A 64046-nucleotide genomic window follows, 5' to 3' on the forward strand; every position below is an offset into this window, starting at 1 on the left:
ATAATTTCCTTGTATCTTGTATCTTAAGATTTTCGCTTCCGTATCTATGTTCTGAGTTACTCGCCAAAACGCCCAAAAGAAAATGAGAATACCATTTTTTCCAACACGGTCTTGAGACCACTACCGTTCCAAACAAGCTGGTAGCAACAAGGATTTACATCTTCATTCTGTGTTTTGGTAGGTTCAGTAGAGAGTGTAAATCACGACCATGTATACAAGAGCAAAAGACGGAAGAACAAGGAAACAGAGAATCAAGAATCGGATTCCAGTTCCAAGTCCTAGCATGTAAGTCTCTTATCTCTATTTAGACTGACTATCTTCTGTTTTACGTTCATTCAGAGATATTCCATCCATGTTTGGTTCTCCATCCCTAACTAAAATTGTAAAAATCATAACAAAATTACATCTAAACTTTCCTATTATCAGTATTAGTGTATTACCATAAGCGTTCAGTAAAACGTTCATTTGAACCGTAAAATTAAAATCCCGATTATTTCTGCTTGTTTATTTTATGGTTTTGTTGTGCTGCGAGTTTTTTCCTTACTTTGCTGCTCTTTCTTGTAGGAGGCCAGTACCAGGTTTACATTACAGTATTTCCAGTCGTTAGCGACAACAGTATTTCATGTGGTGTTCTACTTTTGGTTGTGATGAAGTCACGTGACTCTATTGTTGAACGGCGTTTAACGTCAAACGTAACGTGTGTTCAGGACGTTTTTATCTACAATGTGCTACAAAGGACGTTCAAACTTAAAGGAATACATGGTATTTTATTGTCTAAGAAACTGCTCACTTACGGGTATTTTTTTTTCTTGAACTTCATGTTGACTGGGATGAGTGTTACGCGAGTTTTGGACTTCTTTAGTTTGCAGTGTGAGAGAGGAATGACTGTATTTATTAGTGTTCAAACGTGAAGTGTGTGCACCTGTAGAGTGATGTGTGTTCAACATCCGGCCAAAAGACCGAGGATTTCCGGTCACGTGTCGAACATTGTTAACTGTTACATATCAGGCTGAATGGTGAACATATCATTGTTGAAGGTGTTTTATATGCATTAGTGTATACAGTTTGTGATATAGCTTGTTAAACCAAAGAAACTTGTATGTAAGTATTACCTCGCCGTCATCTTTGATGGCACGGCACATCACAGACCGTTCAAACAACGTGTCTGTTACTGCATTAGATTGTTGAAATATCTCAGGTTTATTTATATAACAGATATGTGCGAGGACTTTTTCTTAAGCCAGTCATAGTTTAATTCATTTCTGGTTTGCCAAGATTTTATATATATTTTGTACATTGTCAAAAGATTGTTTTGCTGTTGTTACCATGACGATATGTAGCTATGGATTTGGTGAAATCCTAAATTATCCAGCATTAATTCTTTGTAAGGGGCGCCCCACACTGGTGGAGTTGGCGCTTCATCCGCCCGCCCCGTCCCCTGTTGTTGGCATTTAGATTGAATATGAGACATACCTCAGTAGAAGGGGATGGGTCGGGTCTTCACCTGTGATAGGCCGAGTTATTCGGCATTAGTCTGACTTAGGTCGACTTATTCACATTAAGTCAATAAAATTCATGTCTTTCTTAATCTGGATTTCTTTTCTTTTTTAATACATGGATAACCAAACACAAACAAAATGTGAATAATTCACTTTATTGAAATTATTAAAGAAGGATAACAAATGTACGAAAGCAATGATTATAGACAGATGACATAATTTAACTGTGTTTACAGGCAGATTACATTATTAAACAACGTTTACAGGCAGATAACATAATCAAACAAGGATTACAAAATTCACTTTATTGAAATTATTGAAGAAGGATAACAAATGTACGAAAGCAATGATTATAGACAGATGACATAATTTAAACCGTGTTTACAGGCAGATTACATTAATAAAACTGTGTTTAAAGGCAGATGACATAATTAAACTGTGTTCACAGGCAGATGACATAATTAAACTGTGTTTACAGGCAAATGACATAATTTAAGCTGTTTACAGGCAGATGACATAATTAAAGTGTTTACAGGCAGATGACATAATTAAAGTGTGTTTACAGGCAGATGACATAATTAAAGTGTGTTTACAGGCAGGTGACATAATAAAACTGTGTTTTCAGGCAGATGACATATTTAAACTGTGTTCACAGGCAGACGACTTTATCAAACAATGTTTACAGCAGACGACTTTATCAAACAGCGATTACAGGCAGATGACATAATCAAACAGTGATTATAGACAGATGACATAATCAGACATTGATTACGGGCAAATAACTTTATCAAGCAGTGATTACAGGTAAACGACTTTATCAAACAATGATTACAGGTAGATGACTTCATCAAACAAAGATTACAGGCATATGACTTCATCAAACATTGCTTAACAGTTTCAAATGCACACTAAAATATGTGCTTAAGTATTCCGATGTGAGTTATCAGCATGATGTATATATGGTTAATTTATTGCATACAAAGTAGACAGAAGAAAAATCAGCAAATATAGTTAAGCACCTGTGAAATTGAACAGGAAATTATTGAATGAAAGAAGACCGAGTGTAATAATTTACCTCTGCATCAAAGGTTTTTGATGCATTTTTTTTTTTTACCAAATCGAAGATAATTCATGGTTTTGCAAAGTAAACTTCCTTTTGTGGACAAAAATGAAAAGTAATTGAAATACAGTTTCTGACGAAAAAGGTCTTTAGAAACGACGTTGGAGGGTCACCAGGAGGAGAATCTCTAAGATTTAAACGCCAGTGTTTTTTTCTGGTTTGTTCTTTAGGGTGCTAAAGTATCTCACTTATTTTTTATAGACTGCATAAAAACTTATCTTAATGTTTGTTCTCGGACAGTTTATATCTTTGACAGTACATTTCAAATCACTGACATGAATGTAAATTTGAATGTAAATAACTAGAGATACTGTGGGCGAGCTATCAAAATTATGTCATTTTTTTTATTGCAGCATGCAATGTTTCTATGTAAAATGTAAAGATAACAGTGATCAATCTCGTGAATCTAGTAAATAAAACGAATCGTGAACAGGTCAAAAACACGCTGGAAGCGCCAGAGGCGGGATCAGGTGCCTAGGAGGAGTAAACATCCCCCGTCAAACGGTCACACCTGCCATGAGCTCTATAATAAGGTCATGTATTCTTATAATGTCATGAACTAGAACAAAGATTTTACACTTTTATACCAGTGACCCTAAACTTGCCCAGTGACTTTGGTCAAGGTCATGGCACACTCCCAGGTCACAAGCAATCTTTGAGCAAAATATGACCTTTTGATGGTTTTCCATTGCGAGATTTGACCAGGACAGGCTCAATATACTATTTTCTAAAAATGATCTTTTACAAATGACCTTTGTCAAGGTCATAACACATCCTCAGGTTATATGTAATCTTTGTGTGAAATATGAAATACCTTTATTTATTAGTTAGAGAGTTTCGCCCACGTGGAACTTTGGTTAGGGCAAAGTTCTTGTTCTTAAAGTTGATGTGTACATGTATGGAATTGATCTATCCCACTGCGGGATGTGAAGACTAGTCCTTTGGGTGAGAAATCGAGGTGTTGTGTGGCAGTATAGACTGACAAGAAAAATATCTCTGCTAAATGGCCATCATTGCCGGATAGAAAAACAAATACCCATAGAAAGTAAGGATGTCTGATTTGTCCTTTTCATGGTTATATTCATGGGTATGAAAATAGCAGATTGTACAATTCCTTGAAAAGAGAGATAACTCAAAATGTAATCTCGTAAAATGAATGAAAATTTTGTATACAAGTATATATCTTCTCAAGCAGTGGTTAATTAGCCCTCTCGAGTCGTTCTGTAATATTTTAAAGACATAACAGGGATTGCTCATTTTCTCAGAAGATATATAATGCATCTCAAATTCAAAAGTAAATAATCAAGATCAATAATCAAGATGATAAAGTCTGCTGGTACTATCCAGAAGTTTCCACGGGTCCGTGTTTGCTCTCTGCTTGTATTGATTTATTGGATTTTAAAAATGATCGATTTTTTGTTGTTATCTTCAAATTTCATTCTTCCTTAATCAAAGATTAACCTGCAAATTTCATTTCCTGTTACAATTTCAATGTAATAATTAATGAACTAATAAGCTGCGGTTAAAACAAAGAGGTAAATTTCATTACAGAACTATCTTTATAACAGCATTGAAAAGATTTCTGTTTACGGAATCCATTTTTAGATCCATCACCAATTTGATCAATATAAAGAATCAATTATAAATATTCTACCATCCAAGAAGTATTGGATTACATATGACAGAATAGAAATACATTTGATATCCTCTATAAACATATTCAAACATTGCATTTATCTAACGACAAATTTAATAAATTTTTAGAATTACACCATGGATCATAAACATTTCATTTTTATAAGGCTTGAATTTTTTTATGCAGCATAAGTATATTCAAAACCCAGTTACTACGTTTTTCCAGACGATGTTAAATTTTAAAACTTTATTTAATTCTTTCCATATTATGGAGGAATCAATGCTAAATTTTCAGTTCCCGCATTTACATGTATTATACTTACATCCTAATCGAGCTTTTTTAATTAAAAAGTGAAATACCTTAAATTGAAATATTTATTGAATGAACCCTGATTTCATTATACATGTATGTTTTCAGAAACATATTTCTTTTATCGAAATGTTTATGAAAAAAGATATGAAACATTGAAACATCTTGCAGCCCAATTTTCCTTATTTAATGGACATTTTATGGACAACCACCAAGGTTGCACTCGAATGATAGCTGCTAACCTAGCAGCTAAGTTCTAAATAACAAGCTCTCTTAAACGGACATTTCAGCTAGCTGCTAAATATCTGTTCGGCTAGCCGCTAGGTGCTAGATATGCCAGTCGCCAGGTGCTAGATACCTTGAATGGACAGCTCAACTAGCTGCTTAATTACTTCAACAGAAAACGCAACTCGCTGCACCTAGCCGCTAGCCTTCTGGTTCAGACCGCTCGGATTGCTGTGGCTGCTTTACTGATTTACCGTTATGTGCTACCCTGTAGGTATAACTCTAGCTCTCTTTAGCAGGCCTCAACTAGCCACAAGGTGCTAGATACCTGGCTCTCAGTTTGAAAAGACAATTCAATGCTAGATAAGCTCTCTTAATCGGACCACTAACTGAACTTGCAGGATATACTATCCTTGAGCTCTGCTCAATTGCTCATCCAATATTGTCATTACGTGAAAAGAGGCATCTGGACTAGGATTTTCACTGTAAACATATTTTTTTTTTCTAACTGATAAAGTATGCGTGATGGATTAAAACAAATTATATCTAGCATGCGATGATTGGTAAGAGAATTCATGACGATTTAGGATAGTTAAGAATTTAGACTGATACTTACCCATGTTGACGCTGAGTGCTTGTCACGTGCTTCAAACCGCACGAGCTGCATGCTTCAACTTTGATGACGTTACAGAGTTGACCAATATCCCATAAATACCATGTAGTACCTGAGAATAATAAATGTGGCTCTGTATATTCACTTCGTAGTTGTTTACAAAGAGGACATATGATACAAATAAAAAATGATGTTCATCTTCAACAACAGTATGACAGTTAATACAATATCTTTCATCTCTTGGTACAATTGGATTACAATATCTGCCAACCTCTATCTGTAATTTGTGGGCACTTATTCTTAACCGAGTCAAAAAAGAACGAAGCTTCTTGGAAATGGAAAAATTTCAGTATATATGGTTGAATTTCAAGCTTGTTTAGATTTTGTGGACTTATTAACTGGCTGTAGAATGACAATTTTCCATTACTTTTTTCTTTCATACCCTGGTATTTCTAATGTCCCTGAAAACTACATGTATATTCTCAAAACACTTTTTCAAATTATTTTCAAAATCATTTATAGATAATGTGTTAGCTTTTAACCAACAATTAACTTCATCAAGTATTTTTTTATATACAGTTTTGTCAACATGTTTTTTTCCATTTCCTGCAAGTTTTTCATCCTCTAAATATGCATATATATCGCTAAAGCAAGTTTGAGTTCTCCTGATCTGAAACAATTTTTTGTAATCTGTTATAATATCTAAGTAATAATTTATATATATTCTTAAAATAATGGGAAGTGCACCAAACTCTACTCTAACAACTATATTAAAAGTTTATTATAAAGTCCTAAAATGTCTTTCAAGATGAAATTTTGATTTTTTGGTTAGGGAGTTTTGTCAAAGTCTTTTGTCATTTTTTTTTAAATCACTTAACTAAATTTCCGAAGCATAAGTCAAAATTGGCATAATCCATGATTCATATATCTTAAATTGAACCTTTCCCGAGAGACTAAGATTGTTTCTTGGTAGTTTTCATTTAATAGTAAAATATGCTTTCCTTGCTCTACCTGCTAAATTCTCGCATGCATATTCCAATTTACCATTATATTTTAGGACAACACCCAAATATTTATATTCTTCAACAAAAGCAATAATATCTTCTTTAAACCTTATTGTTTTACAACTCAATTTTTCAAGGTTTTTACTAGAAAATACCATAGCATTAGTTTTTTGTGTATTTACTTCTAACTTCCAGTCACAACAATATCTGAATCAAGACACTGTTGTAGCCCATCAACTGATTCTGATATAAGTAATAAATCGTCTGCAAAAAATTAGCTGTTAAAGTGAATGTTGTTTAGTTGAACAAGGCATGTTTTTGAGAAATTATCGCTATATTTCATTTATGTCCTTTTAAGAAAAATTATTGCAACTTACAGGAGTATTTGAAGCTCTTTTTTATTGATTAAATATCATAAAATGAAAAAAAAAAACTGTTCGTAGTTTCTTCACATAATTTCAAATTGTTTTTATCTGTCATATCACAAAAAATTGAAATTTTAGGAAGAAATCAGGCGCGGATCCATGAATTTTTTCCCCAGGGGGGGGGGGCATTTCAGAGTCAGACTTCAGATTCCAGATGTAAGAAATTTCATAACAAACAAAATAGTGATCAACCTCCCCAAACCCTGAAAACCTCATTATTTCATGGAAAGTGGAGACTCAGAAGACACTTTCCAGTCATTTTCTTCAGAATCATGGCTCTTCTTACACCATTTTAAGAGAGGTCCATGTTTCCTAGGGGTGGGGTGGGGCGTCTGGGGCGGGTAGGTCCAAGGTCAGTTTCCCAACATACTTTTACACATAAATTATTCGGGGGGGGGGGGGTTGTTCCGGACCCTAATGTTTTAACTTTGTGCCCTAAAACATTAATTTCTTATCTAGACGTATAGTAAATACATCCCTGGTTGATGTTTAAGTGATTTCATGTTTTTCTATTTTATTTTCTTATATTGTTTGGTATTTATTTATTTATTGGAGTACTCTAATTTACGTACAAGTTAACTTTACAATTTTGAATCTTGGGATTATGGGTGCTTAACATTGAGGGAGATTTGAGCGTGCGTTTTAAGATTGTTGTTGACTAAATATTAATTTGCATGCATGGGAAAGCCGGTTTTATTTTTGCGAAGTAGATTTGTAAAATCATCATTTTTCACTCTCAGAGTATTTTATCGTCAGTACACAAACCCTTTCGCAAACATCATGTCGTCACCGAAAGACAACAAACTGATTTGGAAACTGACACCCGACATTATAAAGAAATCAGCTGACGAGTTGATGGCCAAAACGAAAGCTGTTTACGACGGTGTCGGAGCGCTTTCTCCAGACGCTGTCACCTACGATAATGTTGTAAAGGTATTTACATTCAGAGAATATACAGTAAAAGCTTATGCAACATGTATTTGTTTGGGCGGATCTTATGGGTGTGTAACTTAGGAAATTCGGATGACATGATTAAGCATGTTGTGTACTTTTTTTAAAATATGGATAACATGAGATTATTTTTCTAGGCACTTGCTGACAGTGATTGTGAATACGCTGTAGTGAGGAACAATCTGGACTTTATGCAGCATGTTTCTGCTGATAAAGAGCTGAGAGATGCCAGTGTCGAAATTGACAAGAAAGTCTCTGAATTTGATGTGGAAATGAGGTTTGCAATTTGTCAATTTGAATTTACCTGGTCATCTCAAAAATCTACTACAAGGTATTAAGTTAGGAAATTAATTAGTAAGGTGTTACATCTCAATGAAAATTAAATGTTTTTGGCAGCATGAGACAAGATGTGTTTGATGCACTGGTTGCTTATGAGAAGAAATCTTCAAAAGAAGGCTCAGCAGAATCAAAAAGATATGTAGAGAGAATGATCAAGCTCGGCAGACGAAATGGTATCTAAAGAACTAGGTTCACTTTAAACATTAATGGCCCTGTAGATATTAGGGCTGTGTCAATATATCTCAAACTCGGCAGATGAAATGGTAACTAAAGAGTTAGGGTCACTTTATGTATAAGTGGTAACTAAAGAGCTAGGGTCACTTTATGTATAAATGGTAACTAAAGAGCTAGGGTCACTTTATGTATAAATGGTAACTAAAGAGCTTGGGTCACTTTATGCATAAATGGCCCTGTAGATATTAGGGCTGTGTCAATATATTGATATAATTTTAAAAACACCTGGGTTCGACATTAACATTAGTCTGTTAGTCTCAGACTAATACATTTTCATTCAGACTAATAAAATCTCTGGCTAATTAGTCCGAATAGACCAATAATTATTTCTGGAAAACAAAATGAATAAATTACCAATGTTCGATTCTCGACAACTTTACTGGAAAACCCCGAATGTATTTTTAGCTTTTTAGCTTCTTGGCGGGTAGTTAGTCAATTCCGAATCAATTCAGCGCTTAATTTTAGGACTGATTGATATGAAATCAAACATTTAAGTAAACATGATTTAGTATGACATAAAGAAAGATGTCGGATGTTTTGGATGTAATGTATAGGTCTAGAGAAAAAAGAACGAGATAGGGAATACGATTGTTCTTCCTGATCGCGAGCTTTCAACGAATCTGTGGATAAAACACTTTCCCTAAACGCTTTGTTCATTTCAAAAAAGTATAAAAAGTACATTGTCATAATTATTTAAAAAATTATTGTTTCAAAACATTGATGTTTCTTGTTTTTTTTTTTTTTTGTTTTTGGATGGACTCATTAAATTGCGTGCGGACTAGTAAAAGCAAAGAAGCACTAGTCCAGCCGGACTAAAGCCTAAAAATGTTAGTGTCGAACCCTGTAAAATAATATGTACCAATATTCAAGAATATATTGTATTGAATATATAAATGAAAAACAAAGCAGTCTTTGATATCGATGTTTAAAAACTAACAGGCTCTGTGTTTGTCCAGGTCTCCATCTGCCAAAAGAGAAACAACAAAAGATCAAAGAGATCAAGAAGAGAATGAGTGATTTGTCCATTGACTTCAGTAAAAATCTGAATGAGGAGAACACCATCCTCACTTTCACAGAAGAAGAACTTGGTAAGAGAGTTATTCCCATCATATTTCTCTCCCCCCCCCCCCTCTCTTTCTCCCTCTCACACCATTCTCCATAACCTTATCCTGATGGTTTTGGAGTATAGAATCCACAGTTTCCAGCTTTGACTGAGATCAAGAGAGATGTTTACAATGATGGGATACAGACAGTTCCCTGATGTGGGTGTGCCAACATTAATTATTTGATTACTGGAATAGGATATATACCTTTTGAATTCTTCAGACAATTTATAGGTCTGTCACTTCAGCAAATTTGGATTTGACAAAAAGATGCTCTACCAATAGGTAAAATGACATTTTCCCCAGTTTCTATCAGAAATTCCCGAATAGTGTAAATACATGTAATAACAACAGAATAAGGTTAAACAAAACCCTAAATACTAAGGTTATCTTCTTTAAGAGTAGTGCTGAAATGAAATAAAATAATTCCCTATAGCATTGTACTTTTTTCTCCTTTTCTTTCTTTTCTTTTTTTTAACAAAAGTTTTATGAATTTGTTGAAAAATTTCAATTATTTTCCAATTCTTGTGGACTGGACCTTGTACTAGAAAGTGATATGACAGCCTTGGTTTAGAATTAGCAAATGATTTTATTTGTTGAATATAAAGAAGTACATATAGTGAATGTTTTGATAAATCTGTTCTAAAACACAAATTCTATTGTATTGAGTACAGGAAATACCGGTAAGGCCAAATAAAAAAATGTGTGGTTCCAATTACCCAACCGTCCCTATTTTATGCCCCCGACCCTAAACTTTTTTTTGGCAATTTTCATATTTTTTCCAGAATTTTCCCCATTTCCATCAATGGCTCTGGTTTAAGTTTTAGTTTCAGCAATGACGGCCCCCTTGCACAACATAGTGCAAGTGTTTATTAGTGTTAAATCCAAAGCAAGCTAGCATGTAGGTGTCCCCTACCAATATTGACTAGTATATTATCACACCACATCTAAATGTCATTTGCAAAGTAGTGATAAGTATTATTTAGAAAAATTAAGAAAATCATTTTGTTAAAAAAAAAAAAAAAAAAAAAAAAAAAAAAATCCTTACCTACACCTACCCTAATTTTTTTGGAGGTGTAACCGGAACCACACATATTTTTTTGTTTGGCCTAAACAGAAAAGTCTCAAGGCCAACAAAAAACAAAGGACTAATTGTGTGTGTGTGTGTATGTTTTGTAGTATACAGTCGCACAAGTCATCTTATCTTCATCTTTACTGAACATATACATGTACTACAGCAAATGTTTTTGTCAAGCTATGCTGCATCTGGTTCATCTGGGTGTACAGTTAAATAATGAAATCTGTGATAGTCTGAACTGTAATCTTAAAATCTGTACAGTATCTATTGACTCCAACAAGATTTCTTCTATATAATCAATTTATACAGCTCAAAGTTAAGGCTATGCATATTTGGGAGGACAAACTTAAGTTTTAGTTTACAAGTTTTAGAAATTCAAGATGCACATTTTGTTGTTGATACATGAAGTTAAAAAAAAAAAAGGCTTTTTGTTGTAAGAAGTAGACAACTGACTCCCACATTTACTGTTTACTAAATAACAGTCCTTGATGTGAGAAAAAGGCAGTACAAGTTTTTAGTTAAGATCATTAAATGCATTACCTTTATATCATGTCTTTTATTGACAGCTGGTGTCCCTGAAGATTTCCTTAAATCTCTAGAAAAGGTATGAACAAATGTACACATACATGTATATGTATGGTTAAAACAGACATATCAGAGATGAAACAAATTGTCTAATCTCTTAAATCGTTTACAGATTTTAATGACCACACATGCATTTTTATAAAATGTCAGTTTCTCATTATTCCTGTAGAATGATGAGGGTAAACTGAAAGTGAGCCTGAAGTATCCCCATTATTTTCCGTGTATGAAGAAAGCCAGGAATCCCGACACTAGAAGAAAACTAGAAACAGCATTTAACTCGAGGTACTTAACAGCACAAATATCAAAAGTTCTGGTATACAATCATGACATACATGTGAACATAGTATATATGAGATAATTTAAATTTAGGAATAAGTGAAAATTTGAAGTGCGTCCCATGAGAAAGACTATTATTAAGAGCACAGAAGTATGACTAATAATTTGCTGGTCTTTTGCCAGTCAAAACTCTTCTATTACATTCATAAAGCAATGCTTGTGGAATTTTCTGCAAATATGAAACCTTTCTTGTATTCTTTTAAGGTATGTTTCATTTATTTACAGGTGTCTTAAGGAAAACACTGCCATTTTAGAAGAACTGATAGAGCTCAGAGCCAAGGTATAATTAGAGTTACAATCTTCATGTTTTCAGCTCTTTGTTACTAGAATTATAAAATTCTCTGTTTGAAGGAACATGCCTGTCCTTGTAGAAAGTTAAATAGATACCTAAGGAAAACTGATCTATTGATTGGCTTGTCATCTTTCAGTATCCAGTTTTTGTTACCAGTATTTAATATTCTCTGCTCTACAGCTCCCCAGTAGCCCTTTTCACAAAAAAGCACAACTGAGATAAAAGATGATATCTCTGTAACTCCTTTATTTCACAAAAGATAATAATTTTTGCATTGACAATATATTCTTATGTAATAGAAAATCAGATTTTTTGTACTTTCTGTTGCTAAGATACTTGTTAAAAAATTAAGAAAAAAATTGTCTATAATTTTTAGGATTCTAAGATATTTTGTGAAAAGTTCTACAGAAGTGAAAATTTGATGACTCTCAGGGCAATTTGATGATATTTTATTTTTAAATCATATTAATTCAAATAATAAATCAAGATCTATATTCAAGTGTCTTCAAAAGATAATTTTTCATTTCCCCATATAGGTTTGTACATGTATATGGAAAAAGAAGCAAGCTCATGGTGTTGCTAATCTGACACCGTATTGAGTAGAGAATAGTAAGACTTATTGATGCGATTGGAAATATTCCATTAGGATATAAGTGTGTAATTGCTCTCTCTCTCTCCCCAAATGTCTAGAAAGCTGGTGTATTCACTATAACAAGGATGAAAAAGGAACATTGATGCATACCAGCATTATTCCTCAGTATAAGAGTTTTTTTTAAAGTCACCAACAATTATTGTGGTTTTCCAGTTTGTTACCCTTGGTTTGCCTTGAGAGTGTTCATTTGCTTTAAATGGTCAACTAAAACTATTCTACAATCCTTCATCCATCAAAGATTGATGAGACTTGTAGTAAACTTTTCTCTATTACTATTACATGTACTATGATCCAGGTCAGTAGGGCTTACATAGGTCTGAGGTTCATTGTTGATCAAATTGTTATTTATGTCACTTCCAGCTTTAAAACTTATCATGATTTTTGTTCCCTTTCATTGTGCTTTCTGATCCCCTTTTTGAAGCAACCTCTATCATCTCTTGCTCTCCGGTCATGATTTCCCTCCAGATTACATGTATATCTGTACTGTTGAATGTTACCATTCACATATTCTCCTTCTTTGGCTTCAAAAGATCCCCCCCCCCCCCCCCAAGAAAAAAGATTGGACTTGATGGTCTGGATAAACTATATTTATGAAGTTTCTTTTTTTTTCTATGTGATTTGCTTTCCAGTGTCTGAGGAAAATTCTTCAGTTAAAATGTTTGCCATGACATCTTTACTAAGCGGGCATATTTATAATTTCAGAAAGCTGACATTCTAGGTTTCCCTACCCATGCTGCTTTTGTGTTAGACATGAGAATGGCCAAAGATCCTGATACGGTGAAAAATTTCCTGGTTGATCTGGCCCAGAAACTCCGCCCTCTACAAAATCAGGAAGTTAAAGTTTTCCTTGACTACAAGAAAGAGGAAGTAAGCTAATATACTAATACCTTAGATGTATTCTGTTGAAACATTGAATACACATGTACTGAAGTAAAGTTGTGAACAACTGTACATTTTTAAAATTACTGAATTATTATTTTTGGATGTTGGCTGTCGTATAACAGCATCTGGCAGTGCTGGCAAATTGAATACAGTGCACTGTGTGTTAGCCAGGTGCTGTCATACGATACAAGACATCTAAATACAATAATACAAAGCCTGTTTACATTCTCTAATTTTCTATCTTTATAAAAAAAGTTAATTATTATTTCTCTTTTTTTTTTTTAAATAAATTTAGCACCTTTCAGAACTTTTTCTGGATAAAATACAGAAGAATCTAAAGTTAATTAACACAATGATTATTGCCGGGGAAAAAAATGACAAATGTATTTCAAATGTAATTACATTTTGATAGGGTAAATATTTTCAATTTAATTGAGCAACAAGAGGCCCATGGGTCACAACGCTCACCTGAGTCAATATGGCCCTGCTGTTCTTCGTCAGCAGATTTCTTCTCCTATATATTCATATGTTAAGCTTTGATCACCTGTTCTTGGCATACCCTACCCCCAGGTGCCATGTTCTGAATGAAATTGAATCTAAATTTTCTGAGGATGCTTCTACATTCATATAACTAATCATGCATGACTTTGCTATTCTTGAAAACGGAATTATAAAGATGTTTGCCACCCTACCCGGCCAGGGGTAAGGGGGGGGGGGGGGGGTCATGATTTGAACAAACTTGAATCTACATTACCTGAGGATGCTTCCATATCAATATGACTAATCATGGCTTTGTTGTTCTTGAGAATAAGATTTGAAAGATATTTCCTATACATGTATATGTTCTTTTGTAAAACTTTGATCCCCCATTATGGCCCCACCCTACTACTGGAGGATGCCTTGAACAAAGTTGAATCTACACTACCCGAGGATGATTCCATATCAATATGACTAATTGTGGCTTTGTTGTTCTTGAGAAGAAGATTTTTCAAGATTTTTTTTCTATATATTCCTATGTAAACTTTGATCCCAATTTTGGCCCCTCCCTACCTCAAGGAGTCATGAATTGAACAAACTTGAATCTACACTATACCTGAGGATGCTTCCATATTAATTTGACTAATCATGGCTTTGTTGTTCTTGAGAAGAAGATTTTTAAAGAGTTTTTTCTATATATTCCTATATTAAACTTTGATCCCCCATTGTGGCCCCACCCTACCCCCGGGGGTCATGATTTGTACAAACTTGAATCTACACTACCTGAGGATGATTCCTTATCAATATGACTAATTGTGGCTTTGTTGTTCTTGAGAAGAAGATTTTTAAAGATTTTATACTATATATTCCCATTTAAAACTTTGATCCCCCATTGTGACCGCACCCTACCCCCGGGGGTCATGATTTGAACAAATTGAATCTACACTACCTGAGGATGATTCCACATCAATATGACTAATTGTGGCTTTGTTGTTCTTGAAAAGATTTATAAAGATTTTTCCTATATATTCCTATGTAAAACTTTGATCCCCCATTGTGGCCCCAACCTACCCCCGGGGGTCATGATTTGAACAAAATTGAATCTACACTATGTAATGAAGGTTTCACATAAGTTTCAACTTTTTCAGCCAAATGGTTCTTGAGAAGAAGATTTTTAAAATATACCACCAAATTTTCATTAATTCTTAATTATCTCCCCTTGAAAGAGGGCGTGGCCCTTCATTTGAACAAACTTGAATCTCCTTCACACAAGGATGCTTTGTGGCAAGTTTGGTTGAAATTGGCCCAGTGGTTCTGGAGAAGAAGTCGAAAATGTGAAAAGTTTACAGACGGATGGACAGACAGACGGACAGCTAGACAGACGGACGACGGACAAAATGTGATCAGAAAAGCTCACTTGAGCTTTCAGCTCAGGTGAGCCAAAAACAACACACATTGATCCTTGCGTATTAAATTCTACTGTGTATTTTTGTGCCTTGACAAGGATTAGAGTGTGTTCATAGACAGTTTAATGTTTTAGATTTCCATTGGATTTCAACAAAGAAAAGTACACTGAATGTAAATATTACATATTGTTTAAAAATGAAAAAAGAAAGGGTTATTTTTATAAGAAAAAAAGGTGTAGATTAAAGATTTTGAGGTCTTGAAAAGTTGATAAGATATATGACTGTATAAGCTGAAATTTTAGCGATAATTCAATTATGTCATTTTTAGCGTATCACTAACAATTTATTTAGCATTAGAGGTTATTGCTATCTTTCTATGCACCATAAAATCACTAAAATTAGTTCTCGCTAAAATTAAATACTGATTTACTGATTCTTGCTAAAAATACCACTTTTACGGTGTTTGTAATTAATTCTCTGAGCGTTAAAGTTCTTCATCTGGTAATTAAGGAGAAAGGTATGACTGGAAAACAGACAACAAATTTCATCTGTGACATACATATTCTTTAAATTTTAAGTTTAATGCATTACCCATAATGCTCTGGGATCATAGCTATTTCCTTGTTGTAGTGTGACAAGTATGGATACCAATATGATGGGAAGATAAATTACTGGGACCTGCGATACTACATGACGATGACTGAGGAACGCCAGTACGCCGTGGACTCAAACCTTCTAAAGGAGTACTTCCCCATGGAAACTGTGACCGCTGGACTGCTGGATATCTATCAAGTAAATCTAGATCAATATACTGAAATAAATAGCTGGAAAATTTATAACAGTGCACCAATAAGAATTGCTGGAAATCTAAACAATAAAGATTAATGTAAATTTAAATAAATTGCATGCATGTAAAGTTAAAATAATGTTAAAAAATAAGGAAGTCTTTTAGAATAAAGTCAATAATCAGACAGCAAGGTACATCTAATGGAACATTTACTAACAAAAATATTACATAAAAAGTAATGTAAAAGGTAAAATTGTGAACCTGATTTTTTAGGAACTGTTGAATCTCAAATTTACACAAGTGAAAGATGCTGAAGTTTGGCACCCAGAGGTCACTTTGGTAGGTTATACTTAAAATAGAGGTCACCTTGGTAAGTTATTCTTTACTGTTAGTAGAGGTCACCTTGGTAAGTACCGGTAATACTTAATGTAAGAAGAAGTCACCTTTGCAAGTTATGCTTTACTGTAAGTAGAGTTCACATTGGTAAGTTTTTATTTTAAGTAGAGGTCATCTTGGTACTTTATATACCTCACTTTATTGCAAGTACAAGGGGTCATCAAAAAGTTCATGGACTGATGCGATAAAATTGATACTATGTAGTTTGTGCTTACAAAATTTATAAGGAACATAAATCAACAAAAGTTTAATAAGAGTTGAAAATTTTAGCTTGATACGTTGATAATTTGCCAAATTATTCTAAAATAAAAAAGACATTACATGATCACCCCGCGCTGTCAATGTTTAGTTTCATGACGTCTGACAACGTCATTGTTTCTCAATGTCCGCTCTCTCTACCTCATACACTTACGTTTCTGAGATAACCTGAAGTTAAGTAAGGACTTAAACCCATCTTGTTTATATGACTTTACAATGTCATGAACAGCTGCCTTCAGTGCATGTAATATTGTAAATGGGTCTATACATAGGGAAAGATCCTCACTTAATTATGCCAAAATACTTAGCTTGTTGGAGTTCATGTTCTACCACACTTGGTCAAGTCACTTTTCGACGTGACTGACTTTTGACACCCTGACTACAAATCAACATTAACTGTGCATATTTCATCTCTCTGAATCTTTTTGGGTATTTAAAACAAATACTCTGGATGCATTTTATTTTTCTGTACAATTTCATAGAACTTACAGAATTGGGTAAAAATTGCAGATTTTATGGAACAAATGTGGTGTACCACATGCTTGAATTAACGGGATTTTTTGATGCCAAATGCTCTTATCAAAAGAGTTTTTCTCAGTTACACTCAGGTAGAAAAAACACATATTTGAGGTGGCGCCACCTGGACATACCATTGTTTACAAAAACATTAACAATTTATTAAAAAAATAAAACTTATGATTTAGGGCTTATTCTATAGATAGAAAAGATGATGCTAACTTCATGTCTTAAAATTCATTGATGTACCTAAAGCTGTTTTAATTTTATGGCACTAGTTTATGAACTTTTTGATAACCCCTCGTATATATATGTGTATGTAAAGTTTTGGCATCCAGAAATTTCCTCTAGGATAGATCTTAATACAAAGATGCAATAGAAGGAAATGCTTGTCAAAAATTAATGTTCCCCAAACAGCGGAACAAAGAAAAGAAATCTAAGTCGGTGTTACAAATAACACATCAAAGGTACATCAGTTTAATTAATGCTCTATTGCAATAAACAATCAAATGTAATTGAAATTTATTAGGAATTGTATGTTGTAAATGTGTTAATATAGAACTAATAGTTGATATTTTTAAAAAATTGAATGAGATGTATGTACATTTGTAAAAATGTAGATGTTTCTGTCCAGTGTCTTGAATATTTTGTTTTTTTGTTTTTTGTAGTATACTGTAGAAGACAAAGAATCGTCTAACCTTCTGGGCTATTTTTATCTAGACCTCTATCCTCGAGAGGGAAAATATGGCCACGCTGCTTGTTTTGGACTGCAGGTCATTAACAATATATAATTTCTGAAAATTCCAATTTTGTGTGCATATCTTAAACAATATTTTAAGTACTTGTAGATGTATGAATAAAATTTTAAATTGATTATTTGCATAACAGCCTGGGTGTCAACAACCTGATGGGAAGAGACAGGTTGCTGTGGCTGGAATGGTTGCCAACTTTACCAAACCAACAGAGGACAAACCAGCCCTGCTCACTCATGATGAGGTAACAACAGTTATTTCTACTTTGTTTTGTTTATATTTTAATCATCAGAATTTCTTAGGCATGTATTTAAAGTTGCAGTTTTTTTAAACACAGGTGGAGACGTACTTCCATGAGTTTGGTCATGTGATGCATCAGATTTGTGCTCAGGCAGAATTTTCCTTGTTTAGGTGAGTTCATGCTTAGGCAGAATATGCCTTGTTTAGGTGAGTTTGTGCTCAGGCAGAATTTGCCTTGTTTAGGTGAGTTCATGCTCAGGCAGAATTTGCCTTGTTTAGGTGAGTTTGTGCTCAGACAGAATTTGCCTTGTTTAGGTGAGTTCATGCTCAGACAGAATTTGCCTTGTTTAGGTGAGTTTGTGCTCAGGCAGAAATTGCCTTCTTTAGGTGAGTTTGTGCTCAGGCAGAATTTGCTTTGTTTAGGTGAGTTTGTGGGCAGAATTTGTTTTGTTTAGGTGAGTTTTGATATCTTTGTTTTATAAAATGTTAAAAATTACAAAATGGCAACATATTTTTAGAAGTTGCACTTTTGAGGAATTTGAGGAAGTTATGAGGATTTCGATAAAAATTTTCTGCAATTGGCTAAACAATTTATCACTCCATATTAGATGTAAGTGCCCAATAGTAATAACTGGGTCAATCTTTCTAACAGTCTGTCTGTCCATTAACACTTATTTGATGCGATGACTGGAGTACCATTCAACTTACAGACATCATGTTTAGATTGGGAGTTGGATGGAGGGGGACACCTTTAGTTTTCTGCTCGTATGGTTAAAAAACCAAATAGATACTGTTATCAACTTATCATTACACATTTTGAAGTGCAATATTTTGAATAATTTTATTTCTACAGATTTCATACTTATTGCATAGGTGGAGAATGCTTAGAGGGTGAAACTTACTTTTTAGGGTCACTTGGGTCAAGGTCAAAGCTTAAGAGAGTTGATAATGACCATTTATACAATAAGTTGTGTATTTTTAGGTCACCTGAGTCACTCAGGTGACCTATTGCTATCTGTTTTCGTCCGTCGTCGTGCGTCGTCCGTCGTGCGTTAACTTTTGAACATTTTTAGCTTCTTCTCTGAAACCACTGAACCAATTTCAACCAAATTTGGCATATAGCATCTATGGATGAAGGGGAACAAAAATTGTGAATTTCATGGTCCCTGCCCCCCTGGGGCCTGAGGGGTGGGGCTAAAACCACCAAAATTAATGCAATCTTTAAAAATCTTCTTCTTAACTCCTGGACATCAAGCAGTCAAACTGTTGGCATGATTGTAATAAGCATTGAGCCCTCTACCAAAATTGTGAAATTCATGGCCCCAGGGTCAGGGGTTCTGGTGCTAGGGTGGGGCTATATAGATCATATAGAGAAAGTGCATTATTTCTTTTAAAATCTTTTTCTCTGCTCCTGGGTATTAAATAAAGTAACTAAGTACATAGTTATAATGAGCAAGAGTGCCTCTTCCAAAATTGTGAATTTCATGGCCCCAGGGTCAGGGATTCTAGTGTTAGGGTGGGGCTCTATTGACCATATAGTGAAAATGCATTAATTCTTTGAAAATTTTCTTCTCTGCTCCTGGGTATTAAATAAAGTAACTAAGTACATAGTTATGATGAGTAAGAGTGCCTCTTCCAAAATTGTGAATTTCATGGCCCCTGGGTCAGGGGTTCTGGTGTTAGGGTGGGCTCTATTGACTATATAGGGAAAATGCATTAATTCATTGAAAATCTTCTTCTCTGCTCTTGGGTATTAAATAAAGTAACTAAGTACATAGTTATGATGAGCAAGAGTGCCTCTTCCAAAATTGTGAATTTCATGACCCCAGGGTCAAGGTTCTGGTGTTAGGGCGGGGCTCTATTAATGATATAGTGAAAATGCATTAATTCTTTGAAAATCTTCTTCTCTACTCCTGAGTATTATTGAAACAAATTAAATACATAGTTATGATAAGCAAGGATGCCTCTTCCAAAATTGTGAAATTCATGCCCCCGGGGTCAAGGTTCTGGTGTTAGGGCGGGACTCTATTGATGATATAGTGAAAATGCATTAATTCTTTGAAAATTTTCTTCTCTACTCCTGAGTATTATTGAAACATTTAAATACATAGTTATGATAAGCAAGGATGCCTCTTCCAAAATTGTGAAATTCATGCCCCCGGGGACAGGAGTTCTGGTGCTAGGACGGGGCTATATAGATCCTATAGTGAAGGTGAATTATTTCTTTGAAAATCTTCTTCTCTGCTTCTGGGTATTGTTTAAACAAACTAAGTACATTGTTATGATACGCAAGGATGGCTCTTCCAAAATTGTGAATTTTATGATCCCAGGTTTAAGGGTTCTGGTGAGAGGGGGGGGGGGGGGGGGGGGGGGCTCGGCTCTATTGATAATATAGTGAATCTGTAGTAAAAATGAAATGCATTATTTCTTTGAATATCTTCTCTGCACCTGGGCATATCTAAGGCAAACAGAGTTAAAGTTTTTATAAGGAAGGGAATTTTTACCAGATTTTTTAACATTTGAACCATTTGGTGAAGTGTTCTGGTCCTGGCCATGGTTCTATTAGTTTGTATTCTTCTGAGAGGAGTTATTCCCCTTTGCCATTTACTTTTGATAATTTATCACTGTAAATAATGTACTTGAAAGGTAAGTAGAATAAGAGAATTATGCAAGAATTTTTATTGAATAATACATAAAGTACTTTCATAGTTTTAATGATCAGATAGACTTGTAAGTAGTAGATAAATAAAAATGAGACAAAAATAACTTGTCTTATTAAATGTTCATCAAAGACCAAGAGAGGCCAATGTAAGAGATTTCAACAAGGGAGTACAGAAGCATTGATAATTTGTTAATATTCTAATTGGTGATGATGATAAATGGGGAACAGATTAGAACCTAATTTATGAACTGTTAATGAATATTAAGACCAATTATTTTGTTGATTATGATCACCCTATTTTTCTTACTTTTGGGCAACAAAGCTTCACCTTTCAGTTTATTTTATACTCTATGCATCCTTTAAATTGTTGTATCATACTCAGGTGACCGTTAAGGCCCTTTGGGCCTCTTGTGTTCTATAAACTCTGTAAGTTGTGTGTAGGTGAAGAATGATCAGGTAAAAAGATTGTCATATTTTATGGTACTTTGGTAATTAAGGTCAGAGATTTGAGATTATTAATGGGTTGCAATACAGTTACTTGAATTTTGGAATTTGTATACTTATATGTATGTAAATAGAGATGGAGAATTGTTGAGGAAGGAAGCAATAAATTTTGTGATGACTTGGTCAAAGATTATGTAAATGTTGAGATTATTGATGTAACCATGGTGATTAAATAACTTGTGTAGACTTTATATCTACTTTCAATTTTCTTTTTAACTAAAAAGAAATTTTTGCTTTGTACCAGTCCTGAACAATGGTAAAAGGATGACACCTACATTTTAGTATAAGTTTCATTTCAAGGTCAAGATGAAAATGAATTGTTTTCATATGAACCACTTTTATGTGATATATTCTGTCAGATTCTGAGGCCACTTGTTGAAAGATAAAGGTCAATAGGTCAAGATTATAATTCTCAGATTGCTATGAAGCCCTATATATATATATATATATATACCTGTCAGTTTACTAGGAAAGAAAACACCTGCTGAATTTAAAAGATTTCTTATTTAAGATACTACAGAAGTTATAGATGTAATTTACATACCAGTTTATTGTCTACTGAGTTGAAGACATAGAAATATAATCAATGATATGCTTTTATCCTGTATTTATTTTAGTGGGACCAGTGTTGAGAGAGATTTTGTTGAAGCCCCGTCTCAGATGTTAGAGAATTGGTGTTGGGAGAAAGAACCTCTCCAGAGAATGTCCAAACACTATAAAACGGGGGCACCAATCCCTGATGACTTGTTAGAGAAGTTGATCAAGAGCCGCATTGCCAATGCTGGAATGTTCAACCTACGCCAGATCCTACTGGGAATGTTTGACCAGACCGTACACACTCAGAAAAAGGTAAAGTGTATAAAGTCTTATAGATGAGTGACTGTATGTAAGTCTTTGAATGTATATGCACTGTTATCCTTCAAAAAGATATAGAGTGTTATTGTAGGTGTATGTTCTGTGTTTGAGTTTAATATTTCATTTTATTAACGTATGCTTATAAGTGGTTTTTGTATATTCGATAGTATTTACTATGAGAAATCATAGCTTTTACTTTTTGCTTCTAAATTGTTTTTTTTATTTTGTATTTAACAAAATTAATAGTTGTGTCTTTTTTGAAACTCTTATCAAACAGGAGATTTGACTTTTCTCTGAGAGTACCTAGGATTTATTTATTTATGTCTTTATTTATTTATTTATTTCAGGCTGACACGGCAAAGCTTTTCTCTGAGATCTCACAAGAGTACCTGGGATTCCCATCCACTGAGGGGACCAATATGTCCGCTTCCTTTGGTCATCTAGCGGGGGGATACGATGCTCAGTATTATGGATACATGGTAGGTTATAGATGTCTACATGCTATGTTTTGTATATGGCTCAACCTTACCACAAATACTCCCCAGGAGGGTTACTGACTTGAAATGAAATTGTAATGGAGTGAAGTATTCTGTATGTGCTGATGTTTGAAATGATATTGTAGTGGAGTGAAGTCTTTTGTATGGACATGTTCTACACCCGGTTCAAGAAGGAGGGTATCATGAGTCCAAAAGTGGGTGGGGATTACAGGAGGTGTATACTACACCCTGGTGGATCCAAGGTAACAGGCATTTAAAATACATGCTTTAGTCTGACTCATATCTTTTCATTAAAAAAAGAATTCTAATGCAATTGTTTTGTAAAATAATATCGGCTAATGTAATGATGTTTGAGGCAGATAAACGAGCATTAATGAGAGTGAAAGCTTTTGATTGTGACAACCTGATAGAGCGACGCAAAATCACAACACTCCGTGGAATATTTCATATAAAAAAACTCAACAAAATAAGATGTTAACATCAAACAAAAGGCATAAATTGCATTAGAATGGGAATAACTATCTTCTGATTTGGTATTTGTGACCATTAATGCTAATTTAGCGGTCGCATACATCCATTTTACGAGCTCCGCTTAGGCATTGCTGGTAAAACTCAGTTTGCGACCTTAAAATCAGCATTGACGGTCGAAAATACCAAATTAAAGATAGTTATTCCCTAAATTACATCAGAAAAATAGGGAGATGGTCTGACGTAGTGCTGAAGGTTGTATATTGTAACTGACATACTGCTGTAGGTGATATATTGTAACTGACATAGTGCTGTAGGTGATATATTGTAATTGACATAGTGATGTAAGTGATGTATTGTAATTGACATAATGATGATAGTGATATTTTGTAACTGACATAGTGCTGTAGTTGATATATTGTAACTGACATAGTGATGTAGTGATATATTGTAACTGACATAGTGCTGTAGTTGATATATTGTAACTGACATAGTGCTGTAGTTGATATATTGTAACTGACATAGTGCTGTAGGTGATACATTGTAACTGACATAGTGCTGTAGGTGATATATTGTAAATGACATAGTGCTGTAGTTGATATATTGTAACTGACATAGTGATGTAAGTAATGTATTGTAACTGACATAGTGTTGTAGTTGATATATTGTAACTGACATAGTGATGTGGTTGATATATTGTAACTGACATAGTGCTGTAGTTGATATATTGTAACTGACGTAGTGCTGTAGGTGATATATTGTAACTGACATAGTGCTGTAAGTGATGTATTGTAACTGACATAGTGCTGTAAGTGATATATTGTAACTGACATAGTGATGTGAGTGATATATTGTAACTGACATAGTGCTGTAGGTGATACATTGTAACTGACATGGTGATGTAAGTGATATATTGTAACTGACATAGTGCTGTAAGTGATATATTGTTACTAATGTAGTGCTGTAGGTGATATATTGTAAATGACATAGTGCTGTAAGTAATGTATTGTAACTGACATAGTGCTGTAAGTGATGTATTGTAACTGACATAGTGCTATAAGTGATGTATTGTAATTGACATAGTGCTGTAAGTGATGTATTGTAACTGACATAGTGCTGTAGGTGATATATTGTAACTGACATAGTGCTGAAGGTGATATATTGTAAATGACATAGTGCTGTAGGTGATATATTGTAACTGACATTGTGATGTAAGTGATATATTGTAACTGACATAGTGATGTGAGTGATATATTGTAACTGACATAGTGCTGTAGGTTATACATTGTAACTGACATGGTGATGTAAGTGATATATTGTAACTGACATAGTGATGTTAGTGATATATTGTTACTAATGTAGTGCTGTAGGTGATATATTGTAAATGACATAGTGCTGTAAGTAATGTATTGTAACTGACATAGTGCTGTAAGTGATGTATTGTAACTGACATAGTGCTATAAGTGATGTATTGTAACTGACATAGTGCTGTAAGTGATGTATTGTAACTGACATAGTGCTGTAGGTGATATCTTGTAACTGACATAGTGCGGTAGGTGATATATTGTAACTGACATTGTGATGTAAGTGATATATTGTAACACATGTAAATTCTCTTTACAGGATGCTTCTGACATGCTGCGTGACTTCCTGGGTCGTGACCCCACACCGGAAGCCTTCCTCATCAGCAAAGGCCTCAATCCTAATGCATGAGGTTGTTCATTTAGAGACCTTTGTGATAAACAGAGAGTACACCACTAAACACTTGTGTACAAAACATAAAATAGATCAGTCAATATAGCTTTAATTTATTCTTTATCATGAAAAACAGTTGTACAAATAGTTGTAATGTGTTGAGGTTGACATTTTTGATGATAAACATAAATAATAAATGAGCATTGGCTTGAGAAAACATATGAAATAAAGCCTTATTCCAAATATATAAAATGGTGTTCTGTGTAAACATATGCAACATCACAAATCTGGATGCCAAAGGAGGAAACTATCAAAAAGGAACTCTTTTACAAATCATCATCCTGACATAAATTCAGCTGATAGAAAAATGTAAAAAAATAAAAGGTATAAAATATGAAGTACGTCACTGAATTTAAATGTTGTGTACCTACCCTTATAATTTTCTTCAAAGATTATCATTTAATCATTATATAAACGAAAAATACAAATTCTGAAAAAGGTCCTAAGGACTTGTGAATAAAACCATCAATTATTCATTTTGTTGTTGGAAATTGATCTGGAACTGTATTTACAGGATAAAAGAAATTACATGTATATCCAGGCTTCTAAAAAAAAACCCCACGTGTTTTAAGGATCCTCTATTCTACAATGAAAACTTTTTTAATGACATATGCTATAAAGGTGAAAATATTGGGTTGAAAGGGTACCTGCTAATTTTGCCCCAGAAAAAAATGTTCTAATACAAAGTATTGAATCACAAAAATCACTGTTCCTTACTTAAATGGAGAAATTATATGCATAGCATGTGATAATATTGTGAGATATCACCAATTACTTCCAATTTAGTTTCATGCTAATAAGCATTTGCATGCAAGGCAAGATTAAGGGAACTTTAATTTCCCTAAAAGATTGATATTTTTGTCCTTTCAAATCATATCAACTATTTACAAGTTTCGAAGACTTCAAATTTAAGAATCCTGAAATAAAAATTGTTGAATGAAAAATTTCAGCTTAATTTTGAGACGTTTAGATAAATGCTAACTTCAGGAGTTACTGTTCCTGGATGAGGGCCAATGCCCTAAGTTCAGTAATGGCTAAAACTGCCATTACTACAGTAGACAGGAACCGGAAGAAACAGATTGCTTGAGTTTGGTCTGATAGCTTTTCGACTTTAACGTTGGTGTTCCTCTCACTCATGCAAGTGAGTCAGAGTATGTGAAAAATTTCTCGCAAACAATTACATTAACCCATGAGACTGCTCTCCATACATGTCCAAGAATGAATTCTATGTAGATATCGTCAATATTATGTCAATTGTCTGTATTGTGTGGTCAATACGGTTACATACAAGGATATGTTTGAGAGTGCATCATTACAGATTCCACCTGGTGCACTGAGTCCAAATTCTGATGGTTGTCCTCTGTAGATTAAGAAATATTGTCGTTTGCAGTCTGTAACCTTTACACTGGAGGAAATATCAGACACAATAACATCTCCATTTTCGGTCTGTGTTATGTATATAGAATTCCTGTTCCTGTACAGTTCCTTGCCTCTTTTGTTGTATTGGATAGTCTGTACCCGTTGTCCTTTGTATCAAATCTCATAACAACCAGTTGATCTCTCGTAGAGGAGGAACAGTACATGTAGTTTGGTTTTCATGGTTGTTTTTTTCCATCAATGTAATCTGTTTTGAAGTTTGCAAAAAATTTATTAATGTTCCAATTTCTGTCTCTATAAATCAAATCCCCAGCAGTGTTCACTGTATGAACTCTAAAAGATTCGTTTGCATTATTCAAAACTAGAATTTTACCTGTTATGTCTGTCAAGAAGAGATAATGACCATCACTAACTCAAGCTCTGCCGACGTCACATAGGAAATGAAAAAAACCTGTCAGTGACAGAATTTTGCATTCGAGATGTATCTTCCACCTGTCCTTCTGTTGTCCCAGTAATTATACCTCCGCTCAGAAGGAGAGGGGGGGGGGTATACTGTTTTACCCTTGTGTGTCTGTCTGTCTGTGTGTGTCTGTCCGTAACAAATTTTTGTCGCAGTTTTCTCAGCAACTACTCATCACAGATGAATGAAATTTTAGCACACTCTTTGTTTAGGCATGCCATACGGTGGGATTCATTTTGGTTCAAATCCCATGTCAACTTCCTGTTTATCCGTGCGTCTGTCCGTACCAAATTTCCGTCACAGTTTTCTCAGCAACTATTAGCGCAGAAGCTTGAAATTTTAGCACAATCTTTGTTTAGGAATGCCAAATGGTCGGATCCATTTTTCTTTGTATTCGATGTAAACATAAGAGGGTTTATTCACATCAGATCGGGGATATTACTAGTAAGCATTCGCTCACAGACTTGTTTTGATTTTTTCTAAAATCTCAGATCCTCTTGATAGATTTATACTAAAATCTCAGTCACTTCCTCTCTATTGACTTCTTCAATGAAATATGGAGATAACGAACAGTAATCAAGAGATAAAAAGTCCACTGAAGCAATAAAAATCGGGAGGAGAGGTGGCATCAGGTTCCATGGAGAAATAAGCATCCCCGCTGTCGATCGGTCACACCAGCTGTGTGCTCCTTGTCATGATCGGACAAACGGAAAAATCCGTAGACAATTCAGTGTGTAAATAATGCACTAACAATAAGTATGAGAGACGTCAGTCAGCATTTGACTTAATGATAGATTGTATTTACTGACAAGGTCATTGTATCGACCATAGAACTTGCGAAATGTAGACTTTAAATGAGACTGTTGATATCTTTGTTTCATCAACTTATTTGTTAATAGGTTGTCTCGTTTTATAAATTGTTCGTGCGTAGAGCATACTCTTGCGTATCGAATGAACAGGGAGACATAAACACCATACGCAGGTGATAAGGGTATATTGCTACATAAATAAGGAAAACTGACGATGTAAATGTTGAAGTCATCACGTACTTCATAAAGTTTTATTGTTAGGTCACCATTTACGTCTTTTTCTAGTAAAATATCCAAATATGAATCAGATGTGTCAGATTCTGTAGTATCTTTTATTTCAAGTTCACTGGGATAATCGAGTCGACATATATCACGTGCATATGGTGTTTTCATCTTATGCTATAGACCTTCTCAGTGTAAACTTGTTCGATGCTCTAGAGCATGCTCCGAGTACGATTTTTTTTCGAACCGAGGCAGGCTTCTGTCAGAAAGCTTGATGTTACAAGGATTTCAACAACCTCGTTTAAAGTCGGCATTTCCTAAATTCTGTGTTTATTATACTGACCTTGTTAGCAAATATAACCTATCATTGGGTCGTATTTTGGCTGACTTGTTTCATACCAATAGTTAGGCTTTTGTTTTTATACTGAATTTGACTACGGATTGTTCCGTCTACATGATCAATACATAGGGTTCACGGCCCGTGTGACCGGTCAACAGGGGATGCCTACTCCTCCAAGGCATCTGATCCGGCCCTTCTTTGGAATTTCCAAGGTTTCATGGTTGTGCCCACTTCACAGAATTGTATTGTTTATAGATTTTTTAACCTTAACCCGATTGCTATTCGTTATCATCACCTTTTTCATGAATGAAAGTAACTATTGTTGATTGTTAATTCTTAACTATTGTTAATACATCGTCGATATATCTAAATGTCGAGTTGAAGGCCACAGCAAATGTTTTCTTCCCATGTATAAATTTCTGAATAAATTCTGCTTCATATGAATATAAAAAAGGTCTGCTAATAGAGGGTCGCAACTGGGACCCATGGGAATTCCAACAGATTGTTGGAAGATCTCATATTGTCAATCAGAAACTCAAGCATCATTTTAGTATCAACTTTGCCGTACATGTGTAAACAATAAGAATGTTTTTTAACAAAATAATGTTGCAAATGTCCAATGACAAGTTACATAAGTTACGATGTCCATTTTTATTGGGAAAAGCAGCTATGATGTCAAAAAGCATGGACTTTAACTATTTTTTTTTTTAATTTATCGTGGTGAATGGTTGCATATAGTATTGAAAAACCGTACCTTTTGATATTATTGACTTTGGTGAAATTTTGTGATTTCTAATTTTCTTAAAGTTCCTTGGAGTTTTTGAATATCCATACCTAATTTACACTACTTCTCGAATATATTGTTATACAATACTCCTGAAGATTCTCCTTCACTGCTGTAAATATTTTAGTGAGGAGTAAAGAAAGAGGCCTGGTAGAACATTTACTGGAACCGCTATGTATCTTATTTCCAGTATAGGTATGGTGATTCAAATTCATTGTGATTTTTGGGAATATAAAAAATACTTAAAAACTGACATGATTTTGAAGAATTTCCTCCTCAGAAAGGGAGCTATGGGTATAAGTTGGATTACCACTTGCAGAATTAAATCCCAATTCCTCAAAAATACAATTAAAATAGTGGACCTTGCAAACAAAGACAATGTTGTTACCTGCTTTGTCAGCTGGGACCAGTACATATTGATCGTGTAATTTAATTCTTTTTCCACTTCTGAAATATTGAAGACAGATGGATAGATGGTTTTCATATTGTCCCTCTACATCCATCTGACACTTTTACTCTTGAGTACCGAATGAGTTGGCAGACATAAACTTCAAATGAAGGTTACATCGGGATATTATTTTATTAATGAGGAAAGTTGACGATGGAAAAGCTGAAGTCATCTCGTTTGTCATGAAATTTGTTGTTAGTTGGCCCTTATCGTTTATATTCAGTAAAACATATAAATATAAAACAGATGTGGCAGACTCTTTGGTGTCTTATATTTCGATACCAAGTCGACATATGAATGAAAGTAACTATTATTTATTGATGAAACGTTGTCGATATATCTAAATGTTATGCAGGCGAGAGCAAGTGTCTTCTCGACATGAACTGTCACGGTAGCCCATTCGATAGAGCGCTCTCTCCATGATCAGAAGGTCGTGGGTTTGAGCCCTGGACTCGACTGACCTAAGTCGATAAAAAATAGGTAGCAACTGTTCCTTTGCCAAGCGCTCGGCACGTTGAAGTGAAAGTTGCGGGTCCTTCGGATGAGACCTTTAAAACCGAGGCCCCGTATCACGACAGACTTTGGCACGATAAAGATCCCTCGCTACTCAATGGCCCTGAGTGCCAAGTAAAGGTCTAAATTTGAAGCCCTTCACCGGTATATGGTGGCGTCTCTATATGAGTGAAAAATTCTCGAACGTAAAACAACATACAATCAATCAATCAATCTTTACGACATGTAGAAATTTTTGCATAATTTCTACTTCATAAGAATATAAGACAGGTCAGCTACGAAAGGAGCAACAGACTGATGGAAGACCTGGTCTCCAAAGGCTACATTGATGTTGATAAGGAACTCCAGCATCCTTTTAATATCAACTTTAAAGAACTTATGTTTAGAATCAGAGTGATTTTCAACAAAATAATTTAATTGATTACCAATCAAAAGATACGAACACTTTCGAGTTCTATTTTTTTGTAGTAGCAGTAGTCTATGATATCAAAAAGCGTAGTTTTTAATCTTTCGCAAAGAATGGTGGTATATGAATTAAAGATATAAAAAGTATGTATTTTAAAGATAAAAATAACATTTTTTTGTGTCAAAGAATGGATAGGATGGAAATAGGAATCCATCCTATAGATAATGTTCAAATGGTTTTCTAAATGAAATCTTTTTCTCAGAAAATTATCAAGCTAAATGACAACTATTAAAAGTTATAATCTGATTTATGCAGACATATTAAAATCTACTTAAAGTTTTTAGAATAGATCACATTTCATTCGTATCACGTGACAGTAGCAGATAAATCATCTTTTTAGTTTGGAAAATCTATACAAATCTATTTTTGACTTGTATCAAAATGGATACTTGTATGTTGAAACCTGATAACACCTGCTGCTGTCATGTCAATAGTATTATTTTCTAACGAAAACTTTCTATATTTAGAGAAAGCTTTTGGAAGAACTGTTTGATAAACGACAAAAATAAAATGATTCACGAAGAGTCTTATAAAAATTTTGATCGAAATTGGTGACAGCTTACCGTTGCCACATGTATGGAAAAGCCTGTTTTATTTTTGCAATGTAGAATTCTAAAATTCTCCGTTACACTCTCAGAGTATCCTAGTGTCGGTACACAAACAACATGTCGTCAACGAAAGGCAACAAACTGATTTGGAAGTTGACACCAGATATTATGAAGAAATCTGCTGATGAGTTGATGACCAAAACAAAAGCTGTTTACGACGGTGTGGGAGCGCTTTCTCCAGACGCTGTCACCTACGATAATGTTGTAAAGGTATTTACTCTGAAAAGGTCTATAGCATAATGTTATGCCATTTGTGTAAGTTTCGGTCGATCTATTGGACGTGTATATTAGGAAATTCGGACTAACATTATTGACATCACATCAAATACATTGTAGCTTGAGTTATTATGTTCCCCAAACGAAGTTTGGGAACATGTTTTTACTTTCTTTTTTAAATTTGTTTTCCTATACCTTTTTGTCCGATAGTGTTCTCGGAAACTACTTATCCAATTTAGGAGAAACCTAGCTTTTTTAAGATTAACACTCATGTTGTGTAGATATCCGGAACGAAAGTCATTTTTCACGCACATGCTTGCACATGCATGTGCATGCAATGAGTGAAATAACTGAAGAAATAGTTTACATTGTCATATTTTTTATAAAATGCATTGAAACTAAGCATATATACATAAATTAGTACTCAGTAGACGGGACGGTGTGGTTGAATTATCATTAAAGCACGCACATGCACGTACGCTTGCCTCTGATTGGCTGACACAAAAAAATTAATAATGAAAATGTAGTATACATTAGGAGGTTCTAAAATATGGCTATATCTTTCTCAACTTTCACCAAAATCGGACACAATTTAGAATATTGATAAGTTTAATGTGGTACTATCAAAAAGTGAATGAATGGGCAAGCTGGTATGTGTGCTCATCTCTGATTTGAAATATGAAGATAACGAACAGTATTCAATCTCGAAAGTCCAATGAAACGATACAAATTTGGAGCAAAGCAAACACGGACCTCAAACTTTAGAGGTGGGATCAGGTCTAATACTTGAAAATATGTGCCAGAAAATGCGCTGAAATCTGATTGGCTAATACTCACACTGCTAGATCAACATTGTTTATCGATTATATACTATATGAAGTGTAGGTTTATAAAACAAAAATATTACCTTATTTAATGAAGGTTGTAGGGAATGCTGCACTATAGGGGTGTGGGGGAGCCATTTGTAACATGAAATATGAAGAAAACGAAGAGTAATAAAGCTCTAAAGTTCATTGGAACAATACGATTTGGAAGCAAAGCTTACAGGGACCCCTAAAACATCAAAGTTAGCATCCACCGTCGACCAATTTCATGATCGGGCAATCGGAAAAATCCGTAGACAATTCAGTGTGAAAATAATGGCCTAACAATTAGTATGAAAAACGTCAGTCATCATTCGACCCTAATGATAGCTTTTATTTGCTAACAAGGTCATTGTATCGACCATAGAATTTAAGAAATGTTGATTTTAAACGAGACTGCCGATATCCATGTTTCATCAACTTACAGTCAATATTGCCCGTTCGTAGAACATGCTCTTGCGCATCGAATCAACTGAGAGACATAAACTCCATATGCAGGTGATAATGGTATATTGCTGCATAAATTAAGGAAGACTGTGATAGAAAATTTGAAGTCATCACGTTTATCATAAAGTTTTGTTGTTAGTTTACCATTAATGTCTTTCTTTAGTAAAATATCCAAATTTAAAAAAGATGTCTTTCATTTTGAATTCAAAGGGATGTAATGAATCAATGTAGGAATGAAGATGAATATCATAAATTGATAAAACGTCGTCTATATATGTAAATGTCGAATTGAGGACCACAACAAAAGACTGTATCGGTTTGTTTTGCAATTAGTACATTTTTCATAGGCTCTTGCTGACAGTGATTGTGAATACGCTGTGATGAGGAGAAATCTCGACTTTCTACATCATGTTTCTGCTGATAAGGAGCTGAGAGATGCCAGTGTTGAAATTGACAAGAAAGTCTCTGAATTTGATGTGGAAATGAGGTATGTCAAGTTACTTACTAACCCTGCCATCTATAAATTTTACTTAAAGTCATTTTTAAAAATAAATTTGTTAACAAGATACATGTATAACATCTCAATGAAAAATGAAGATAACAAGCAGTACTCAAACTCAAAAATCCATTCAAACAACACAGATTGAGAGCAAAGCAAATACGGGCCTCTAAAAGCATCAGAGATTGGATCAGGTGCCATGGAGGAGTAAGCATCCCCTGTCGACCGGCCACACCCGCCTTGTGCTCCTTATCAAGATCGGACAAACGTCAAAATTCGTAGACAAGTCAGTGTGCAAATAATGACCAAACAATTAGTATGTAAAACGTCAGTCAGCATTCGACTTAATGACAGATTGTTTTTGCTGACAAGGTCATTGTATCGACAAAAGAAGTTGCGAAACATTTCATACTTCAAACGAGACTGTTGATATTCTTGTTTCATCACTTTGTTTGTCAATAGCTGCCTCGTCTTAGAAATTGTTCGCACGTAGAGTATGCTCTTGTGTATCGAATCAACTGAGAGATATAAACCCCGTATGCAGGTGATAAGGGTATATTGCTGTATAAGTAAGGGAAGTTGACGATTGAAAAGTTAAAGTCATCACGTTTATCATAAACCTTTGTTGTTAGATTACCATTAACGTCTTTTTCTAATAAAATATCCAAATATGAGTCCGACTCTGTGGTATCTTTTATCTAAAGCTCACCGGGATGTATCGTGTCGACATAAGAATGGAAATAACCATTATTAATTGAAAATATGTCGTCGATATATCTAAAGGTCACCACAAGTGTTTTCTTCTCATGTAAGATTTTGAATAAATTTTGCCTCATATGAATATAAAAATAGGTCTGCTAATAACGGGAGACAATTCGTACCCATGGGAATTCCGACAGATTGTTGGAAGACCTGAACTCCAAAAACTACATATATATTGTCAATCAGAAACTCAAGCATCTTTTTAATGTCAACTTCGGAGTACTTGTGTGTACAGTCAGATTGCTTTTCAATGAAATAATTTTGCAAATGAGAAATGACAAAGTAAGTAAATTTATAAGTTCCATTTTTATTGAAAAAGCAGCTGTCTATGATGTTAAAAAGCTTGGATTTGAATTTATCATGGGGAATGGATGTATAAAGTGTTGAAAAATCGTACGTATTGATATTATTGATTTTGTTAAAATTTTGTGATTTCCAATTTTCTGAAAGTTCCTTTGAGGTTTTAAGTATCCACATCTGATTTACACCACTTCTCAAATATATTGTTATACAGTTCTCCTCAAGTTTCTTCTTTACTGCTGTTTTAATTTTAGTGAGGAGTAAAGAAAGGGGCTTGATAGAACATTTACTAGAAGCCGCTGTGTATCTTTCTTTGTAAGGATTTTTATGTTGTTTAGGAATCTAGTATAAGTATGGTAATACAAATTCAATTTGATTTTTTGGAATATTAAAAATATTTAAAACTGACACATGGTTTAGAAAATTTCTCCTTCAAAAGGGAGCTATGGGTATAACTGGATTACCACTTGCAGAATTAAACTCCTCTCAAATACAATTAAAACAATGAGGTTTACATACAATGCTTAACCTGCTTTGTCAACTGGGACCAGTACATATTGATCGTGTAATCTATCTAATTCTTTTTTACTCTGAATTTTCGAAAACAGAAGGATAAATGGCTTTCATATTGCCTTTCAATTGATTAATAGGATTCCAAAATCCATCTGATACTTTTAATCCGTTTCAGCAGAGTGTCAAGTCCTTCTTTTTCGTGTTTGGCCCATCGCCTGGCGTAATGTCCACGGAATTCATTATATTTATCGGAGCTCCCTAAATTTTGGCCCTTTTAAAATAAAAGATTTACGGCCCCTATAGTCGTGGGGAAAAGAAGAACATGAACACGTTGGAGGATTATGTTTCAGATGTTTGATATCAAGACACTGTTGAGTTTTTTTGTGATTAAAAAGTTTTGTTATTTTTGTATTCATATGAAGCAGAATTTGGTCAAAAACTTGTACATGAGAAAAGGAAATCTCTTGCTGTGGCCTTCAACTCGACATTTACATATATCGACGACGTATTATAATTTAACAATAGTTATTTTCCATTCATATGTCGACACGATATATCCTTGGGAGCTTGAAATAAAAGATATCACAGTCTGACACATCTTTTTCATATTTGGATATTTTACTAGAAAAAGACGTTAATGGCAATATAACAACAAAGGTTTATGATAAACGTGCTGACTAACTTTTCAATCGTCAACTTCCCTTACTTATGCAGCAAAATACCCCCACCACCTGCATACGGGGTTTATATCTCTCAGTTGATTCGATACGCAAGAGATGCTCTACGTATGATCACTTTCTAAAACGAGATAAATTATTAACAAGCAAATTGATGAAACAAATATATCAACAGTCTCGTTTAACGTCATCATTTCGTAAATTCTATGGTCGATATAATGACCTTGTCAGTAAATACAATCTATCACTAAGTCAAATGCAGACTGACGTTTTTCATACTAATAGTTAGGCCATTATTTACACACGGAGTTGACGACGGATTTTTCCGTTATTTATCAAATCATGACAAGGAGCGTGGGGCGGGTGTGACCGGTCGACAGGGGATGCTCACTCCTCCATGGCTCCTGATCCCACCTCTGTTGTTTAGAGCTCCGTGTTTGCTCTGCTCCTGATTTATATTGCTTGAATGTACTTTTGCGTTCGAATACTGTTCGCTATCTCCATATATTTCATTTGAAGCAATAATTGAAGTATATTTGTAAGAAATACAAGGTATGGACTTCAACTTGAAATATGGCAATGCAATGACTTATTTTTGGCAGCATGAGACAAGATGTGTTTGATGCGCTGGTTGCTTATGAGAAGAAATCTTCAAAAGAAGGTTCAGCAGAATCTAAACGATACGTGGAGAGAATGATCACTCTCGGCAGACGAAATGGTAATTAATTTATTGGGGGGAAAACAATTTCTCTGAGATTTTGCCATAAGTGTCTTGTCCACCACGCTCCGTGATCGGAAGGTCGTTGGTTCGAGCCTCGGCCGCGACTGACCTTAGTCGATAAAAGATTGATAGCAACTGTTCCTTCGCCAAGCGCTTGGCACATTGAAGTGAAAGTTGCGGGATGTTTGGATGAGACCTAAAAACCGAGGTCCCGTGTCACGGCAGGCGTTGGGACGATAAAGATTCCTCACTACTAAATGGCTCTGAGTGCCGAGTGGAGATCTAAATTTGAAGCCCTTCATCGGTATATGGTGACGTCTCTATAAGAGTGGAAAAATTCTCGAAAGGGACGTAAGGCAACATACAATCAATCAATCAATCTTGTCCACCATAAGTTGATATATAATTAAGGTCTTCTACAGTGTTTCTACCGACTCTAAGTTCGTGATCTTTGTCCTGTTCAAAAAGAAGGGAAGGGTAAATGTTCTTTATTCTCTATCTGATTGCATGTCTGACTTTGCATTCTTGTCTATCTCTTGGCATGTCTGACTCTTGTCTGCATAGCATAGATGGGAGTACTTTTGTATGTGACATACATATAAGACTTATGGAAGTTCAAGGTCAAATTGATAATTTTACCTCTATTAATATTGCTATTTATCAAAAGAATATATTTTGTATTAAATTAACTTTTCATTGTTTCTGTTCATACTACATACTTTAAGAACGAATATATATTTTTAAATTCTTATTTAGGTCTCCACCTGCCAAAAAAGACACAGCAAAAAATCAAAGAAATCAAGAAGAGAATAAGCGAACTGTCCATTGAATTTGAGAAAAATATGAACGAGGAGAACACTATCCTCATTTTTACAGAGGAAGAGCTCGGTGAGAAAATTTTCCACGCCATACCTCTCTCTCTCTCTCTCTCGTCAGTCAACATTCAACCTAAGGACGGGTTGTATTTGCAAACAAGGTCATTTATCGACCATAAACTATGCAAACGCTGACTTAAAATGAGACTGTTGAAAGCCCTGTAACATCAATTTATTTGTCAGTAGCTTGTCTTAGCTTAAAAAGTGATCATACACAGTACAGAAAAATACAAATTCTGGTTTAGTCGAAGTTTGGCACCTGATCCTTTCTCTGGTGTTTCTGTAATTTGCCCAGCTCATGACTAGTATTGTGTACAGGATTTATGAGATTGATCACTGTTCGTTTCTTCGAAACCTTTTTCTTTATTTTCGATCCAGGAATCCAGTAAATTTTGGACAGATTGCCAATTCTAAAACTCATAACAATAAATTGTTAATGTGTATAAATATATTCACATCAGAGTATTGAAAGAAATTAGAGTACTTCATCAATTAGTCTATCTACTTGATCCAATTGCTCTATCTAACAGTGTTGAAATAAAACTAAAAAAGGCATCTTATTTTTTAAATTCATTTTTGTGACATATTTTTACCACTTTTATAATAAAAATAATTTATCTTCCTAATCTCAAAGGACTCAGTTCTGTACCAGAATTTGTTATAACATTCTTGTTTGAAATTAGTTATTTTTTTTATTTGTATTGAATATAATGAAGTACTGGCTGTTTTAATGAAGTTGTTAAAAAAGGAAATTTATAAACAAGAAATCAAGGTCAGCATATAATTAGACCATTGACGTGAATGTATTTGTGTAAGTGACTGACATAAAATTGTCTGTTTAAGTTCATCTGGGTGTAAATTTGATGAAATCATTGATAAAACAGATGCTTTGATATACTTCAGCTCAAAACCCTTGCATTTCTAATTTTCCATAATTATAATTTTCTTATTTGTAATAAATTTATAACATGAAAAGTATTCGTTCTGCCTATTTAAAAGGATCAACATTTGTTCTAGTTTTAATTTAAAAATAAATTCAAAATGTATGTTTTGCTGTTTTGATACCGGAAGTTCTGACAAGAGGACACCTGACCTCGAAATCTACTGTTCATCAATTGCCCTTTACCGGTCACGGTGGCCTAGTGGTAGAGCCATCGCTTCGTGTTCGGGATGCCGGGGTTCGATTCTCGTTCACCGCGCCGCGTCAGAAACGTAAACATAGGTAGTGACTTTCCTTCGCGAAGTGCCCGTCATTAGAAGAGAAAGTCACGGGTCTTCTTCATAAGACCTTAAAAACCGAGGTCCCGTGTCACGGTAGGCGTTGGCACAATAAAGAACCCACTCTGCTCAAAGGCCCTAAGCCGAATATAGGTCCAAATTTGAAGCCCTTCTCCTGCATATGGTGATTCTCTATATGAGTGAAAAAATCTCGAATGTGAAGTTAAACAACATACAATCAATCAATCAATCAATTGCCTTTGATGAGAGAAATCATTACAAATCATAACAAGAAATCCTGTGCGGATATCATTAAGAATTTTTAATTCAGCTCTCTTATTCACAGTTGGAGTTTCTGAAGATTTCCTTAAATCTCTAGAAAAGGTAGGTAAATCTACACACACATGTATATGTTTGGTTAAAATAAAAACTAAAAATCAAAAAAGAGATATATTGTCTAAGGATTTTGTGAACAAATTCTTTTGACTACAAATGTATATTTATACATGATGTCCACTCTAGAACGAAGATGGTAAACTAAAGGTGTCTCTGAAGTATCCTCATTATTTTCCCTGTATGAAGAAAGCCAGAAATCCTATTACCAGGAGGAAACTAGAGACATCATTCACCTCAAGGTACTAAACAGCATAAATGTCAATATTTTGCTATACATTCATGCTATACTTCAAACATTCGATTAGTCTTATGCTCTAACTACTCTATCTAAGAACTGTTTTTTAATTCGTTGAATGAAAACTGACTGCTATGTATATGTAAGTGTGTTTTCAATCAGAGTTTGAAGGTCATTAGCCCGTCAACGCTCTCATTACAATCAGTGCTTGTAAAATAAAGTGCAATCTTACCTGTAATAGTTTTTGATATCTGTTGCCATTGTAGGTGTCTTAAGGCAAACACTGCTATTTTAGAAGAACTGATAGAGCTCAGAGCTAAGGTAAAATTATTTGTGTATATTATCACACAACATTAGTTCTAACATGGTTGCTAGAATTATGAAATTGTGAAAGTTATAGGAAGTTAAGAATCTTTTCAAAAGCTTTAGAAAAACCTTTTTCTGTGGCTTTCTTTACTACATTTCGATACATCGACGACGTTAAATCTATCAACATAGTTATTTTCATTCAAATGTCAACGAGATATATCCCAGTGAACTCGAAATAAAAGACACGACAGACCCTGCCAAATCTGATTCATACTTGGATATTTTACCAACTCTAGACCTGAATGGTCAACTAACAATGAAATATGAAGATAACAAATAATTATCAAGCAGAGCAAACACTGACCACAAAAAAACATCAGAGATGGGATCAGGTGCCATTAAGGAGTAAGCATCCTCTGTCGAACGACCACAACCGGCATGCGTTCCCTATCATGATCGGGCAAACAGAAAATACCCATACACAATTCATTGGGAAAATAATGGTCTAACAATTCGTAACAACGCATGTATATGCTGAAATGGGATGACTTCATCATTTCCATCGTCAACTTTCCCTATCTATGTAGTACTTACTTATCCTCTCCGTGCCCCGGAGGACGCATGAGGCCGTGTATGTAGTAATATTCCAAAATCAACTTCACATGTTGATTAAATCTTCTGATTCGATACCCAAGATCATGATCTGAATACGATTAATTTTTAAGGATAGGCAGGCAAATGACAAATAAGTTTTTGTTACAGGATTTTAATCATTTAAGGTCATCATTTTGCGAATTATATGGTCATTAAAACGACTTTGTTTGAAAATACAGCCTATCGTTGGTTCGTATTTTACTGATATGTTTCCCACATTCGTTAACTCATTGTTCATATATCGTTTGACTACGAAATTCTCTGTTTACCTGATTACTTCTGAGGGCTCACGTTGAAGGGGGGGGGGGGGAGGAGGAGGTCAGCAGGGTATGCTTACGCTATTTACCTCTTTGCCCTGTTTACGATTTGTGTTCTTTACCGGTTTCAAGAGATTGATCACCGTTATCATTAGTAAACTTTATATTGCATTTACATTCAAGACAAAGGCCACATTAAGAAAAATTTATATGCAATTATTCCCAATTAATGTAGATTTAAATTTCTATAAATTATGGAGCTGGGCATAGTATGGGGCAAAAATCAGGGGAAAAGTTTACATGATGCATGTAACTAACACAGGAAAAAATCTTTTAAATATATTCCTCTCCAGTACAGCAAGGCCTTGCTAGTCTGGACCTCTTGTTAAGTTTCTAGCTTTGGTTTTATGTGTCTATTTAACATGATTACGAGTCACAAATATATCCACATAATTGAGTTTCTTGTTATGCATACATGTACGATGGGTTATCAAAAAGTTCGTGGACTGATGCGATATAATTAATACTATGTACCGGTAGTCGTTGATTATAAAATTCAAACATAAAACAACAAAAGTTAAGAAGTGTTGAAAATTTCATCTTGATATGTTGATTATTTGCCAAATTATCATTAAAAAGGGCATTATAGGATCACCCGGCGCTGTCGCCGTATAGTTTCATGACGTCCGACAACATCATTATTCTCAATGCCCATTCTCTATGCCTCAATATACTTATCTTGATGAGATTCTCTGGAGTAAAGACCTAAACCCGTCTTGTTTATATGACTTTAAAATGTCACGAACACCTGATTTCAATGCATTAATATTGTAAATATTTAATCAATACAAAGGACAAGATCCTCGCTTGGTTTTGCCAGCATATTTTTTTTGTCGGAGTTCAATGTCAACCAGTGATCAACGTCACTGACTTTGGACACACTAACAACAAATAGACAATAATCGTGTGTCTCTTTTCTTGATGAATCGTTTTTGTATTTAAAAACAAGTACTCTGGATGTATTTTATATCTCTGAAGCCTATTTAAACATTTTCTAGGTTTATGCCAGGTTTTTCAGGGGCTGAAACGTTAAAGAATGTTGTAAAATGACATCCTACCCCCTTTTGACGTCATTTTTAACCTTTATTGTTTGGACATTGCATACAAAATTTACGATAAAATTACACAGAATATACAGAATGAGGCAAAATTGCAACTTTTACGGAAAATATGAGTCATATTACATGAGTGACTTATAATATTTTCGGATGACAAATGCTCATATAGAAGAGTTTTTCTCAGTTACACTCAGGTAGAAAATACGTTATGTTGGAGGTTGCGCCTTCTGGACATACCATTGCTTACAAAAATATTTACAAGTCACTAAAAACTAAAACTTATGATTCATAGTTTATTTTACAGATAAAAAAAGAAGAAGATACTTATTTCATGTTTAAAAATTCATTGATGGATCTCAAGTGGTTTTGATTTTATGACGCTAGTCCACGAACTTTTTGATTTCCCCTCGTATATAAAGTCTCAATCCTTTAAGGAGAAATTGAATGACATAATATAATGTATGAATTTCTCAGAATGAATTTTTATATTTATCAAGCTTTTAAAACCATAATTGATTTGTTTGCCAGTATCTAAAGAAAATTATGTAGGTTTTAATTTAATATACATTGTATAGAATTACATGAAGTATATATCTCTTTTCGTAAGTACATTTATAATTCCAGAAAGCTGAAATTCTTGGCTTCCCTACCCATGCTGCTTTTGTATTAGAAATGAGAATGGCTAAAGATCCTGACACGGTGAAAAAATTCCTGGTTGATCTGGCCCAGAAACTCCGTCCTCTACAAAATCAAGAAGTTAAAGTGTTCCTTGACTACAAGAAAGAGGAAGTAAGTTAATTTGCAATACTTTAGTTAGATATTACATATTGAAAAATGTAATACAGAATTCATTGTGTATACAGATATAGCTGTACATTACATTATATTTAAAAGTCATTTTATATGAAAAAGTTATATTTCAGTGATGCACTTTTTGAATAAAAAATCTTATTTAAAATCAATGTGATTGTTGATGTGAAAATTTGATATATACTGTTTTTGGACAACAACTTCAAAGATTTTAAACAAACAGAATTAGGCCAAGGTCATTTATTGAGGTCAAACATTTAATTGGAAATTTTGAACACCTGACTTGATCTCTGGTTCAATATTATATTCAGAAATATATTCCTAGTTTCTTCTACCCTTGCAAAGATTTGTGGTATACTGGAGTCACCATGTGCGTCTATGTGCGTTTGTCTGTCGATCTTTCAGTTAACATTTTTGTCCCGTGTTTATCCCTGACAATGTTGTATATTTTTTTCAAACTTTGTAGAATAAATATATACCATTTGATCTTGTGCATCTTCGATTTTCATTGTTTATCAAAATATTTTTTTTCCAAAAGATTTCATTGTACATAACTTCCTACTTGTACGCGTATGTGACAATCATAAGGAGTGAAATACTTGTCTTTGTATAACTTTGAAACTGAGAAACTTAAGAGGCTGATCCAAAAATAGTTTGTAACTATTGTTAACTCTGTAGAAAGGTAATTTTGGACAAGTCAAGGCCTCAGGTACAAAAATATATTATTATAAGTCTAAATATTTACTTTTACCAATTTGTATCTTTAAATGACAATACTAACGAAACTGACTTTCAATTTTTGATGATATGAAATTGGTTACATGATCATACTTTCTTGCGTACGGAAAGGAAACCGTATAAGACATTTGGAGGGTCTAGACTGTGGCTGTATATGACATTGTAAATGTATGTTAGTTGTATTTCCATAATGGAGTCTAAAAAGTACTATTTTTTATAACACAACTCAAATTAGAAATAAAAATACAAGGAACAAAATATCGTATTTTTATAGTTTCCTTGGGATATGACATGAAGTTGGTACGTGATCAAATCTGCTACTTAGTATAACGCCCTTCGGGCAGGCGTTGTAGGATTTGATCACATGACTAACTTCTTGCCATATCCTAATGAAACTCTTAAAATGATTGCTTATTTTTTTCATAGAAATTTGAAATGGACAAACACTTGAAACAAAGGTTGTGACCCGAAGGTATGCCTCATTGTAATACGGACAAAAACATTTAGATATATATTGTTCTAGCTTTGTCCATAATTTTGAAGTGGAGAAAAACATTATTAGATTATACTAGAAGGAACGGTTGATTGTGACCAGAGGGTGCCTAAGTATCCTATATAATTTTTATTTTGACAGTCAAAGTCATTATGTGTGAGGGCAAAATTCTTGTTCATGTAATAAATTTGTAATTAAATAATTTTAGAAGGTCATTCTTTCCCCGGTTTTAATAATGATCCTAGGTTTTGACATGATCCTGAACAAGAGGCTTTTGAAAAATGTCAAGGTCACAGAGCTCATAAGTGTCAAATTCTGAAGGTTTAAGAAATGTAAAGTAGGAGGTTAGGTCATATTTGAACAAAGGTTGCTTGTTAGCAAGAGATCCTTCAAAATCCATTTTTTAGAAGGTCAAATTCACATGACTCAGAAGATAAATATTCTATGGAACATTACATTTTATTGCTCGAATTATCGAGGATCATATTTTTTGTACTTAACACAAAGATTTTACACGAGTGGACGTGTAAAAAGAAACGCATTCAATCAATTACATTTCAGAGGTATTTGCAGTATATTTTTTTTTACAAGACGACAGTTTCATTTAAGATATTTAAAAGTATGTCCTTTCCTTAGTTGGCTCCTGGGGTATTGGTCGTTTAGTCCCCTTCGGAGAGATCTAGGTCTGAGCTTATCTGCTATTATACTAATTCGGTAAAATTTTCCAATTTAAAATTGATACTTTCTTAATCATTGAAAGAGAAATATTTCTTCAGCATTGCGTAGGATTACTTTTCACTGATGTCGTAAGATATACATTTAATGTTAATAAAGTTGTCAATATTGAATAAAATACAACTATGGTTGATTTTAGGTCAAAACATTGCTCTATCTACTCAAAAAGTACTATATTCAACTAGCTCAAAGGGTGAGGTGAATATTGTATGTTGAGGGTTGCTAAATCATTGTATTGTCCAAAATCAGCAGTTATTGTTATATTATGTGATAAAATGATGCAAACTCGTTCAACAAACTTTGCCATCATTTTGTCTTCTGAACTCTACTGTATGCATTTAGAAACGCCTTATTTCATTGAACGACAAAACGACGTAATATATTGTATGAAGTTCCCCCTCTACTTTGGTCCAATGTAAAAAAAAATATAAAATCACTTGGAAGATGGGGTAAAGATGAATGCAAGTTATTTTTATTTTCTAGAATGTTGGATTTCAGCTAGCCAGCTAAAAATATATATTTTGCAGAAAAACACACCCAAACGAATTTTGGTGCTCATTAAAAGTTGATCATTGCTTGAAACAAAAATCCTGCAGTTTAACATTTTTACTTATTAAATATCTAATAGTCCATTTGCTCGGAAATTTTCCATCATAAGTATCATACATATTCTGAAAGTTAAAGTCATAATACTTCTCATTTGTGATGTAATTAAATGTTCAACAGTTCCTTTTTCTAAATTACCCTCACTCATAACTAGGTATATACTTGTTTTAGTGTGAAAAGTATGGATATGAATATGATGGAAAGATAAATAGTTGGGACCTGCGATACTACATGACGATGGCTGAGGAACGCCAGTACGCCGTGGACTCAAACCTTCTGAAGGAGTATTTTCCAATGGAAACTGTGACTGCAGGATTGTTGGATATCTACCAGGTAAACCTATATCATTATATCTTATATATACATGGCTTAATTTACGTAATAATTGATACAATGGAAGAATTGCTTGAAACGTGAACATGAGAGATAAATTAAATTTATGCAAATTATGTAAAATAATGATAATATTAGGGGATATGGATATCCACCAGAAGAATATTTATTGTCAAACAGCAATATAAAGGAAATAATACATGTACTGACAAAATATAATGTATCAATAGAATAATCTGAGATAGAAAACAGTAAACTTACACATGATTATTTTATTCTAGGAACTGTTGAATCTCAAATTTACACAAGTAAAAGATGCTGAAGTTTGGCATCCAGAAGTCACCATGGTAAGTTACATCTCACTGTAAGTATGTACTGTTTGGTACCCAGAGGTCACCTTGTGAGTTATACTATACTTTAAGTATGCAAAGTTTGGCAGCTTGGTAAGTTATACTTAATATTTGTATGTAACGTTTGGAATCAAAAGGTCACCTTAGGTAGTTTAACTTTATTGTAAGTATGTAAAGTTTGATATCTCGATGTCACCTTGATGAGTTTTACTTCACTGTCTGTTAGGTTTGGTAGTTAAAGGTTACCTTGCTGAGTTTTACTTTACTGTATGTTATCTTTGGTAGCTAGAGGTCACGTTGCTGAGTTATACTTTACTGTATGCTAGGTTTGGTAGCCAGAGGTCACGTTGCTGAGTTTTACTTTACTGTATGTTAGGTTGTCTGTCAGAGGTCACGTTGCTGAGTTTTACTTTACTGTAAATAAGTAAAGTTCGGCAGCCAGTGGTATCCTAGGTAATATATACTTTATAATAAGTTTGTAAAGTTTGGCAACCAGAAGTCCCTTGTGATTTTTTAAAACTGTAAGTATTGTTTTGTTTGGCATCTTAGAGTCACCTCGATAAGCTATGCTTCATTGAAAGCACTTGTATGTAATGTTTGGCATCAAGAAGTCACCTTTTGCTGAGTTTACTGTACGTTATAAAGTTAGACGTCCAATATTCACCGAGATAAGTTATACTTTACTGTTAGTATGTTTAGTTTTGCATCCAGAAGTTTCCCTGTTATGACAGTAGCAAAAAATCTAAGTGGATATAATGAACAATGAAAACCAATGGTACAGAAAATAAAAAAAATTCTAAGGGGATATGGATGAGTTATGAAACAATGGTGAAATATGTGGGATTTATCAGGTAACTGTTTTATTGCTATACACAACAATATTTTGAAATTTATAATGAATTGTTGGTTGTCAGTGTTAAACTATGGCAACATTTGCTTGTAAACATAAAATTATTCAAAATAAACGCATGTAGATGTTGATTTCTGTCCAATATCTTGAAAATTTTGTTTTGTAGTATACTGTAGAAGACAAAGAATCGTCTAACCTTCTGGGCTATTTTTATCTAGACCTCTATCCTCGAGAGGGAAAATATGGACACGGTGCTTGTTTTAGACTGCAGGTTCTTAACAAATATTTATATACTAACAGTTATAGTTAATGCATATCTTTTAAAAATATCTTTAGCTCACCCCAACGGAGTTGGGTAGATTATGTTTAACTCTCGGCGTTCTCGTTGGTGTCAGAGTTCTAGCTTAAAAGTTTTGGAGCAGATATTTTTCCAAGTTCTTCTATGTTTTTTATTGATCAGAGAGTATTTTTCATTGTATTAATGAGATTTCTGATGCTGCATGTTCAGTCAAAGAATAACCAGGTTAATATATTTGGAGCATATTAAAGGTTTTAGAGCAGGTCTCCTTTCCAAGTCACTATTATGCAAACTAAACTGCTTTAATGACACATCTAAGATTTCGAACTACTAGACTAGGGTAAAGTTTTTGCAGCAGGTACAATCTAAAGTTACTATAAGCCCTATGCTGACCAAACTTGCATAGATGATACATCTATTAATGCACGCTATCGACTTGCTTCGAATGCATAAACTAATCTAAATTTTCTGAAAGAGTGACAAAGTTTTTGGAGTAGACTCATTCCAGTGTAAAGTCAAGCCCTACCTAGATAAAACTTGTATGAATGATGCATCAAGGGATGCACAGTAACAGACTTGCTCTAGATGCTGGTTTTTTACCTACATTTTCTGGATGAGTGACCAGGTTTAAGTTTTGGAGCAGGTAGATCCCAGTGTAACTTCAAGCCCTACCTGGACAAAAATTTCATGGATGATGTTTCTAAGAATATTTGCTTAGGATGCTGGATCTGATTTACATTTTGCGGATGACCAGATTATGTTTTTGGGCCATTCCCAAGTAATTTAAAGGCCAACCTGGACCAAATTCGCATGGATGATACATCAAGGGACGCACACTGCCTGATTTGCTTTGGATGCTGGATCTGACCTGGATGAGTGACCAGGTTGTAGTTTTTAGAACAAGTCCATTCCCAAGTATCCACAGACATTTGCATACAATTTGTATTAGAGGATTAAAGGGATGCACACTACTAGATCATTTGTTAAGTGTTGGATTTTGCCCTACACCAAGATAATATTTGTTGAGATGAGCTCTGTAATCTTTGATGTTAAATACATGTTTATGTATCGTTAAAATTTGATATTTAAAATATACCGATTATTAAATAAAACAGCCAGGATGTCTACAGCCTGACGGGAAGAGACAGGTTGCTGTGACAGGGATAGTTGCCAATTTCACCAGACCTACAAAGGACAAACCAGCCCTACTCACTCATAATGAGGTACCAACTGTTCATTTTACTTTGTTAAATTCAAAGTAAAGCCTTTTAGCATCCGAGTTCTCATGGGCATGAATTTTAAGCTACAAATGTCTAAATACAGGTGGAGACGTACTTCCATGAGTTTGGTCACGTAATGCATCAGATTTGTTCTCAGACAGAATTTGCCTTTTTTAGGTAAGTTTTTTTGTTTCATTTTTTTTGCATCAAGAAATGAATACATTTTTTTCTTGATTTTTTTCAATTTTAATGGTGAGTATCGGCATTGGTTTATACACACAAACAAATTTTAAACTGAATATCTTTGTCAAGTTACTGTATTATCATATACACACATTTTTATTAAAAAATATTTTAATTGGCATAATATACCCTACTTTGCATTAAATTTTTGTTACCTGATATGGCAGTCTCATGATATAGGCATGTAATTGTACCTTAGAAAACGTACAATTTTGTTTTTGGTTAATTTAAATTTCAAATAAAAAAACTTAAAAAGAACTTTAAAAAAAGTCACCAAATTCCTCAAAAGTAAATAACATCAATATTACGATTTTTACAACCATTTCGCACGAAAAATTAGAAATTAGGCTAGACAACTGTTTCGTCAATAAAAATGGAAGTCGAAAATTTTGGTATTTTGCGATTGGTCGTCAACACAAATACTTTATTAAAATGAAATATATGGAGATAACGAACAGTATTCAAGCTCAAAAGTCCACTCAACATTACAAAATAGGTGCAGAGCAAACACGGACCTCCAAAACATCAGAGGTGAGATCAGGTGCCATGGAGGAGTGAGCATCCCCTGCCGACCGGTCACACCCGCCGTGTCCTCCTTGTCATGATCGGGAAGTAACGGAAAAATCCGTCGACAATTCAGTGTGTAAATATTGGCCTAACAATTAGTATGAAAAACGTCAGTCAGCATTTGACTCAATGATAAATTATATTTGCTGACAAGGTCATCACTCTGCACACAAGTACTCTGAAGTTGATTTTAAAAGCATACTGAAGTTCCTCATTGACAACTTTCTTGTACTCTTCCGAGACAAGGCCTTCCAACAAACTGTTGGGATTTCGATGGGCACTAATTATTCTCCTTTATTAGCCGAGCTGCGTTTTATTCCTATGAAGCAGAATGTATTCAAAAACTTCTATATGAGTAGAAGAAAACACCTATGTGGCCTTCAATTCGACATTTAGATATATCGACGACGTTTTATCAATTAACAATAGTTACTTCCATTCATATATCGTGAATTTGAAATGAATGGGGCCACAGTCTGCCACATCCGTTTCATATTTGGATTTTTTTACTGACTACAGACGATAAGAGCCAATTGAATTAGCAACTAAATTTTATGTGAAAAGAAAAGAACTTCAGCTTTTCTATCGCCAACTTTCCTTATTTTTATACTTATATTCCGCTTACACCGTCATATGGTGTTTGCGTCTTCCAGCTTATTCGATACTCAAGAGCATTCACTGCATGAGAACGATCAGTTTTTAAACTGAGGCAGACTACTGTCTGAGGAGTTGATGTTACAGGGATTTCAATAACTTCGCTTGTAGTCTGCATTTTGTTGATTCTATGGTTGTTATAATGATCTTTTTAACAAGTATAACATCTTTGGGTCGTATTTTGACCGAAGCGTTTTATACCAATTGTTAGGCCTACCTGACAAATGTATAGGGCTCTCGACGAGATTGACCGGTCGACAGGGAAGGGTTACTCCGGCTAGACACCTGATCCAACCTCTGCAATTTCCGGGGTTCCGTGTTTTATGCCCTTTTTACAGATTTGTGTTGTTTGTAGATTTTTTTGAGATCGATCACTGGTAGATAGATTTGCAGATGGTAAATAAATGAAATTCTTTAAAAAAAAATTAACGTTAGTAATAAAATTTGAATGATTGAAAGCAGGGCTTTCATATTTGACAATTGCATTACCTGTGACAAGACCTTTCCAAATGTACAATGATTTTTGACCCTGTGATCTAGAAGTTTTACATATATACTTTTCAAATATTTTATAGTTGCTGATAACGTTAAATTGAAAGAAGATTGGGCTTTTATATTTGACACGTACATTAACTGTGACAGCACCTTTCAGTAAGGACTATCATTTATGACTTCATTACCTTGACCACTAAGATATTCCTACTTATATATGTTCTCAACTGGGGCCGTAACTTTTGTTCCAGAAGAGAAAGCGCTCTCATGTTTTTTTTTCACATGTGTATTCCTTATGACAAAACCTTTCAGACTACATTATGTTACTTAACCTCTTGACCTTGATCTTGAAGCTCGATGCAGTTTCAAGAAACTTAAATTAACTTTTTAAAAATTTTAAATATTTTTGTTTGATGGACAGACACGACAGGACTCACAGACAAGACAGTTACAATATACGATAAATAACTGCATTCCATTTACTAATACATCGTAAGCATGGGAACACAATTCTTTGAATTTGTTGTTTGTTAACTTTCTCATATATTAAACCTTCCTGACAAGGCTAAGATAAAGTTTGTTAAATCACACCCCTTTTGGAAGGATGGAACCACAGTTTGGGGTTTAACGTTTTAGACAGTGTCTTAACCAATGGTAAATATAGAATCAATCTCAAAAAATCTTTCCAGGAACAACAAGGCCATGAATAGTCACATTAATGTAAAAACATCAACAGATAGTGCATATTCAAGTTGATTCAAATTATAGCCGTTACGGTTAGGATGGAGTTACAATAGGAAATCAAAGTTTCACTTTGTATTCTTTAGGTAAAACGTTTTAAAAATCTTCCCAAGAAAAGAAAAAAATATGATTAGTCATATTTATATGAAAGCATCCTAAGATTGTGTAGATTCAAGTTTGTTCAAATGTATTATATCATATCTATATCAAGATATATCATATCTACTATATATTGGATAAGATCTTTTAATTCTCAAGGACAACGAGGATCTAATTAATTGTCATATCAACATGAAAGAACCCTCAGCTTTAAATAATGTGGGCGTATTTAATATGGATTGGAGAAGAATCTGGATGCAGTTGAAAAATGAAACATTCACTGATCCTTTAAATGATGGACAAAAGTTGAGATGATATATTACAGTTGTGATGCACTAACTTGAAATCTTTAAACTTCATACAATAGTAGGATATAAAATAAGATTCAATTTTAAGTATGTTTATATTTTCAAATCTCATGGATGATTGAGATGCAGTAACTTGAATAGGTGTATTTTTTCAATATAAAGTATTTTTGTTTACTTCAAAGTCAGTTTGAAATCCCTCCGCGACTACTTATTTTGGTGAATAAAGATCCGTTTGAGGTAAATACATTGGTTAATAATTGGTTTGCGATGATAAATGTAAAGAAGAAAATGAAGGTCGCAAAACTCATGGATATTTCTCGCACGCGAATAAATTTTTTTTTTACAGTATGATATTTTTTTTTAAAATAAACATTGCCTGGGGATCAGTGTAAACGTATATCGACAGAAAATGTATGATTATTTTGGATAGGGGATTCAAATTTTGATTAGGAAAACTTTATTGATTGGAATATATTACCCACCTTCTATGGAAAAGGGCATTCATTTGCATAATAAAAAACGATTACTGCATTTTGCTTAAGTACAATTGGGGTCGAGAACAATGCAAAATGAAATTACGCGATGTGTAATATTCCGAAAGTATGTTATTACATTTTGCTTTAATCTCGAAGGAAGAATGTACTTGTGCAAAATGTAATAATCCAAAAAGGGTTTTTACATTTGACTTTATTACATTCTGCTTTGATCTCGACGTCGTCCTTTTATAATTTTGTAAGTTTTCTTCCATATAAAAGTTAGTGTAAAAGCAGAAATATTCGTTGAGGATTAATTTTCGTTTATTTATTTTATTGGTTGCTTACAATTATCAACGAAATTAAATCCCACACAAAAGTTTTATATGACTATAAAGTGAATAAGGTTACTTTCGAAACAAAGTAATTTAAATCCCACGAAACCATTTTAGAGAAAAAAAATTGACGAATTTTATCCCCGCGAATATATGTGCTTCTACAGTAGTTAAATTTAACAGATTTCCAAATGAGATATTACAGCTGTCAGTTGTAATTTATACACTAATATACAAATATATTTTTTTTCAGTTGAATACATGGTATTGATACATATTTTTTACCTATTTTGTTTTAAAGTGGGACCAGGGTAGAGAAAGATTTTGTTGAAGCTCCGTCTCAGATGTTAGAGAATTGGTGCTGGGAAAAAGAACCTCTCCAGAGAATGTCTAAACACTACAAAACGGGGGCACCGATCCCAGATGATCTGCTGGAGAAGTTGATCAAGAGCCGCTTTGCAAATGCTGGAATGATCCACCTGCGCCAGATCCTATTTGGAATGTTTGACCAGACAGTACATACTCAGAAAAAGGTAAAAGAGTGATTGTGTATGAAGAGTTAGAGATGTTCTTGTATGATGTTACGTAGAAGTAGACATTCTTCGAAATAAGTATAGTGTTATTTTTGTTAATGTATAGACTGATACTGAGTTTAGCAGTTTATCATATTATTGTTTGCCTTAGTGATATTGAGTTTAGCAGTTTATCTTATTGATGTTTGTTTGAGTGGTTTTATATCTTAGTTTTAGCTCTAAAGCGTAATAATTCTTTTTTTTTGCATCCAAAATATTCCTTGTGCTTTATTTATGAACAAATTCTAAAAATTGTTGTATCTTTATGGATGCAAATAACAGGTGAATTTAAATAAATGCACAATTTGATCTTAATCTAAAACTTTGAAAACAGGGGGTTGCATTTCTTACAAAAACATTATAAAAGCAAGAAATATCAACAGCTTCATTTATTTAGTTTTTTTATAATTTATTAATAAATTTATTTTTTATTAATTCATTTACATATTCATCTCCATATTTCATTACATGTATTTATTTCAGGTTGACACAGGGAAACTCTTCTCTGAGATTTCACAAGAGTACCTGGGATTCCCATCCATAGAGGGCACCAACATGCCTGCTTCTTTTGGTCATATAGCAAGGGGATACGATGCTCAGTATTATGGGTACTTGGTAAGCTAAATGTGTCAACATACAAATCTGTAATTCATCTTTACTTTTCTTTATACCCAGGGTAAATAATACTTCTAATCTACTCTGAATAGTTAGTTTCCCTTTAATGTAGCGGAACTACTGTTTCTATCTTGCTGTTAGTTTATCTGCCTGTTTGTTAGTAAGGTTTTTGCTTCCATAACTTTGGATGAGGACAGCACTTTATCCTGTTCTAAACTTGTTATACACAAACTTTGTGAACTTTGTTTATTAAGAGAATTGTTTGATGCATGTAAGTTACAATACAACCTTTGACACACATATTTATGTTTTATGCTGACTATGTAGCCAACATTACTCATTTGATACAAATAACTAAAGCCATTTTTGTCCATTTTTGTCATTCCAGTATTTCAAGTACGTTCTATTATTATGCCCCTCAAGGACATACCTAGTTTTTTGACAGCACTCAATTTAACCACTTTACATTATGTAGTAACATATTAAATTCTTTCTAGATAATTTAAAAAAAAATATTACACTCAATACTGAAGTAGAAAGTTGGTTTTGCAGTCTTTTTCTAGAGGATTACTGATTTCAAACTGATGTTGTAGTGGAATGAGGTCTTCTTCATGTACCTGTGGTTGAAATGATATTGTAGCGAAGTGAAGTCTTAAGCTTCTGTATGTACTGTTTGAAATGATATTGTAGTGAAGTGATGTCTTAGGCTTCTGTACGTATTAATGTTTGACATAATGTTGTAGTGGAGTAAAGTTTTCTGTATGGACATGTTCTATACCCGCTTTAAGAAGGGGGGCATCATGAGTCCAGAAGTGGGCGGGGAATACAGGAAGTGTATATTAAAACCCGGTGGATCTAAGGTAAGAGGCTCTAGTAAGATTCTGCATAAACCATTATTTCTAACGTTAAATTTACGAGAAAATGGAGCTCTTGTGATATGGCACCTGCTCCCACTTCTGATGTTTTTAAAGGTCCGCATTTGCTCTGTTCCTGATTTATATTTTTTGTATGGACTTCTGAGCTTGATTACTGTTCGGTATCTCCATGTTTGATGCCTTTAGTAGAGGAAGAACTAGCCTGATCACGTTTTATGGGTTGTATACAGTAACTTGTATAAAATTTCTTTACAGGATGGGTCTGACATGCTGCTTGACTTTCTGGGTCGTGACCCCACACCGGAAGCCTTCCTCACAAGCATCGGTCTTAATCCTAATGCATGAAGTTGTTCTTTTACAGATATTTGCGATAAACAAAAAATACATCACTAATTTTTTTGTTCCAGTTAAAAAAGGCAGATGATAATTAGCAAGTAAATGAATGTAACTTTAAATGAAGCAATTGCAAAAAAACCAACAAAAAAACAAAACATTAAATACCTGTTGAATACCGGTATTCTTTGCGATGAACAGAAATAAGAGAATGATGTTTTATAATTCCTTACAATAATCATAAAGAGATGAATTCATCTACAGAATTCAAAAAGATGTCTTTACTCTTTACATATATTAAAATCATGTGTTAAAACACTGTCTATTAAATTGGGCATTTTTAATGTGTTTCTTTTCTTTGCAAACACACAGCTGATACTGCTTTAACGTTGCTTTTGATTTATTCTGAGATTGCATTGTTTAAAGGTCGAAACTGTTTTATTTGATAGATATACATTTATATTTACATTGGTACGAAAACTTAGTTGATTTCTGAACTATGGTCAACTCTAAAATGAAAGCACTAAAATTGAACAAGTTTAATACATTTGTCGAATTAACCTTTAAAATAATAAAGAGGAATAATCGATACACGATTAATCGATTTTGAAATCGTTCGTTATATTTATATATTTATATATGTTCGTTATATTTACCTTTTTTCATTTCAAAAGAGTCTTTCAAACAGGAGTTTACGACGTTTTACCAAAAATTAAGGGAAAAAAATAATCTTAATTGATATTTTGCTATAATATATTCAAGAAGTGGTGTGAATCAAACGTGGATTCTAAAAAAAAAAAAAAACGTCAAAGAACTTTAGGAAATTTAGAATCTCAAAACTTTTTCAGACAATAATAGCATCAAGACATATAACTTTTCTACGCTTTATACAATCATCCCTCACGACAAATTAAAGAGCGACGACGTGTTATCAATTAACAATAGCTACTTCCATTCATATGTCGACTCGATATATTCCAGTGAACTCGAAATAAAAGACACCACAGAGTCTGCACCATCTAATACAAATTTGAATATTTTACTGACTACAGACGATTATTATGATGCCTATAACACAATGGTCATCCACCAAGTCGCGGTGCAACTACAGATGTCTTTCTATCAGGAAAGTGCCATGAAGATGATGATAGTGAGTTATCGTCAACCCCACCTAAAATTGTTAACTCGTAGAATTCTTGTGGCGCAATTGGCACATTTCCTTTTATTTTAAACACTCATAAATCAAATTTCAACATTTAAATTCCCTGGAGGTGTTAAGGGGATATCGGCCAATTGAACAATATTGTATTGATTTAACATTGATGACATTGCTTATGGGATATTGGCCCATTGATCAATATTGTATTGATTTAACATTGATGACATTGTTAATGGGATATTGGTCCATTGATCAATATTGTATTGATTTAACATTGATTACTTTGTTAATGGAATATTGGCCCATTGAACAATATTGTATTTGACACTGCGTACACTGTTCATGGGATATTGGCCCATGGAACCATACTGCATTCATTTGGTATTGATAACATTGTTGATGAGTATTGGTCCATTCATTTGACATTGATAACATTGTTAATGAGATATTGGCCCATTTTACCCAATTGCGTGGCGTTCTGCATTCGTGAACTTTACCCAGTAAACAATTTAGCCCACTTGGGGTCGCCACTTTTGTTGTTGATTGTTGGGGAGACGACATGGCGGCCAGATACGCAGAAACGTTATATAAATCTTATCAACTACAAAGAGTTATTTCTGAAAACATCTGAGATAATGGCCTAATAATTACTATGAAAAACGTCCATAAGCATTTGACTCAATATAGTATTACTACTTACTGGCACATCTGTTCCGTATTTAGACATTTTACTAGAAAAAGACATTTATGATAAAATTACAAGAAAAATTTATGATAAACGTGATGAATTTGACTTCTATATCGTCAACTTTCTTTACTTATTTAGCAAAATACCCTTCATCTTCGCCAGCCAAGGGTTTTCTGTATTTGTATTTCTAAAATTGCATCGCCAGTTGAAATCTCAGGATTTTATGGTTTGGCCCCATTAAAATAAGCGATTTAAGTTAAAATAAAGATATCAAAAATTGAAGAAAAAAATAATTGACGTCTAAGGACAGTTAATTTTTACATCACAAAAAAGTGTTCAGGGACAGATAGACAAAAGAGTGGGAAAATTAAAGCTGACATTGAATCCGGATTTTTTTCTTCCGTCGAACCTTTATGAATTACTGCTTGCCCACATTACATTATATTATCAGGATCAGTAATGAATTCAATGGGGAAGTTTTTATGCTGTTGTATAACTGTTTAATTGTTAATATACTATTTTTTCCTACTGTTTATCTGGATTTAAGACCGTCTTCTTTTTCATGGGTGATTATAGGTAAAGTATACAGCTTGTTTGTTATTGAACTAAAAAAGAAAAGATAGCGGACTTCGCGATCAATAAAAACAGAAATATTTACTGACATTGAAAGATAAGAAAAATGGAGCAAATGTTTTCAAATTATTTGATCATGAACATACCTGCATTCTGACTGATTTTTTTCCGAATAAGATTTTTTTCAAACACCCCTTCTATTGTGACCTAGATTATAAGAAAAAAAATTCGTCAGTTTCCTTATGGATGATTTTACCAGTGTGAATTTATAAGTATGTGGATTGTTTGGTATTAATAGTTAATCCCTGAACAAGGAGATGCATGTCAGGACTATCATGACGTCATCAAAGAGGGTGAAGTTAGGAATCTTTTAAAATCATTAAAACTGTCTAATTTGGAAGGAGAAAAGATTTTATTGCTCAACTGAATATCACACCAGTGGACTTTTGTGCAAAATAAAAATATGAAAGTATACTTTAAATAGCTGTGTTCTTTGTGAAGAAATTTGACAAAAAATATAAATAGTCAAACCTTACTCTGTTTAATTTTCCTTTGAAAAAAATTCTAGGAGGTATATATTTTAACCTAAGGCCTTGTTTTGTTTTTTTTAATGATCAGGGTCTACAGATGGTTTGGTTTTGAGAGTAAGGAAATTAGGGGGAAACGCACACACAAAAATCCCAATTTTTAAATCTATCGGGATTAACATACACGTATCATTCTTATTTTAGATTCCATTTAAGTTTTGGGTTTAATGTTTGTATTTTTATATACTGTTTGTTCATTTGTTTACAATTTAAAGAAAATTCCCGACTGAAAATAATTTTATTTAAAATTCTTGTGTTTAATTTTTATATTTTGAAAAATTTATTCATTTATTTATTTTGTTGATTGTGCTTTTCTCTCTTTTAATTTTATATGGATAAACATAAAAATGAAGTGCCCTAAATTTGCAAAATGATATCTAATGCGTGCGATTATTTGCCAATATTATTTTTTTCACTTCATGGTGTCTACTAACATTTTGCTGTCGTAGTGGCGCAGATCTAGCAATTTCCAAAAGATTGGGTTCTATACAGAATATAGAGGAAACCCCCAGTAGATCATATCCAAGCGATAAATTATTATTCAATACGGTGCATTCTTCTAATAATTTTAAAATATACTCACTCAACACAAAGAATCTATAAAATACTTAAAATATCATACTATGATTGTAAAGCTGCCCGAAAAGAGAGGGTAAACCCCTGAACATCACCTTCGATCTGTTTATGCCAATGTGTCATGCATGTATACAGGTCGAATGCTCTGTTAGAAAAAATCTTTAAAGTGTACCAAACGCAGTTGGGTATATCTAGTGGTAGAATAAGACGGGTTTTCTAAAGGTAATCTGGCGAAAGGTGGCAGAGGACAGTTTTTTGGTACAAAAACATGTGCTGAGGGGGTATGCCTGTGTACCGGGCCATTACATAATAGATATAAAGAAGTTCTTTTAGTCATCTACATGAATTATCTTCATATGCATACTCCACTAAAATTATGTATACACATTACATGTAAGCTGTCTATTGTAGTACATATGCACTAAACATGACCGGTTGAACCCCCTCCACATTATCTATTTTTTTCATGATTTTAGCCGACTTCGGACTCATACAGCATATAGCAGGCCCGTACTGTGCACTCGGGCCACTGTGCATATAAACATTACCTGGGTAACTAAAAAAGCAATGTGAGACTAGGGGTCAACCACCTTCCAACTGAGATAAACACTCAACTTTAAACCATGCAGCTGTAAGACTGAATTTCCTCAAAAACAGTCAGCATGTCTTAGTTTCGCATTTGCACTCTATACATGCTAGGCATCACAGTGATAGTTACATGCTGCATATCATTTTTTCCAAAACCTTTCTGCTACACTGGGAATGTTACCTAAAATTATCATAACAATTTATCTACCAGTAATATCATCTCAAACACAGGATATCTCATTTTTTAAATAAATTTGACCGGTACTTAATCCAAAATTATCCTCTGTCACCAAAGGAGAACAGGAATGAACAAGTCGTACTTTGATAAAAATATAGCGAATATAAAATTTTTATTTTATAAATTAAGTCACTTTTACAAAGGTTCGTCGACATAAATTTCATCTTTTCTTACCAATCAGATATGTTTTCAAATTAGTGTATGAACGCACTGCACGCTATATGGAAACTCACTGTATGTTTACCCTCCATTTTCTTTCTTTTTTTGGTTTGTTTTGTTTGTTTGTTTGTTTTTTATTATTATTATTATGGTTTTTTTTTGTTTTGCTTTTTTTTTTTTTGGTTTCAGTGTCCTGAGATAATTATTCTCTAATTCTTATTTTCTTATTTTTCAATTTTCAGATACCAGCACAATTTTACTAATACACTGTATTACCCAATGCTGACTGATGTCTTTCAAACAAATCGTTAGACCATTATTTTTCATACTGAATTGTCTATAGAGTTTTCCTATTGTCCGATCATGTCAAGAAACACACGATGGGTGTGACCGGTCGGCAGGGGATGTTTAGATCTCCGTGGGACCGGATGCCACTTCTGATTTCGAGATCAATATTTGCTCTGCTCATAATTTGGATTGTTGAAATGGACTTTTGGGCATGATCAATGTTCAATCTTCATATTTCTTCCAAACTACTTTAAGCCTGAAACGAAAATGAACTAATTCAGCATTGTGAACAGACGTAATACAGCAACGTCAAACCTACATGTACCAAACTTGTGATCCATTTCACGGGAAGACAGAGTTCTACTGCAACACATGTAAAAGAGATCTTTGTGCTCCTTGTTAAGAGAAACATGTCATAGACCTTGACATTATTCACCATGATGTAGTAATACATCAATTAAAGAATGGAGTCATGATATCAGAGGCGTGTAAAAGACATCCAGACAGAAAATATGAAAGCTGGTGTCTGTCTTGTGAGAACCCAATCTGTGTCAAGTGTAATGAGCACCAACAACATAACATACTGAATTTAGAATCATCTTGCACAATGTACAGAGAACGAGATACTTCCTTATAATATGACTATCTTCGTGGATATAAAATCTGATCAGAAAACAGAAATTAAAAAACTTCAAATGGAAACATTCGAAATCATGTTAAAAATGACAAGAAAAGGTCAGAGACTGAAGAATTTTATTGACAAAAAAATGCGAAAGGAATTTACTAAATAAAATTATCAATTAATCTTATCAAAATTCCTACGTCGAAAAAAACATATTGAAAACATGATGAGATATGAACATCAATTTGAACAGACAGCAAACAGACCAGTAGTATTCCTTTTGCGGCTAAAGAAGTTTCAAGTTCCTAAAATGAAAGACATTAAGGAGGAAGTGATTTGTTTGATAGGAAAAATTCAACAGAAAGAGATAGAGAAAAGACAAGTAAGAAATGAATCTCTCCTGAAAATGATGCCCAAACCTGAGTTTCACAAATCTATAATTGTGACAGGAATTAAAGAGTATCGTCATATTTCCTATGGATCACCAAATAAAATCTGGGTAAGTGATAAAAATAGCTTGATCTTGACAAATACAACTGGTGAAATGCTGCATCAGCTGGCAGTTACAGATATTGGTACTGGTGTACATACAGTGACCAGAGAAAAAGAACTCATTTACATAAATAAAAATGATAATATCTGTAAATTATCACAAGACAACACAACAGAGTCAAATCTGATAAAGAAATCAGATCCATGGAGACCACTCTGTGTCTACAGCTCCCCGTTAAATGGAGATTAACTGGTAGTTTCTGGTAAATATAATATAGCTAAAGACTATCCTACGGAGGCCAGAGTAAACCGATACAACAGCAAAGGAATACAGATCCAAACTGTCCAATACAAAAGGCGTAAGAAGAAACTTTATAGTTGTCCTGTATATATAGCAGAGAATATTAATGGAGATATCATTGTGTCAGATATTAGACCCTCACATAGTGGTGCTGTTGTTGTTACAGACCGTGCGGGAGGCTTTCGGTTCTCATACATCGGACCTCCATTCGACGAACTTTTTCCATGTGGGATTTGTACAGACGTACTATCAAACATCCTGGTGTGTGATCGCAACTCAGGCTCCGTACATATGATAGACAAAGACGGTCATTTTCTGATATGGCTGTTGACAATGCCAAACATTTGGATACCATGGTGTCTGGCCTATGATGACACTAACCACCTTTTATGGGTTGGATCATATTTAGGTGAACTATGTTTATACAGATACATTAATAAGAAGAATTGCTTTTAAAATTGATTAAAGAACAGATTCAGACATTATATACTGATATTTATTATTTAAAATATGAGTTGAGATAATATTGGATACACTTGCAATCGGATGTGTGTTTAGTCAGAAATAAGCAATACAATTTAATTTTCCATTGTATTCTGCATTTGTTTTTGTGTCGCCTGCAGAGCACAGTGGCACTAAGGGATCACTTAATCCGGCGTCTGTATGTCTAGCTGTCCGCGTGTCACACCCTATATCTCAGGAACTGTGAGAAGTATGGATTTGATATTTCGCAAATATAGTGCTTGCCACTATGGCTTTTGTAAATTACCATGGTTACCGACTTCGTGACCTTTGACCTACTTTTCAAAGTAGTCCATAGTGTCGATATACAGCATATTTTGACATTTAAAAGAGGTAAGCGTGTGTTATCTAGCATGTGCTCTGTTTGTCATAAGACAATATGAAAAATTCTAGTATTACAATCCACTTGACCTTGACCTTTGACCAACTTTGCAAAAACTATATCGGGCAGTGTAATTAAACTTATGACGTTTGCATTTTGAGAGGCAGGGTTTAGATCATGTTCATGAGCTCATGATAGTGTAATTTGAAACCATTTGATATTGAGTTACCACTCAAACTTATATCTATATACTATGAAAATACATCGGGATCGGTATTCCACAATGGATCGTGTAGACTGAAAATTGCAGTAAAGACTAACTGAAATCTCTTTTGAATGATTAGTGGAAATACGTTTAGCTCATGAAAAAGTACTTTGAAACTGTATGATATTCAGTTACCACACAAACTTACATTTAAATACCATGAAAATATTTCGGGATCGGTATTCAACGATGGATCGTGAAGACTGACAATTGCAGTAAAGACAGACTCAAATGCTAACATAGATCTCTCCTCAATTCTCTCCATTTTCATCATGGCCTATATGTAGCTAGAAATATAGGCTTACCCCTGATGTATGAGGGTACATTAGGGGACTATTTAGGGCAATGATGTACACTGTATGTGTAAATTATTTTTCAACCATTTCAGTTGTCTCTTACATCTCGGCATATCTATTCTATAATTTAGTCACTTCCTACCATATGTATCCCATAAATTTAAAGACTGAGACAAAAATTTTCTTGGATGATTATCCTGCAAGAACCCCCTTGTAATTTTGCACTAAGCTTGATTATGTCACCTACAGAAGAAAGATCACTAGTTTTTGCGGGGAAATGCTAAAATGCGGGTGTCAGTTGGGTTAGGTGTCAGTTGGAGCCATTATCATTATGGGGGTGTCAATATATTAACACAGATATGTGAACAATTAATTATTATATTTATATCATTAAAATTGAAAAGGAGATGTGTTAACTTACATAATATTTGTTTATCATGAAAGCAAAATCAAAAATAAGTTTTAGTAAGGGAACTGTAGTACAAGAAAAATTAGACTCTTCTACCCTGATTCACAATTCATAATAGATGGAACATACCAATTATAAAACAAAGGTTAGGGGTCCATTTACTGTTTTCTATCATTGTTTTTCATTAAATCATAATGGCAAGTCCAGCAAAAAAGAGAAAAAGGTATCCAAATTTCCGCATTGAATTCGCAGGAGATGAGGATCAAAAACATTCTGTATTAGAAAATTTGCAAAAGATCAGGAATCAGTTAAACAGCAGATTTAAGAAACCTTCAGGTTATTGAACATTTATTCAAACTTTAGTTTGATTAATCAGATGGTGGTTAGGAGAATGATCAAGAGATGCCACCTGCACCCAGTATCTACATAAAGGTTCAAAAGAAAGATGTCAATCAGAAAGTATTTTTGTGTGCAGAACGATCTCTGCAGAGACTTGTAGAAGTGGCAGAACACTACAGAGGAAATTGTGAAGAAAACCTAAAAATCAAGAAAATACAACAAAAAGGACATGTTATTTCTGCTCGATTTTCCGGTGATGGATCTTGTAATCACACTTTTCTATGGTCTTCATCCCCATATTTACCAAATAACGAGTATTTGGTAAACAACAGAGTAAACCACTCATTTGCCGGCAATGGTATGCTACCATCCCATTATGTTAAATTTGTTGATGGCGCTGGCATTGGAAAGATTTTTTAAAAAAACAAGAGACAGAAGTTCTTCAACATAGAGAAGAAGTATATACAGGAAGAATATAAGGAGTCCATATATACATCTGTTCTAGAGGAAATTGCCTCATATGAGAATGGAGATCTTGGTAGAGTAGACATCATGACAGATGCTAGACATGGCTGGAGGAAAAATGCCAAGGACTTGAGTGTGGTGGCCATTGGAGAAAAAACACAAAGTTTTATCCTGTAAGCATGTCACCAAATTCGATGATATTGTGACACAAAGACACGAGAGATTCGGAACAGAAAACAGAAAAAAAAATTATGAACATTTGAAGAAACAAGACGTCACAGTAGGTGTTAATGCCCATGACAGGAATCTATCTATTAATAACTTTATTAGAGAGGGATTCGAGTCTGAAAGTCAAAATGACACCTGCCATGCTGTAAAATCTGTGAAATCTGCTTCGAAAAAAAAATATCCAGTGGATCAGCATATTTGGAAGGGAAAACTTGGTCATCCCAACTAGATGATAAAGTAGAACCCGTGGCTACTCATTTCGACTGGGCTATCAGGAACTGTGAGGAAAATCCGGAGAAACTTCAATCCCTTCTATTAAATATCATTCAACGTTATAAAAACAACCATATCACTCAACATCACGATGCAGGAAAGATCCAAACTAATGAAATTTCACGAAAGGTTATAACAGATCCACGTGCAGTGCACGTGGAAGTTATAAGAAATTCTGATATATTTAAAAATCCTCAAGATTACCGACTTTGCCCGGACATATATTACTTTGATAGTTTTAACAATGTTGTAAATGTTTATCAGGACAAAAGAATTTCGTTTTCTGATGATCAATATAAAGAAAGAGCTAACATAGCAGTCTGTCACTGGAATGAAAATGCTGACAGGGAATTTACTTCAGTCTGGAAACGTCGCCCACGTGGCGCACTGGTTAGAGCGTTTGCTCTAGAGTCGCGGAGTAAGGTTTTGATCCTTAAGTCGCGGGTTCGAATCCCACTGCGGGACGTGGAGACCGGTCCTTCGGATGAGACCGTATAAACCGAGGTCCCGTGTCGCAGTAGCTGCTGGCACGAAAAAGATCCCTCACTGCTCAATGGCCCAAAGTGCCGAGTATAGGTCAAAATTTGTAGCTCTCCATCGGCAAGTGGTGGGGTCTCCATATGAGTGAAAAATTCTCGAGAGGGACGTTAAACAACAAACAAACAAAAAAACAATCAGCCTGAAAACCAAACCACAGAATGCCCCGTAGTTTGAAAGGAAAGAAAAATTACAAAAATGCACATATAACTTTCGGAAAAGCATTTGGAATAGATATATTAAATCTGTTTACAGAGCAAGAAAAAGAAATTAAAATGTATAGAGTTCTGGCTCAATAAAATTATAAACATTTCATTCCAGGTATGGACTGCTATAAATTAATCAGAGGTAATTAAAGTACATATACTGATGATTTTTTTAATATTATATATAACATTTCTCTTTGTTTGAAGATATTATAAAAATTCTCAAGTAT

The 64046-nt window shown here is 34.0% G+C and overlaps 2 protein-coding genes and 1 pseudogene across 3 annotated transcripts in view; all 3 read left to right on the forward strand.

Annotated features, from left to right (window-relative positions):
* The window catches only part of LOC133200839 (protein patched homolog 1-like), a 15977-nt gene extending 14389 nt beyond the window's left edge, over positions 1-1588 (forward strand). Inside the window, exons 25-26 of the mRNA XM_061336655.1 lie at positions 182-285; positions 565-1588. Of these exons, the coding sequence (XP_061192639.1) occupies positions 182-282 (101 nt within the window). The 3' untranslated portion in view covers positions 283-285; positions 565-1588. The remainder of the gene's footprint in view (positions 1-181; positions 286-564) is intronic.
* Positions 1589-7464: 5876 nt separating this feature from the next.
* Positions 7465-25048, forward strand: LOC133200872 (thimet oligopeptidase-like). 2 transcript variants are annotated; one of them, XM_061336688.1, is made up of 17 exons: positions 7465-7764; positions 7920-8059; positions 8179-8294; positions 9312-9443; positions 11103-11140; positions 11291-11403; positions 11683-11737; positions 13104-13268; positions 15797-15958; positions 16227-16292; positions 17792-17896; positions 18012-18119; positions 18213-18286; positions 21899-22130; positions 22484-22615; positions 22759-22875; positions 24725-25048. In XM_061336688.1, the coding sequence occupies exons 1-17, from the start codon at positions 7510-7512 to the stop codon at positions 24812-24814; spliced, it is 2100 nt and encodes a 699-aa protein (XP_061192672.1). In that variant the 5' UTR covers positions 7465-7509; the 3' UTR covers positions 24815-25048. The 2 variants fall into 2 exon arrangements, with proteins under 2 accessions (XP_061192672.1, XP_061192674.1); XM_061336690.1 differs by lacking the exons at positions 7465-7764; positions 7920-8059; positions 8179-8294 and adding an exon at positions 8363-8384.
* A 5803-nt stretch (positions 25049-30851) lies between these two features.
* On the forward strand, positions 30852-51833 carry LOC133200863 (thimet oligopeptidase-like; annotated as a pseudogene).
* Positions 51834-64046: the final 12213 nt, after the last annotated feature.

Source organism: Saccostrea echinata, unplaced genomic scaffold, assembly GCF_033153115.1.
Source record: "Saccostrea echinata isolate AGI-Se365-2 ecotype Australia unplaced genomic scaffold, CSIRO_AGI_Sech_v1 ptg000041l, whole genome shotgun sequence".
In the NCBI taxonomy this organism is placed as follows: Eukaryota; Metazoa; Mollusca; class Bivalvia; order Ostreida; family Ostreidae; genus Saccostrea; species Saccostrea echinata.

Bases quoted from the DNA above. Each gene is read 5' to 3' on its own strand.
- LOC133200872 (XM_061336688.1), top strand. From the start codon at position 7,510: ATGGGAAAGCCGGTTTTATTTTTGCGAAGTAGATTTGTAAAATCATCA. The intron at 7,765-7,919 runs GTATTTACATTC...TTATTTTTCTAG, and splicing joins CCTACGATAATGTTGTAAAG to GCACTTGCTGACAGTGATTG. The intron at 8,060-8,178 runs GTTTGCAATTTG...TGTTTTTGGCAG, and splicing joins GAATTTGATGTGGAAATGAG to CATGAGACAAGATGTGTTTG.